At 35.6% G+C, this 72089-nt stretch overlaps 4 protein-coding genes across 5 annotated transcripts in view; all 4 read right to left on the bottom strand.

The window, feature by feature from the left end:
* The window catches only part of LOC134684611 (transmembrane protein 91-like), a 2138-nt gene extending 924 nt beyond the window's left edge, over positions 1-1214 (bottom strand). Inside the window, exons 1-2 of the mRNA XM_063543911.1 lie at positions 1161-1214; positions 150-260 (exon numbers count right to left, since the gene is read on the bottom strand). Coding sequence (XP_063399981.1) covers positions 150-260; positions 1161-1214 — 165 coding nt within the window. The remainder of the gene's footprint in view (positions 1-149; positions 261-1160) is intronic.
* A 30238-nt stretch (positions 1215-31452) lies between these two features.
* On the bottom strand, positions 31453-45873 carry LOC134683876 (uncharacterized). 2 transcript variants are annotated; one of them, XM_063543180.1, is made up of 4 exons: positions 45734-45873; positions 32659-32907; positions 32116-32296; positions 31453-31663 (listed from the first exon to the last, which is right to left on the bottom strand). In XM_063543180.1, the coding sequence occupies exons 2-4, from the start codon at positions 32898-32900 to the stop codon at positions 31649-31651; spliced, it is 438 nt and encodes a 145-aa protein (XP_063399250.1). In that variant the 5' UTR covers positions 32901-32907; positions 45734-45873; the 3' UTR covers positions 31453-31648. The 2 variants fall into 2 exon arrangements, with proteins under 2 accessions (XP_063399250.1, XP_063399251.1); XM_063543181.1 differs by lacking the exon at positions 45734-45873 and having other exon boundaries at positions 32659-33003.
* Positions 45874-48165: 2292 nt separating this feature from the next.
* On the bottom strand, positions 48166-49714 carry LOC134684610 (uncharacterized). Its single transcript, XM_063543910.1, has 2 exons — positions 49608-49714; positions 48166-48575 (listed from the first exon to the last, which is right to left on the bottom strand). The coding sequence occupies exons 1-2, from the start codon at positions 49609-49611 to the stop codon at positions 48166-48168; spliced, it is 414 nt and encodes a 137-aa protein (XP_063399980.1). The 5' UTR covers positions 49612-49714.
* A 1548-nt stretch (positions 49715-51262) lies between these two features.
* On the bottom strand, positions 51263-66801 carry LOC134684609 (uncharacterized). Its single transcript, XM_063543909.1, has 4 exons — positions 66704-66801; positions 65193-65572; positions 62417-62533; positions 51263-51289 (listed from the first exon to the last, which is right to left on the bottom strand). Exons 1-4 carry the CDS (start codon positions 66705-66707, stop codon positions 51263-51265), a joined length of 528 nt encoding a protein of 175 aa, XP_063399979.1. The 5' UTR covers positions 66708-66801.
* Between the last annotated feature and the right edge of the window lie 5288 nt (positions 66802-72089).

Genomic DNA, 72089 nt, shown 5'->3' with positions numbered 1-72089 from the left:
CCATTAAGTTTTCTCAAAACATTCTAACATAATATTAACTTCTTTTGACATAGATTATAGACATTTTACGGTCATTGTTTTGTACAATACTATAGTATATAAACCGTGTTTTTTTTATTAAAACTTTGTTCTGATAACAAAACACTTACAATGTTTGCGTAACGTATAGCAATCAATCCTAACGGCCAGAAACAACAAAGGCATGCCATAAGTGCATAACCCATATAGTCAATTGGTTCTGATTCATGTCCTTTGTCAATCTGAAAAAAAGTAAATATTGATTTTAAATGATTTTTCTCCGTTGGGATTCAGACCTTAACGTAATGGTGAGCTGTTGCGACATAGAGTTCCAACATTTTGAACGACAAAATTTCTTTTATGTAACGTTTTCATTTTCCGACACCCAGCACTCGAAACAAGAAATGTGTTTATTAATTTGATAGATGATTTTTGTGTTTTTTGTATATGTTCATTAGTCTTGAGATTGTAACACACTGATGACTATTTTAACAATATTTTGTCTTTGTTTTACCTATTAGGTCTGTTTTGTTCACGCATCGATGTAAATATGATAACGGAGTTTGATGCGACTGTCATATACGTTAGAGGTTTAAAACCAGGTTCAATCCACCATTTTCTATATTTGAACTAAGAATGTACCAAGTCAGGAAAATGGCAGTTGTTTTCCATGCATTTGATGTATTTTTCCTTTGAGTTTACCTTTTATTATGGACTTTCCGTTTTGAATTTTCCTCAGAGTTCAGTTTTTTCTGATTTTACTTTTTTCGTATATTTCGAATAACAAAAATAAACCCAATTTTATGTTTAAGCAAACATATACCTAAAGCGTACATGCTTATGCCAAAACATGGAGAAATGAACATATTTGACCAATATATTATGCATTTGCGACTTCGGTTTAAATTTTATCAATGGATAATTTGAAATCTCATTAGTTTCAGATACTTATGATCCAATTATCAACTTTGTCATATATTTCATCTTGATATGACTATCTCATTATATTGCGTGCAGCCGAAAGAGGAGACATATTACAGCGGCTAATCCCTACTTCTCATTACAAGATAAGTGACTCCCCTCCGCGAGATTATAACAGATTACTGACACATACTAATTGAGATGTTTGGATTTATTTTAACACCACTGCTGCACTGTTTATTTGTTCTGTTGTTTGTCAGATTGTTTTTGTTCATTCTTAGCCATGGTGGGGTGACTGTTATCAGTATATTTTCGACTTACGAGTTTGAATCTCACTTTCGTATATATTACCTGTTGTTTTAAATTTTTTTGTAGTTAAAAAAATAAGCAAACGGATTTGTAAAAATAAGGAAATGTGATATGGTCATATTAGCTGTCTTTTGAAAGAAATGATGTAGAAGCAAGCAATTTATAATAACCTCCCTTCCAGTTTGAGTTTGTGTTCTATAATGCTGACTCTCGGGTGAAATATAGCGGTCAGTATGTTGCACTTCGTCTGCATTCACTAGAATCTGTCTGTCGCTGTATATCTGAGCTATAAAATAACAAAACAATTCATACTGTCGTAATTAAACAGGCAGATAGATATTTCATTTTCACTGGAAGAAAAGAATGTAATAAAATGAATCAAACACTAAATATGCGTGTAATTTTGCAAAATGTATGGTCTATTATTCAATTACACAACTTCAGTACATGAACTCTTAAAAGCAATCGAACAACGCTTGTATTGCTGTTCTTCATCTGAAAAGCACACATTTATGTAATATTCCGGTTATCTAATTATTACATATCGCGGTTCTCCTGTTTAAGTACTTTGAAACGTCATACCTTGTGGGTGGCATCGTGATTACAATAGCGTATATGAACTATAAAATAAAGACACAGTCGAATTCGTTAACCACATGTCAATTATGTAATTTTACAAATTGGCTGAAATTACTTTAGTCTTAGATTTTTTTAAATGTTGTTAGTGGCTTGTCCCAGGTTAGGAAGAGGGTTGGGATCCCGCTAATATGTTTAACCTTGCCACATTATTGATGTATGTGCCTATCCCAAGACAGGAGCCTGTAATTCAGTGGTTGTCGATTGTTTATGTGTTACATATTTGTTTATCGTTAATATTTTTACATAAATAAGGCCGTTAGTTTTCTCGTTTGAATTGTTTCACATTGTCTTATCGAGGCCTTTTATAGCTGACTATGTGGTATGGGCTTTGTTCATTGTTGAAGGCCATACGGTGACCTATAGTTGTTAATGTTTTGTCATTTTGGTCTTTTGTGGATAGTTGTCTCATTGGCAATCATACCACATCTTCTTTTTATATTGAACTAGCTGTCAGATAACTGCGAGTACTCTCAGATCTGTTCATTGTGTCTTTTCGTGTCGGGATGTATAAGTACCCGCCACGGCCACTTGTATGTTTGTCCATCTGATGAGTTAAGCCTTTTTCAACTGATTTTTATAGTTCGTTCTTATGTTGTACTGTTATACTAGTGTCCCAGGTTGGGGGAGGGATAGGATCCGGCTAACATGTTTAACCTCGCCACATTATTTATTTTTGAATGTGCCTGTCACAAGTCAGGAGCCTCTAATTCAGTGGTTGTCGTTTGCTTATGTGTTACATATTTGTTTTTTTGGTTTTTGTTTAATATGAATAAGGCCGTTAGTTTTCTCGTTTGAATTGTTTTACATTGTCTTATCGGGGCCTTTTATAGCTGACTATGCGGTATGGGCGTTGCTCATTGATGAAGGCCGTACGGTGATCTATATTTGTTAATGTCTGTGTCATTTAGGTCTATTGTTGACAGTTGTCTCATTGGCAATCAAACCACATCTTTTTTTATGTATATTTACAAGTTTTATCTTAAAACTCAGACAACAGCTAAATATGTTTGTTATCAGAAATAAACTTTATTAACATGGACAGTTCTAATAAGACACCGTTGAAAAATGCAACACAAATTTATTTTAAAGCAAAGCTAATCAGTTAGAACTATTGAAGAACTATGTGTTCCTGTTCTTTTATGGTCACCAATCCACCTTCCCGTTACGTGAAAGAAAATTGCATAATGTAGACAGATTTCACAAATGACTTTAATGAAAATTACATTCCGTGTGTTAAGAATACACACAAATCGCCACGAAAACGATCGCGATTCATGTATATAATAGTAGATTTTTAAGAATTGGTCGACGGTTGTAAGATTGTCGGGTCTGCCTTTTCCTTTAAGAGCTTTAAATAAACTTTCGTCTAATGTAAACTTTTCTGTGTTTCAAAAATAAATAAATTGCCAGAGCGATAATTGACTTGACGACCATCCCGGTAAATTAAAAAAATATATTTGTTGATGAGGCATCAGTAAAAAGTTCCATATCATAACTTGAGTAAAATTGTCTACTGTAAAACATGTTCACACCATTCCAGCTGCTCAGAAAAAGTAACCAAAATTCTAGGTCAATACGGCATTCCTTATCTAATTTAACATAATGATGCAAATCATTGACAGTAGTGGACAGCCCTATGAGGTATGAAACAAAGGATCTACCAGGTAAAATGACACGTGAAGCAAAGTTTAAGTGACCCAAAAGCTGCAACAATTCCCTTTTTGTAAGTGCCCAAGCAGCTCAGATGTAATGTGGTCCTAAATCAAGCAGTAAATGAACTTTGGAACAGTGCTATTGCTAATACTACAAGAACTGTGTATGATACTGGGTTCAGAAAATTTGAGACTTTTATGTTATTGAATGGTTTTCAATTTTCTAATTTACCTCCTATTTCTGAGGATATTTTAATTTATTTCATAGCCCACTGCTTTTAAATTCTGAGTTTACAATACTCTACCATTAAACTATATTTATGTGGAATTAGGTATAAATAAGTACAGGGTAATCAAAATGATCCCTTACAATCTGCTCATAATACACCTTTAATCAGACTTGATTATGTTTTAAATTCTGTAAAAAGACTGCAAAAACCAAAAAATCACATAAGATTACCAATAACTTTCGACATTTTGGAAAAAATTGTAAATTGTTTGAGAAAAGGTTTTTGTTCCAAGTTTACTGATTTAATGTTAAGAACTGCATGCATTGTCGCATTTTATGGATTTTTTAGATGTGGCGAATTTACAGTGTCAAAGGCCTCACAGTTTGATCCACATATTAATTTATGTATTGAAGATGTTGTATTTCACTCAGACTTAGTAGTTTTGAAATTTAAACAATCAAAAACAGATCCTTTTAGAAAAGGCATAAATATACAGCTACATAAATTAGGTCAGCTTATCTGCCCTTACACAATTTTGCTAGAATATATACAAATAAGGAAAGAATTTTCTCCTACTAATCAAACTGATCCACTTTTCATAACCATTGATAAGAAACCTATGGAGAGACAATATTTCATCACTTGTATTAAAAAAGTACTGGATATATGTGGTTTCAACTCAAGTCATTATAATGGTCATAGTTTTAGAATTGGGGCAGCTACAAGTGTTGGTAAGGCAAAAATAGAAGATCACTTGATAAAAACATTAGGGCGCTGGACTTCAGATAGTTACATCAAATACATTAGGGTAACGCCAGCATCTATTAAAACAACTCAAAGTAGGTTAGGTAGAATTTAAGGGCATGCTCATTTTCAAATATTCCATACGCATGTTTTTTACAGAGATTCTGGATGATATTGTTTTTGTTTGACAATTGATTTTGATATTGTGTATTATTATGCGATATTATTTTTTTATTTTTTTTTATTTCATGGCTTTATTGAAGGTACCCCCTCCCTAACCTCACAAATCCTTGGGGACACTCAGCTGTTTCCATCTGTGTTATGGCCATTTATGAAATTTTATCACTGGTTGTTTCAAAAATTTCACTCATCCCCCAAGAATTTCTGGGGATAAACTGTCAAATTTCATACAAATTCATTCCAACACCAATTCAACATCAACACTACTAGGCTTCCTCATAGCCTCCTTATAGGCTTCCTCATTGTCTCATTATAGGCTTCCTCATAGCCTCATAGGCATGATAGCCTCTAGGAATGATAGCCTCATAGGCTTCCTGATAGCCTCATGCATTTATTTTGAACCATCGTTCCAATTGGGTTGGTGTGATGTCTAGCCAGGGGTCTATACTTTACTACTTTTCAGTATGCACATAGCTAGGCTCTTGGTTTAGGCATGGAGCAAAAAATTAATTTTTTTAGCTGAGTAGTTTCCCCAAGGGCCAAATTATAATTGTGATGTATATATATAAAATAAAAGTTGTAATTAAATTATGATTTATGTTTAATTCACCAATGGCATTGCTACACAGTATTTCCCAGGAGTTTATTTACAAGATAGGTGATAGCAGGAAAAATTAGGTTGATAATAATGTGAGCACTAAATCCTTAATTTTACATATCATGAGTTCAACAGTGTGTTCTGAAAGAAATCAGGGGTAATTAAATTATTTAAATTACTATGAAATTAATATGAACTCATTATGTGTGACTTTGAGGATTTTGTTCACTGACACATTTATTAGCAAAATTAAAATATAGGGCCGAAAGTTAGATCAGGATGGTTTAATTGTCAGGTCAAAGAATTTGCAAGAAGATATGAGGTTGGATGTTTGCTCAGGTGTTAACACACATTTCCCTATTACATAACAGATTACCACAGAAAAGATACAGTATAAACAAAAGAAAATTAAAATAAGATTAGAACAGCATCACATCAAACAGAAATAAATTTACCCTAAAAATATTTACAAAGAATCAGAACACAATGCAAACATGGAACAAATGACAATTAAACATATTCAGGATCATTTCTGAGAATTTAGTATAAATTATTGATATACATGTAGAAGCGAATGTCACTAGTAATCTGGTAAACTATAGGTTTTTTAAAAGTCATATGAATCGAGTGACCGGTGAAAATTAACATTATTCCAATTCGTGTACCAATGCATACAAACATCATAAACTTCGTCTTCTGTGCACGATTTTATCATTTTTTCCCATAAATTTTGTATAATCGTCAATTGTTTTTTCAATCGGTCAGTGTTGTTGTGAGAATATGGGAGGTAATTAAAGTTCTTGTGTTGAAACCGAAGTGTAACGATTGTCATCTGCTTGTGAACAATCAACAAAAAGCAAAAAGCATGGATTTTGAGCATGTGTTTAACATGTACACTTAGATAATTAAAGTTTATTTTAAGGACATCCATGCGTATTGCGATCACCGAATTTTTACGAGATGGGTCACACTGAGGTCACTTTGCATACGTAAAATATGTTAGGAAATGCTTCCTGGAAGGTAACAAATTGACATAAAGTAATCTTCTTCTAAATATGAATAAATTAAAGAATTTTTTTCAGAAAAAACTATATGAACATAAGTTTGAAAATAACAACTATCCATTGAGTTATAAAAAAAAACATATGCATTGTTTGTTTTAATTTGAGGTTTCTTATGATTTAACACCTTTCATTTCTTGTTCGATATTTGCATTTAATACCCCAAATGAAACATATTTGTGCTATAAGTATTCTGAAATTAACGTGAAAATTGTTTTTTTTTCTCAATATTTTGCACTGCTGACACACATATAAAAGCTAGTCTTTTATTATTTGTACATCATTAATCATCATTTCTTCCGTAATATTGCTTTGCTCTATCCCTATTAATTGAGAAAATATCATCGTTTTACATCGATATTTACGGAAAACCAGCGACTTACTATCTGATGTTTGCGATTGACAACGTATGTGCATTCAGCGTAAAAATAAAAGTATCCAAACTATCTTTATTACGATTTTATTCAAATAGTCCTCAAAGGTATCAGGCTTTTAATTTGATACACCAGACGCGCGTTTTGTCTACACAAGACTCATCAGTGATTGCTTAAATTAAAATAGTTGGAAAGTCAATACAAGTACAACGTTTTAGAGCATTGGGAACCTAAAATTCCAACAAAATGGGCTAAATACGTATAAGGCAATCTACTAGTATGTCTAGGATAAGAAAATCCTTAGTGAAACGGATTAAACAAGATTGGTTATTTTGAAAATATTTGGTAATATAAATTGGGATAATTGGCTATTATACCGTATGAATATAAAATGTTTCTTCTTTTTTATTATTTTGCTCCAGTCGAAATTTTACCAGTTTCTCTATTTCGCATCAACTTTGTAGTATGAAGAAAATGGAAGCTGGTCATGTGTAATAAGTCACTTACAAATTATTTCACTGCGAATAATTAAATATTAGAAAAATATTTACCCATTATTTCAACATGTGTACGTCAAGCTAGTTAACAAGTAGAGGAAGTGGACAGAAAAATCCTCACTTGTGATGAAATATATTTATTAGCCTAATTTCATTTGAAAGAAAATATCTCTGTTGTTCACCCACCTGAGACGAATTGTGAAATTTCCTTAGTATACAGACAGGATCTTTTGTGCATGATATGTTTTCAATAGGCTTTTAAACTAACCTATCCATCTAGTAACTAATGCTTTCCCGTGACTTAGGTGTTTTAACGTCATTGATTGATAGTATCTAATAAAACAGGGATATGATACCTCGTACACTTGCATTTCATTTAGAATATTAAAGTTTTAACGATCACATTACGGCAAATAGCAAAGTCCAAATATCATGTTATACACCAGTAGTTTTAGATGTTTTTTGACACGTTAAATAATCATGTTTTGTGCATTATGATCAAATTTAGCAAACCGTGTTCTGAAACAACAATCTTTTTTTATGATGATAATCCCTTATTAGTTGTTGTTAATTTTCATGGTAAAATAATTCTTATCCAAATTGATCAAATAGTTAATTCAATTTTTTATTTCACCTGGTCAAAAGAGCCAGTGTAAGCTCTTGCCATTACTTGTCGTGCATCATATATCGTCGTCCGTCGTCGTCGTTATCCGTCGTCTATAAAAAAAATTACAAGGATTACATGTTCAAAACTACACTTTTTATAGTATTTTTTTGCATCTTTAAGAATATTTAATAAAACTACCTATTATAAACATTTTTCCAACAACTATTTTCCACTTAAATTATCTTACAATAAATCTTGTTTAAATAACGATAGAGCATTGTTGAATGCTCTTTGAAAAAGAAGACATCGGTCTGTTGACACATTTTAACCTTTTCACAGAATAATTGAATTGCAAAACGTATTTTAAATAACAAATTCATCACAACACCTACCTGAAAAACTGTAAATATATAAATTAACAAATGTAAACCCAAGGATAATATCACTACAAATGTAATTGCTCTTTTTGTTCACTTATCTTTCACGTTTTCTTCAACTTTGTACTTTATCTAGCCTTTTGAACTTTGTAGGATTCGAGCGTCACTGCTGAGTCTTTTGAAGACGAAACGCGCGTCTGGCGTGTATACAAAAATTAATCCTGATATCTATGATGAGTTGATCCACGTCCTCTTTTCATTATATATTACTGTTTTTTTACAAGTTTCATGGTCTGGTAAACCTCGGCATCTAACTCGAAAGTTGGTAAACTATTAACCACTGTAAGAAATATTATTTGTCGATAATAGGTTAAAGATGTGTCATAAATACAAAAATATACTCTTGACAGTTTTCATGGTAAGCAACGCATATGTTTCTTTATGCATTGACTGATTTTTTCCTAGTTAACTGTGAGGTTGCGTGACAATAAAAAAAAAGGTCAAATAAAAAAAAGATATGTTGCAGTGAATTTAGATCAATGATGAGCTGAAAGAAATTCGATTGAAAATATGTCAATTACAGTACTAGACATCGGGTAGACACAACCATTGATATCTGAAATTCACAAACACATAAACAATGTCTGCGTCCTGTAATGCAATTTTAAAACAGGAAAAGGAAAGTTTTGAGTTGTTTATTAATATAATTCAGTTACTGGGAATCATTAAAATGATTTAGACTGCTTATTCTGAAATAAAATATACTTAAATACTAGTTAACCTACCCATTGTTTCACAATTAACTTAAGTATATCCTATTGAATTAATTCTATGATATTCAAGTGAGAAAACAAAAATTACTTCTTTATTTTCATTATAAATTACCTTGACTTTTCCACACTTTGATCGTGTCAGCTTCAACAATTCGTGAACGGATATTTTCACTCGACCTACTTTGCAGAACGTGCGTTGCGAATCTATTGTAAGTAAGGTATCGCCCAAAATATGTTTATTTTAGTAACTTTTAATAAATACTGAATCCAGAGTGAGTTTTGAACATCAGTTTGTAGTATAAAGAAATAAGGAGATTAGGTATGATTGCCAATAAGACAATTACCACATTGTACCAATTAGAGTTCAAATGAAGTGAATGTAAGTAAAAATAGGAAACTGTACGACCTTCAATAATGAGAAAAACCAATCACGTATAGTTGGCATTTACTTACAACGACCATAAAACAAGACTCTATACCTCTAGCCAATGCAGAAAAGTAAACACATACCAATACGCACATTTTAATTCAGTTCAAGAGAAGCCCGAGTCCGATATCAGAAGATGTAACAAAAGAAAATAAACAAATAGAAAATAATCCATAAAAAACAACAAACTACTAGCACTTAACTGACATGCCAGCTCTAGACCTCAATTGAACTGATTATGTCTTCATCATATGAATATCAGGCTCAATCCCTCCCGTTAGAGGTTAAGTATCAGTAAATCATAAAATATATGAGAAAAACATGATCTTGTCATGCCAACAACTGTTATTAAATAAATGTGTTTAGTTCCGGTGCAAAAACCATACAAGTAAATCACTATTAAGATCAAAATATGCAATCTTTAATGACCTGAAAACAGTATCGTAGCTATATCCCTTCTTAATAAGTCTGTCTATAGGTTTTGTAAGCTTTTGAGGTGAATACTGACATTTTTGTGCTTTGTAAAGAATATTACCATAAAAGATTGGACGTGAAATACCTGAACATATAAGATGTCTGCATGTTGAGATATATTTACGAATTATTTCCTTATACCGATGATAAAATAAAAAGTAAAGGTTTTGACTAGTTTGTGATATCGAAAACCCTGGTGTAATAATTTTTCAGTAATACATAAATTTCTCTCGCTAAAACATAATACGTTGTTACATACACGAGCAAAGCGTACAAGTTGAGATATATAAACACCATAAGATGATGACAAGGGAACTTCACCATCTACAAATGGATAATTAACGATAGGAATTGAAAAATCATCTATTTTATCATAAATGTGTGCATTACGCTTCCCGTTAATGATATATATATATCAAGATCGAGGACAGGGCAGTGGTCATTGTTAGTATTAGCTTTATTTAAAGTAAGTTCAACAGGATAAATTTCTTTAGTATACATACGGAAGTCGTCATTATTGAGAGCCAAGATATTATCCAAATATCTAAAAGTATTGTAAAATTATTGTATCATAAAATTGAGAATGGAAATGGGGAATGTGTCAAAGAGACAACAACCCGACCGTAGAAAAAAACAACAGCAGAAGGTCATCAACAGGTCTTCAATTTAGCGAGAAATTCCCGCACCCGGAGGCGGCCTCCAGCTGGCCCCATAACAAATATATACTAGTTTAGTGATAATGAACGCCATACTAATTTCCAAATTGTACACAAGAAACTAAAATTAAAATGATACAAGACTAAGAAAGGCCAGAGGCTCCTGACTTTGGACAGGCGCAAAAATGCGGCGGGGTTAAACATGTTTGTGAGATCTCAACCCCCCCTATACATCTAGCCAATGTGAAAAGGTAAACGCATAACAATACGCATATTAAAATTCAGTTCAAGAAAAGTCCCAGTCTGATGACAGAAGAAGTAACCAAAGAAATAAACAAAATAACAATAATACATTAATAACAACAGACTACTAGCAGTTAACTGACATGCCAACTCCAGACTTCAATTAAACTGACTAAAAGATTATGATTTCATTATATTAGCATCAGGCACAATCCTTCCCGTTTGGGGTTTAGTAGCATAACATCATAAAATATAAGAGAATAGCATAACAACAACTGGTTTTTTTAAAAATGTGTTTAGTTCCGACGCAAAGACCCTATAAGTAAATCAATATTAACGCCAAAATATGCAATCTTTAATGACCTGACAACAGTAACGTAACTATATTCCTTCTTAATAAGTCTATTCAAAGGTTTTGTTAGTTTCTGAGGTAAATGCTGACACCTTTGTGCTTTGTAAAGAATATTTCCATAAAAAAATTGGATGTGAAATACCTGAACGTATAAGAAGTCTGCATTTTGAACTAAATTTACGAATGATGTCCTTATACCGATGATAAAATTTAGTAACTGTTTTGACTTGTGTGTGATATCGAAAACCCTGGTGTAATAATTTTTCAGTAATAAACAAATTTCTCTCGTTAAAATCTAAAACATTTTTACATACACGAGCGAATCGTACAAGTTGAGATATATAAACACCGTAAGATGGTGACAAGGGAACGTCACCATCTAAAAATGGATAATTAACGATAGGAAATGAAAAATCATCTCTTTTATCATAAATATTAGTATTCAGCCTACCGTAAGTGATATAGATATTAAGATCGAGGAAAGGGCAGTGGTCATTGTTAGTATTAGCTTTATTTAAAGTAAGTTCAACAGGATAAATTTCTTTGATATACATACGGAAGTCGTCATTATTGAGAGCCAAAATATCATCCAAATATCTAAAAGTATCATTAAATTTGTTTATCAGATGTTGTTTCGATGGGTCTTTGCTTATTCTTCTCGTAAATTGTAACTCATAGCAATACAAAAACAGGTCTGCAATAAGTGGTGCACAGTTAGTCCCCATTGGAATTCCGATAACCTGATTATATACGGAATCCCCAAAACGAACAAAAATGTTATCTAGTAAAAATTCAAGGGAACATATAGTATCAAAGCATGTCCAATTGACATAGTTTTTTTGTTTATTGCTACATAAAAAATGACCCAAAAGAGTTTGAACATATATATTTACATTCTGACTTTTTAAATGCCCATTTCATTAGGTGTGTGATTTTTTTCTAAATGAAAATGTGAGGCAATGTGGTATACAGGGTAGAAAAATCAAAACTTAGAACAGATTCAAAATCACCAATATAAGCATGCAATTTATCAAGTACTTCCAGCGAGTTCTTGACACTCCAAAAGTAATTAATTCGACTGTTTTCGAAGGCCTATTTGAACAATTTATTATCAGGTTTTTAATTGTCCCAAGTGTGCTGGTAAGAAGAATAGACAATTTAGTAGTGGAACAATGGCTTGAGGACGAAATAAATCTATATGTGTAAGGTGTTTTGTGAAGCTTCGGAAGCCAATACATAGTTGGGACTTTCATTGCATTTGTCTCTGCTTGTAAAGCGGTAGCTAAAAGTTTATGTTTGTTACAGATGTCGTTTTCTGAAAATGGACTCAGTTGGAATGTAGGTGAATTGGTGATTTCTTTTCAGAATTAATGTAAAATTTACGTCAAACAATAATAATAATAATAATATTATTAGCAGCTTTATCGGCCGGGACAAAACACATTCCTTGTCTAGTTCTTTTAGTTTTTGTTTGATACGAGAAATAAGTTTATTGTGGTTATTGTTAATAGTAAAATGTTGAATACGTATATCAACTATCTTCATTACTGAATTAAAAAAAGTCCAAAGATATTTTGTCAGCTTTTTCCCGTTTTATCAACTTCCTATAGTAAGTATGGAGTGAGTCGTGGATGATATTACGACACTCATTCCAAATGATAATTGACAGGGGACGATATGTAGGTCCTTTACTGAGGAATGATTTAAACTCTCGGTCTTAAACGATGTTAAGATCTCCTGTTATAACATGGGAAATGAGTTCATAGATATATTGTGAATTACTACAATATGTTGTTTTGATGGGTTTTTGTTAATTTTATTCATAAATGATTGCTCATAACAAGACAAAACAGGTCCGCAATAAGTAGTGCACAGTTAGTCCCTATTAGAATTCCATTAACAAAAATGTTATCAAGTCAAAATTCAAGCGCATATATGGTATCAAAACATGTCCAATTAACATATTTCTTTTGTTTATTGCTCCGAAAAAATTTACCTAAAGGAGTTTAACTATATGCTCTCGCTTTCTGACTTTTAAAATACCCAGTTAATTAGGGATGTGATCTTTTTCTTAATAAGAATATAAGGCAACGTGGTATATATTGTAGAAAAATCAAAACTTTGAACAGATTCAAAATCACATATATCTGCATGCAATTTATCAAGTACATCAACGATTTTGTGACACTCCAAAAGTAATTTATTCCACTATTTTCATGTCAAAGGCCTTTTTGAACAATTTATTATCAGGTTAGTGTACTAAGTGTACTTGTAAGTATAATAGACAATTAAGTAGTGGAACAATGGCTTGAAGATGAAATAGATCTATATTTGTAAGGTTTTTTAAAAGTTATTATCATAACTAACTACAAATTTAAACAGTGTATATATGAAAAAGTTAGAAAATAAAATAAAAATGAACTCCAAGGCAAATTGAAAACGCCTAATTATCTTTATACAATGACAAAATCAAAAGCTTTTAACACATCTGACATGTACAATATCTGTCATATTCGTGATTTGGTACAGTAATCATATTTATCGCTATTATCTGTATTTTTCCTTTGATGTTTTTTGTGATAATTTTCATATCACTTGTGTTGAGTGCGAATGAAAATTATCGCTAGTTTTTAAGGACCTTAGCAACAGCGTATTAATCTAATTCATGCGCTAGAGTGTCGGCCAATCAGAAAAAGTTCGCCGGAACTATAAACAATTGTTATCGAATGACTACGCTGAAATGTCAACAGTCAAAGATGATTTCTCGTTTTAATATTTTACCGTGAATTTCGCCGTTAAATAATTTATTGGAAGTTAATAAAGTAATCAAATCATGTTTATAACAAATAAAAAATGTTTTTTTTTACACAAGTCTACTTCAAATCATCGTAGGTCTGTCTGCATGTACATTTCTTCGTACATGTATATTTCTTCGTCTGCTTTAACAATACATCCCAAAAGCTCAGCCATGGACACATCGGAATTGTGGGATTCAGATTTCGATCTAGAGACAGCCTTAAAAAACATAGAAAACTTTGAATACCAGGAAAATTTAAGTACACAACCATTTGGAACATTTGCACTTGACGTTCCCAATATCAATCATTGGACATTTAAGACAAATCAAACTACTGACACTGAAAAACAAGAAGATACAACACAAAATATCAATCACACATCAAATTTACCACCTAACATAGACTTTCTGGAAGACAGCAATGATTTTCATGATATAATTCTAGAGACAATATCTGAAACAAATACTGGTACTGATATAAATGTAGCTACATGTACTTCAAATGTCAAAAACACAGCGACATGTATTGCTCCTCCAAGTTGCTCAAAGTCTGATAAATTCAACAAGAGATTTGAACAGATTAATGAAAATGAAAGAGAGCAATTTATGCTTGACAGAGAGAATGACAATACTAAAAGAAAAATGAAAAGTTGTGTAAAGATTTTAACTGATTACATTTTAAGTATCAGAAATGTTGAGGAGGAGATCTTTAATATTGATCCCAAACAATTAGACGAGTATCTTCAAGAATTTTATGTTGGTCTCAGAAAAGAAAATGCCAAAGAAGGCGAATCAAATGAGTATCAACCAAGCACACTTGATGGGTACATGTCCATGATTTGCCGATATCTGAAGCAAAATGGATATAAATATGACATTAAAATCGCTGACGAGTTTAAGAAATCCCGAGACTGCCTCAAAGCAAAAAAACAACAACTGAAAGAGATGTGAATGGGCAACAGACCATATGTTTCGGATGCAGTGGAATTATCTGATGAGGAGACCATGATAGAGGCAGGGTCATTAGGCATGGACAACCCTGAAGGTCTGGTGACTCTTTTATGGTACTTAAATACACGAAATTTTGGACTACGAGGATGCCATGAGCATAGGCAGTTGAAGTGGGGGGATGTTAAATTGGTTACTACCCCAGAAAAACACCTCATTTATAATGAGAGACTCACAAAAACAATGGATGGAACCAACTGCAAAAATACCAGGGCATATGCTCCAAAAGCCTGGATAAACCATGACAATCCTGAAAAATGTCATGTATCTGCATACGAGAAGGTATGAAATTGTAAATATTAAGTACGAATAAAAAAAACAAGAGTATACAAACATTGTACACATACATATGCATGATGAGTTGAACAATAACATCCTATCCAACAACTATCAGGTGTTAAGATAGAAAATAGCTCAACACACTGGCAGTTCCTAGTAAGGACATTTAATCTGTACGTATGCAATGTTGTATGAAATTTATACAATTGTGTACTTGTGCATCTTGTAAAAGGTTTCGAAAATAAATATATATCAGATTGAATTGATCAGATAAAAAAAATGTTGTAAAAAGGGTACATGTTACTATAACAATAAGAAAATGAGTGCCATATGATAGTTCACAGACTAGCACTGACATTTTCCATGTCCGGTAAACCATGAATTTGAGGTTAAACACTACAATTACATTGTGTACATACAATGAAGAAATATCAATCCAAAATGAACATATTTTGCTTCATTATACTCATATTAAATAATACTGTTACCATGTCAAAAGCTTTATCAACCTGGTATTAAATAGACCATTTGTATTACATAATCACGTTACTAAGTTCGGTGTGAACCATTTAATTGAGGCCAAAACCATAACTTACATGTCCCATACAATTTAGAAAAATACATTATATTCATTTGCCTAATAAGGAAGTCCGCTATAATTTTTAAAATTTATGTCAGATACAATATATACCGTATTTAAAGTCATTGTCATTATTTGATAGTTTTTGAAAGGAAAAGGTGCCAATGTATAATTAATCTTGAGATTTATCCCCCCAACCAATAAAAAAAAATTACCAATGGTTTACATCTCAAAAACAACCAAACGGACCCTTAATTTGCATTCCCGTATTCGAATATTATTTATTTATACCAGTCTTTTAAAAAACCTTTTAATTTTATAAAAAAAAAAAGAATAGCGAACATCCTGAAACGAAAAAGTTTGTCTAAATTCTTAAGCAATGTATATCTTTTGTAATATGTCACTGATATTTTTGCAGTATAAAAATCACAGACCACAAGAAATGCAGAAGGACACCAGTCCATTTTATCTTGGAATAAACCATTCTAAAAAAAGGCAAAGTCATCACTTGGTACAAAAACATGCCTATGGGTGAAGGAAAGCTTCGCACACTGATGAAAACTGCAACAACAAAAGCCAACATAACAGACAAAAAACTCACAAATCATTCTGGTCGTAGGACAGCTGTAACACGTCTTATAGAAGAGGGCCTTCCATTAACTGTTGTTCAACAAGATACCGGCCATAAAAACATTCAATCCCTCATATCATATCAGAAAAACAGTCTAAAGAAACAAAAAGAAATAGCACATGTGTTAGATGGTGGTTCCTCAGAGTCAGTATCAAACAGTAAAGGTCAACCAGAACAAAGATCTGAAAGTCCAGGTGTACCAACTACATCAAATCAAATCAACAAAGCAGACACTTCTCAACTTAAAAATTCAGCAATGCTCTTTCCACAGTGAACTATAATAAATGGAGGAAATTTCAATTTCAATTTTGGAATTTCAACTACATCAAGTACTTGCCAAGATGACAATGCTGGCCCAAAACCTAAGCGTAGACGTGTTCAGGTTATTGAATCAGACAGTGAATGATCTACTGATATATATTGTAACGATTTCGCCCCTTAAACCGAGTGGTAAGTTTAGATAAATAAGGAGGCTCGATCGAACATAATGTGCATGGATCCTTTGAGTTGGTATAAGGTTGAAATAATAACTAAGTCAGGTATAAAGTTCATATGTATTTTATATAACATCTATGTTATCAAATATTTACAATTGATCATAAAAGCATACAGTCATATTTATAAACAATTTGCCGTAATCGTCTATTCAGGTTTCTCTCTCTCTGCTAAAGTGAAAGTATATTTCCAGAAGTGGAACGACAGCTGACGGGACTTTCCCGTAGGTCGAGGTCGTCTTCTTCTTCAAAACAAACAATTGCCATGTGTAAGAAGGTTGAGTTTTCTTAAAACCATTAACAACTTCACACTAAATTATAAGGACATCAAGACAGCTAAACTCCGACTGCTCTTGCAGGCGGTGTGAATAATTTTGAGACTAATACTAAAGTTCGTTTCGTCAACCTTCTATTTATAATTTTATCGACCAATCAAAACGTTTGTTATGTTCAAAGTCAATCTTGTGTATTAGGCCGCCAATACACAAATAAATATGGCTTATCTTGTAAATAAACTATGGCACTGCTGGTATTTAGACGATTACGGCTAAAACACAAGTTATTACATTAAGAAAATAAATAAGCTAATAAGGTAAACACATAACCACATCATTTATCATAAAAATACATGCCAACCAACCGTGAATATCCTGTACGAGGTGACATTCCATCGTAAAAATAGCGTTGCGAAAACGTAAACAAAAACAACTGACTCATAAAATTACTACTGTAAACTATGGAAAACACGAGTTCCATTAATTCAATTATACGATCACTAAATCGTAACAATATCTATACATTTGTTTCATATATGAAATAATCATCATTCATATGTTAAATGTTTCCTAAATCAGTAAATGGACTATTTTGTTTCAATTCAATTATTGTTATAGTTAATTAAACAGTTTACATATATGACAATGTGTGATATAAGTTATTGGAATAGGCCTTGATCAAGGACATTTTCTCATCTTCTTCCATACATGTATAGTAGAATAACAAATAATCGTACTGACAACAGGGCAATTTTTGTCACATTTATCTGTAATAAATGTGTGGGATATTAACTTATTGCATGACCATGCTGTCTCGTACACAATCAATTTCATTTTACAGATAAAAAGGGTTGACACTTAATGAAAATGCACTTACATTATATATTCAATCGTTCACTTCATTTTGATACACAGAAACACCATATTACAGCTTGTAAACAGTGAAAATGGTCTTCGCCATTTTGAACATGCCGGATGGTCAAATCAGACACTTTTTTTTCAAATTAATGAACTACCTGAGCGACTACATATTTATATCAACTAAGCCTGCGCCAAAAAAAATAGTACCACAAAAGAAAATGCATTATCATGGTATAAGATATTTTTTTATTGAAATTTGAATTAAATGATATTCAAAAATACAAATAACAGCGATAAATAGATTATTTATGTTTTTTTAAAATCGATGCATTTTCTCAGTCTCATCTCATCTCAGGGCTCCGCCCTTCGATGAGATGAGAATGAGAAAATGCATCTCGTTTAAAAAAACCATAAATAATCTATAATGACAACAATGTAAAAGAAAAGCAAATAGAAATATAAGATAAATATACAGCAGTCAATGTCGTCTGATAAACTAAATAAAGACAACAGTAGTATACCGGTTTTCAAAGTTCATAAATCGACTGAGAGAAAACAAATCCGGGTTACAAACTAAAATTATGAGAAACACAACAAATACAGTGTATAAGAGGGGGGAAAAACTATTAAAAAAAGGAACACTGAACTGCAACAAATACAAACACCAAAATACATAGAAACATATGAAAATGTTATAATAAAATCACAACACTATGTGACAGAAATACAGCATAAAACATACACACGAACTTTAATCGAAGAGAAAAGCACAAACAAATAATATAATATTCGACACAACATGCAAACTGCGGAACAACAACGAATCTATTCCCTCACCGACAAACACCACATTATATATACAAACAGTGACGCGTCTATGTACTTTTCACGCAATCTCGAACTTTATACAGTTATTTCCATAACACTCATCTAAAGAATTGGCATAACAATGATGTCATCGAAAGGCAATTGTATAATTATCGAAACCATTACAGAAACATTGAAAATGAAAACAGATTGTTGGATGTCCGCGATACCAAGACATGACGAATATTTTTTTCACACTCGGGAATATGACAATGATCGTATTGAAAAGCAATTTTATAACTATTTCGACAATAAACGATATTATCGCTATTTTGTGCATTTTTCGTTTCATCTTTTTTTTGGGATAATTTTCATATCATGCTACTCGCTTGAGATGGAATAATTATCACTAGAAACTAAGGAGGTCTCGTTGCGTTGCTAGCGAAATTGACATGAACATGATGAAATTGACAACGTCGTCATAGGTAAAATAGCGATAAATAGATTATCATTGGTCATCTCAACTCGATTGCTTTTCTCTCACTTTCGCTGTACCAGCTCAAGCGAGAAAATCAATCTCGTTGAGATGATCAACGATAATCTATAAAGACATAACACATTATTTCACCGAAACCATTGATAGAGGGTTGCTGCTCACAAGTAAGCTATTAAACCAAGAGTTCCAAATGGTGCAGTTGAAATCATCCCTTCGTAAATTTTACGGATGCCATCACGAGTTGGTTGACCATTATGGAATGACCGTTTCACAAATGATATCGGATATGATACAATCCACTTCCCTTTCATGAATGTGACCTATCGAGTTAGACTTTTTACCGGATTTGTTATCCCTTAAGTAACGCTACGGGTGTCACATGTGGAGTAGGATTTCCTAACCCTTCTGTAACACCTGAGATCACCCCTAGTTTGTGGTGGGGTTCGTGATGCTTATTCTTTAGTTTTCTATGTTGTATCATGTGTCTGTCTGTTTGTCTATTCGTTTTTAGCCATGGCGTTTTCAGTTTATTTTCGATTTCTGAGTTTGACTGTCCCTCTGGTATTTTTCGTCCCTCTTTCATAGAAACATTAAATTAAACACACGAATGTTAGATGAACAAAATACCGATACACGTCGTAAAGAAACGCAAATTCACACTCAATATAACAGTCATATTCGGCAAAAAAGTCACGTTCTGCACTTAGCAGACCAACGACAAAGATATTAAACGACATAGATATCAAACCAAATTACTGAAACCAAAAAATAATTTTTGTATATGTATTTTTATTATTTAACTTTATGAAAGATCAACATTAAAGTATTTTAAGAGATGAAGTTCAAAATCAAATTTGATTATGGACTTTTCGTTTTGAATTTTCCTCGGATCTCAGGATTTATGTGATTTTCCTTTTTTCAAGAACAACACGAATCCTATTAATGCCAAATTCAACACATTTCATATGTGCCAATTTGTATGTTTTACAAGGACAATCTATCTACGTTATTTTCACAAGAGGACAATACGCATTCTAGCAAAAAGTAAAATCACAAAAATACTGAACTTCGAGAAAAAATTCAAAAAAGAAAGTCCTTAATATAATGGCAAAGTCAAAAGCTCAAACACATCAAACAAATGAATAACAACTGTTGTATTCCTGACTTGGTACAATCATTTTCTAATGTAGAAAATGGTGGATTAATCCTGGTTTCAAAGCACAGGAGTACGGACTTAAATAAAAAAATGGCTTTCTTTGTATTGGGTAGACGATACACGTACAAACTTTAAATCGCAATGGAAATGCCCCATCAGATTTTTTTTCAAATTTGGTTTGCATTCTACATGTTCGACCTCAAACATTTATTATTTTTTCAACTTGATATTCCTAAGGTAAACATATTTTGTTTTCGAAGACCCTTGTACTGCCGACACACAATATAAAGCTATATTTTTTTAATATCATTAATCATTTATCTCTCAGGTATTATTACGAATGTAAGTTTATTAGATATAATAGTTTTTTTTTCTTTTAACCAATTGAAAAAACAATTATAAGGAAAATTTCATCGTCTTATATCATCATTGGTTAATACAGTAATTTGAAACAAGCTAAATCATAACTAGTTTATATCTGAAACCGATAGTGTGCCATAGTTCCCAATATCTTTCTTTTCATGTGCTATTTGGAATTTCCAATTACTTATTTTTTGCCAAAAAACCATGTCATGTACATACATGATTGTTGTATTTCACACGGTAACATATAAGTTATGATGCTTGTTGAATTATTCTAATAATTAATAATTAAACTTTTATAAGCGGAAGGATATAATATTATTTACATGCAGGATGTAATAACTTAAAACAATTGATTTTGTGTCTGGCCTCAAGGTTTAAACGTTGTCCGGTTATTCCAATATATATTATTGTATCGACATCTATAAGAGAGTTTATTTAAAACCACTGGGTCGATGCCACTGCTGGTGGTGTTTTTATTCCTCGAGGATATCGCCAGCCCAGTAGTCAGCATTTCCGTGTTGACATACATTATCATAATTAAAAATTAACTTTTATATTAGCAAAACTTTGCATGATCAAATTGAGAATGGAAATAGGGAATATGTCAAAGAGACAACAACCCGATCATATAACAGATAACATCTGAAAGTCACCAACGGGTCGTCAATGCAGCGAAAAATTCCCGCACCCGGTGGCGTCTTTTAGCTGACACCTCAATAAATTTAAATACCAGTTCAGTGATAATTAACGCCATTCTAAACTCCAAATTATACACAAGAAACTGAAGTTAAAAATAATACAATACTAACAAAGGTCAGAAGCTCCTGACTTGGTACAGGAGCAAAAATGCGACGTGGTTAAAAATGTTTATGCGATTTCAACCCGCCCCCTATACCTCTAGCCAATGTAAAAAATATAAACGCATAACAAAACGCACATTTAGATTCAGTTCAAGAGAAGTCCGAATCTGATGTCAAAAGATATTTGAAATACTATGGCTTTTCTACCTCAGGAATAGAATACTTCATCTGTATTTGTAAAATTTTAAAGCTTTTTTAGTCCTCAATGCCTTTCAACTTCATACTTTATTTGGACTTTTTATCTCTTTTCGATTCGAGCGTCACTGTTGAGTCTTTGGTAGAAGAAACTAGCGTTTAGCACAAATACCAAATTTCAATCCTGGTATCTATGATAAGTTTATTTTCAACAATCGGTACCACTGCTGGTGGAGTTTATATTCCATGAGGGTATCACCAGCATTTCTATATTGATAGGAAATATCATTGATGTGGGCATTATTAAAAATTAACGGTCATAAATTCAATTTTTTTTAAAATAAAATAGCGTTTCTCTTCAGGAATAGAGAATAGCTGTATTTGGCAAACTTTAAGGAATGTTAATTCCTCATAGTCTAGTCAATCTAGCATAAATTTTACCCTAACATTAAAGTAATTGCAACAGAAGATGTCTTAGATCATTTGTAGCATTATACACCAAATATACACAGAAAAAAGTCCCATAAAATCTTACTATAGGAAAACTAAAAGGGAGATAACTCTGCAACGCAGGCAGAAGTATCAATTCAAACTGATATAAAATTATAACTTTACCGCTTTTATTCACCAGAATGTATTGGTTCTTGATATTTTAGCCGTCACCTTTCGAGTATAACAAACAAAAAGGTGTTTTCATATCTTTTATTAAGCACCAATCTAGATTTGTGTAATCCATAAGTTGACCATTTATTGAATTTTGCAACCTGTCAAGTTAAAGAATCTTCAATTTAATAAAAAAATTTGAGAATATTTTTCTTTTTGTGGTTCAAAAAATGCACAAAAAAATTGTAACCATAATTCATGAGCAGAAGATTATATTATATATCAAACATAAACTTATAACCCTATCAAACAATCATACTTACATAATTTATTAGGAAAATCAACCAAAAACTGACAAAAAAAGACTAATTTTTGTGGAGTTATCTCCCCTTTCAAGGAAATTGAAATGCTGATTTTGAGTTTTGCTTAAGTTGTAAACGTAACGCGCTTCAGGTGCAAATACAAAACCTACCCTCAATGTCAATTTCTAGATGAAAGTCAAGATATAAGTCAGACTAAACTGTATCTGGTATATCCTTTATCTATAGTTCGATGGATAGATGCGTAGTCACCAAATTTTGAACTATTTAGTGAGAGAACATCATCAATATAACGGAAAGTAAAGTTAAAGGATATAGTTTCTTGTTATTCAGCCTCATGATAATAAAGGAACAAGTTGGCAAGAAGATTGAATGTTAGCGAGTTTAAGCGTGTGTACGGCTTCTAATAATTCGAAAAACGCATACCGTATAGTCGGATGTGCATTAATTTCCAAACAAAATAAAAACAAGATCTAAGTTTGATTTGTAGTTCAGGTCAAAATTTGCACCAATCCTTCAAACCTTATATCAACACGTCTCTGGATACTTTTTTTTTTTTTTTTTTTTTTTAAATATTTCGCAGCTATATCTCTCACTTTCTTTAGCAAAGCTGTGTTATGTCTTTTATAGAAGACTCATATCTAAAATTTGATCTGCCGGTACCATTTTCTTTTACATTAAACCTTGATATAGTGTGTTGCACATTGTATGAACAAGCTGTTCTCCCCTTATTCAATTGTATGCATAAGGTTGTTGCGGCAGACGATCCACGGCATTAGAATCTTCAAAAGAACGAAATCGATATAACTTAATGTAAGGGTTTGTATTTGTATATCTGCGATTCAAATTTCTTGAAAATCAAATGCAGAATACAAATATGAAGTTTTATCTTACTGGTTATTGCAATATTACAAAGTTAGCATGTAAATAATCGTCTGTAACAACAATGCAGGTTAATGTCTTTAATATAACAGTACCAATGTTATAGAAATACTTATAAGAAAAAGTACTGAAACAAATATCAATAGTGATCATGACAAACGATTGTTTTCACGTAAAAGATTTTTTTTAAGTTGATATGCACATGCTTTATTGAAACCAATTAATGTCACTGCTGCAAATAAAATTGTACAAAGAAAAATGCACCTGCAATAAGTATTCCTGTAATGACTTCAACATGATTTTTCTTTCTAGCTTCTTCGAAATGTCTCTATGCCCTAGCATCATTTGCCTGCAAAAGAAAATGTACCATGATAAAATAAGAGGAAATTCTCAAGAGGGAATTGTAAAAAAAAAAAAGATATAAGAGGGTAGCATAAAGAATATTTTTTCTAAATAACAACGATTGTTTCGGTAAAAATCACTGCTTTTTATAAGCTTTCAGTAAAGATGAAAAAGGATCCTATAATTTTGAAATACAAAAAAAAACAATTGTTAACGCACGTTTGGTTTTGCTGAATGAAGTTAGAATGCAATGTACAAGAATCCTAATATTTAGTAAAATGTATAAACATTTAGTCAATTCGATTAGGAGTGGTTTAAGAAAATATGTTTGATTGAATTATTCACACTAATCTGATGTACAGTAGATGTCGTTTGTCGATGTGGTTCATAATTGTTTCTAGTGTTTTATATCAATAATAATGTTGGTTTCTACGTTTGAATGGTTGTGCACTAGTATTTTTGGGCCACTTTATAGCTTGCTGTTCGGCCACGGGCGTCAAAGTCATTCAATCGCGTATTGGAATCAACTATTTTTTGGATTCTTGTTAATTCTGTTTGTGACATTTGGACTGGTTTAGGTCACTATCTGTTTCTGGAATTTATTCTTGCATACTTTTGGTTTTTTTGGCCCTGTGTGCTGGCGTTGCTTGTGTGGGTTTTGGAATTGTTTGTGTGCACGTTGGGCGACGGATTTGTGTGACGTATAAAAAAATTCTAACGGCAGACACTCAAATCAATCAATGTGTTCGTGAATGGTGGAAGTTGATGTGTTCTGTTTGATTGTTCCTTTTAAAATTGTTGTGCGGTGATGGCTGGTGTGCCCGTGTTTTTGACTGGTCATTAAAGTGAGAGGGTTAGCGCTATAGAACCAGGTTTAATCCACCATTTTCTGCATTTGAAAATGCCTGTACCAAGTCAGGAATATGACAGTTCTTGTCCATTCGTTTTTGATGCGTTTCAGTTGTTATTTGATATTGCCATGTGATTATGGTCTTTCCGAATTGATTTTCCTCTAAGTTCAGTATTTTTGTGATTTTACTTTTTTCGTTGCTGAAAATGAAAAAGACAAACAGTGAATAATAGTACACAAAACACAATATAGAAAACTTAAGACTGAGCAGGACGAACCCCACACAAATATAGGGATAATTTAAGAACCGAACCATACAAATTTTTTTTCCCTACATAAGTTCAATCTTATCTTTCTGACATTCTTTTAGTTAACGTTCACATAATGGTTGTATATGATTCTAATACATTTATCATCAAATATTCATGCTATTTAACCCATGTAAGACGGCTTCGGTGGTCGAATGGTCCAAGTAGTCGAACTATTGTACCACTAGCCATGTAACACTGTGGATGGGATTTCAAATTCCGCATGCACATGTTTTAGGTGTACAAAATGTACTCGACTTTAATCTTAATTATACAGTATTTTCCTTTTACCTTAAGCTGGGGTCACACATTCACGATTCTTACTACCGTCCTTGACAGGACCATTCCCGATTAAAAAAAAATAAAAGTCTGATCAAGATCCTGTGAATCGTGGATGGAAATTCAAACTTAAATTAAAATTTGCAAAAAAAATAATTTGATCACGACAACAATCAGATAGTGTTCAGGAGGCGTCGATATTCAACCGTTTCTAAGCGAATTAGTCCCGATAATCCCGTTCTGAATCAGCATCTAATCCGATTTGTATTTTTCGCCAGGTAAAATTCGACCGAGTCTGTCACGGCTGGGTCCCGACTCTGCCGAATGTAATCTGACAAAGATCAGACAGTGACCAGACAGTGAACCGACGCTGACGGAAGTTATCCGTTCGAAAACTGTCGGCATATTCGGGATGATCAGGTACTGTCGGAACGTAATCCTATCATGATCCGCTATATCGCATTGCAAACGGTTTTGTCTGGTCTCAGTCGTATTGTATTCTGTAATTGTCGGGAGTCGGACGTGGGTATCATTGACGAATTTCGTCTTAATAACGGGACTGTTTCGGAACGGTTTCGGCAAAAAACGGTTCGCAATAGACAAGATCTGGATGCAATCTGGACTCAATCGGCAGAAAAACAGCTATGAAAAATTACTCCAGATCATTCCCGTTCAACAGGACACCGTCCAGAATACACAATACATTGTTCGGAATTCGATCCGATACAGCAGAATCTGTCACGACATAGCCACGATAGTAATCCGACTAGACAAAATCGGCTGAGTTGCCCCGAATGTTACGGGACGCACCTAACTGTCGGGGTGCTTTGCCGAACTATTCGGAACCTTCCCGACCCGTAGGAATCTGTTACGAACTAAAACGACTGCGTTCAGACAATGATAGAACATTCCAGATAATTGAGGATACTAATCCGACTTTTTCACTTTTCGTGTCGTAATGTGGTCTGATCTCAAACGGGAGCAATAATCGGCAATGTGTGAACCCCGCATTACAGTTGATGTTTTGCTCTCGGTTTTAGTTTGAAACCCTGATTTGTTTTGTCTCAATCGATTTATGTCTTTCGAACATCAGTATACTACTGTTGCCTTTATTATTCACACCATAGAGCAGTTTTTGTCTCCTGGGTTTATCCATCATTAAAAACTGACTTTAAGATCGAAATGAACAGTATAATGAGTGATGTTTTCAATATCAACGTCGACCGCTTTAGGTGAATAGTATTAATAAATGAAAATAACCACTTTTTAATGTATGCGTCGTAATGTTCTCACAATTGTGTACTATGAATAACATTGTAACTATCGTATACTCTGCACATATGTAACTTTATAGAGATAATATCTCTAAAAGAAGTACAAAAGATACCAGAGGGATAGTCAAACTCATAAATCGAAAAATAAACTGACAATGCCATGGCTATAAATGAAAAGGCAAACAGACAAACAATAGTACACATGACACAACATAGAAAACTAAAGAATAAGCAACACGAACCCCACCAAAAACTAGGAGTGATATCATGTGCTCCGTAAAATGTTATCAGGGGACATAACTTTGTTCCTAAATGAACGGGTCTCGGTGGCTAAGTGGTCTCAGTGGTTCAACTACTGTAATCAATAGTCAATCAACACTGAGTCGGTGAGTTCGAACCCCGAACGTGTGGGTTCACTCGACTCCAATCTTAATTGACTAGGATTGTCAGTTTTCCTACCGATGGTCAGTATTTTTCTAGAGGCATTCTGGCATTATCCACAAAAAAAATGGCCGCCACGAAATAGCACAAAAATAGCGCTGAATTGTATTCGTAACAATCAATCTATAAATGTATTAATCGTGATCGCTGATAACACTAAACACAAAGGATAAAATACTTAATACAATATAAACTGCTACATTTGTTTAATTTTGAAGTTCTGCATGTGTGTAATCAATAACAGCATAAAGAGATATTTGCATCAAAAAAGGACCACCCAGATGGGGTTTTGAAGGAGATTCAAAATATCTTTTTGATTTTTTTATGGGAAGGAAAACCAGATAAAGTTAAAAGAGCAGTGGTTATGTCCTAACACTGTGATGCGGTCTTAAGATCCCTAATATTTATTTTTTTTGTTATAGCGTAAAAATTTCTCGGCTGTATAATTTACTAGACCCCCAAAATTACTCTCCTTGGAAAGTTTTGCTGCTTAGTTATATACAAAAACTGGGGGGGGGGGGGACACAATTTTACATTTAAGTAAGGAAGGATTGCTTTATTCAGCCAAAAAAGTCAATCACTTTTTGTATGATATCCTGGTTAATTTTTCAAAATTGAAAAATAAGTTAAAAGTTGAAATCAATACCGATATTCTGGCCCAGTACATATGGCTAAATCCAAATATCCAAATGGATGGCGAGATGATTTTGAAGGGTAAATATATTGAAAATTGCATATTTTTTTCAATGATCTGGTGTCAGATATTGATACATTATTCTCATATGAAAAATTTAATAAAAAAGTATAATATCATTTCTATCTTAGGTGGAAAAGTAGGATAGAAAGTAGTTCTAAACTTGATAATATTGAAAATAAATTAGTAGATAAAGTTAAATAGAACCAGTCTTGTAAATGTTTCTATAATTTATTTCTGCACGATAATAAAGTATTTATTTATCTCTTTTTTCCAGTAACAAATGGGAAATAGACCTAAATTTGCAGATTGAAGATTGGAATGCTATTTATTCCATGCCCTTCATTATAACCAAAAATGAGTTTTACAAAATTTTCAATTTAAGATTGTTCATAGGATTTTACCATGTAATTTCTTTTTATATAATTGTAAATCAAAAGAAACTGAATAGGAGCCTGTAATTCGTCGTTTGTTAATGTGTTACATTACATGTATATGTTTTTCGTTCTTTTTTTTTTACATAAATTAGGTCGTTAGTTTTCTCGTTTGAATTGTTTTACATTGTCTTATCGGGGCCTTTTATAGCTGACTATGCGGTATGGGCTTTGCTCATTGTTGAAGGCCGTAGGGTGACCTATAGTTGTTTATGTTTGTGTCATTTTGCTCTTTTGTAAATAGTTGTCTCATTGGCTATCATACCACATCTTCTTTTATATATATTCATTCTGATCAGAAGTGCCAATTGTTAGAAGCAGCATTTAATTAACAAAATCAGTAATATTTATATCTTATTCTACCATTATGATTTAATCGATCTTACAAGTATTAATCAACTGTTTTATACTTTGTGTCTCTAATACTTCACATGTTTCATCTTAAAAAATAAAAGAATTACAAAAAATAAATCCACCTAACAGCTAGATATAATACTAGACAGATGATAGGAATAATTGCACATATTGCAAAAGCAATTGCTAATCTTATCCAAGTGTAAGCCATCTTGTTATATCTTCTTACTGCATCATAATCATACCGTTTTCTTGCTTCGTTTGCCTGCAAAAGAAATCATGCGAGTTTTTCAATAAAAAATGTTTGGCAACGAATTAAATGAAGGGCATGTCAAGATCAATTTAAATGCCTTAAATCTTCACTGTCACACAGATCGTGCGAAGTCTGTATAAAAAGTCAAAGTCATGAAAAAACTCCAACGACTATCAAAAAGATCGTGCGAGAGTGGTATACCTAGTCAAGGTAATTTGAATTTTCCAATCATCATCAGAAAGATAAACTTTAAAATAAGAGCTTTTTGTATTCAGCACAAAACATTCGTAGGGCCTCGGTAAACCTCGCCGTTCTGCAGTTTCTAAGATTCATACAAAATCATTACTATTTTTCTTGCAGTTTCAGAACGTGTATACGTATTTTGGTTATTAGAGAGGTTGAGATTGGAAACTTGTACTTGTACGGGTACTTGTAGCCACACGTACACGTACACGAAGAAACGTCTATATATTTTGGTTGAGATTTCGCTGTCGCACGTGTACTGGTACGTGTACCTAGACGTACACGGAAGAAATATCTAGTGCTTGCTTGAGATTTTTTTTACGTGTATGGGTACTTGTATGACTGAATTGCGGTTTGGAAAACAACAATTTCATTGGCTGGCTTATTCCTCACTTTCTTCTAGCTCAATATTTCTTCTGCCGAGATTCTCTTGTTGTCTGCTATTGAAGATAAGGACGAGTTGGTCCTTATTTCAACTGAAATGAACCAGTCTCACGGTTAATTTAGAGGTTCTCACTAATGAACAATGCAGATTTATGTTTCGATTTGAGAACAGGACATTGATAGACTGCGTGTTGCTTTGGTAATCCCACAAAAAATTGTATGTAACAATGGAACAGTTGCAAGTGGCAAAGAAGGGCTTTGTATAGTTTTGAGAAGACTTTCATATCCTAATAGACTTGAAGATATCTCTCCAATTTTTCAAAGGCCGTTGTATGAATTATCTTACATTCTGTCCAAGACGCTAGACATAATTTATGACAATACCAGTCAAAAACTTACTTCCCTAGATCAAGAGTGGCTGTCTGAAGAGTACCTTCGTACATTTACAGAGGTCATTCATGAGAGAGGATCACCTCTTCTTAACTGTTGGGGATTTATTGATGGCACAGTTGTGCCAATATGTAGACCAACCAGGCATCAACGAATTGTGTATAGCGGTCATAAGCGTGTGCATGGATTGAAGTTCCAGTCAGTTGTTGCACCAAATGGACTAGTGGCAAATTTATTTGGGCCAATAGAAGGCAGGAGACATGACTCGGCTATGCTGCGGGAGAGTGGTCTCATGTATCAGCTGGAAGGCACAATGAACAGGGTAGATGGAACGCCATATTCCCTTTATGGTGACCCAGCGTATCCTCTCAGGCCCCATTTGATTGCTCAATACAGAGGAGCAGCACTTACTGCAGAAGAACAAGAATTTAATAAACTCATGTCAGCAGTCCGTGTTTCTGTTGAATGGACATTTGGCAAAGTCCTTTCCTTATTTGCATTTCTTGATTTCAAGAAAAACCTCAAGTTGTACTTGCAGCCAGTTGGCAAATATTACGTTGTAGCAACTATATTCACCAACTGTCATACTTGTTTATATTGCAGCGAGACAGGAACATTCTTTGGATTAAATCCACCAACCTTAGAAGAGTACCTCCAATAGGCATAAATGTATATGGACATTTGCGTTTTTTCATTGATCAGTAGAATGGATTCCATTATTTTAATAAATAGTTTTTGTAAAAGATCTCTCCTTGATTTTTTTGTTATCTTAATATAATTTTAGAATGAGAGTTCTTATTATTTTGATAGTTAGCTGGTCCCATCACTCTCGACAGTTTCTGAATTTATAGAATTATTTTTTCCGAAAAAAATAGAAAAAGTTAAATAAATTACACCCCTTCCACTTCCCCCCCCCCCCCCCCCCCCCCGAATTAGATGGAGGGATAAATGCTCACAAGCAAATTAAACCCTTTATGTGCCTATCCCAAGATGTGCCCTTGTAATTCATTGGTTGTCATATGTTGCTGCCTGCCTTACATGCTTGTATTTGTTTTTTCTGTTGCAGTTTTTATAAATCAGGCTGTTAGTTTTCTCTTTTGATTTTTTTCACATTTTGTCATGGCTGGGCCTTTGATATATGGTATGTTTTTTTTATTTTTGAAGGCAGTATATTTTCATATAGTTGTTTACATTTTCGTTCTCTGGTGGATAATTTTCTCATTGGCAATCCTGCAACATATTACTTTAATAAAAACATTTTAAGCAACAGCGGCCATCTTGGTTTTTAAAATTAATCATACCAGACGTAAAGTGATGAATGTCTGTAGTTTAAATATGGACAATTAAATTAGACTAAATAACGTAACAATATAGTATTTATTCCTTCAAATATAACATTTTCAACGATTTCCAATTCTTATCATCACATAAACTACTAAATTAAAAGTAAAATTAAAATGCAGTTGCTTTTGATTTATTTAAGATTTTTTTACAGTTTTGATAAGTTCCATTAATAAAAGCTGTTGTTGTTTGTCATTTTCTATCTTCTGCTTCCTCTCTTCCCTTTCCATCTCAAACCTTTCCCTCTCCAGCTTCAATTCCTCTTTCCGTATGTTCACTTCTGCCATTTTGATGTCTTTTTCAACATCACATTTTTCTTTAAGGTACGACATAATAGATTCATTACCCTTTATTTTGGTGATCTTACTGGGTGTTACTGTTACACCTTCACTGTCTACAAGAAGAAATTAATGTAACAATTTTACTTTCAAACATAATATTGTCAAAGCATATGCCGTTACTTTCGATCTACAAATACATAACCGGTTAGTATATCTTGGTGGTTTTTTTTTAATCAAAACAAGGTTTATATATTGTAGCCAGATATTCTCCTTCTTATATTCTGTTTCCTAGGCCTAAATTTGGTAGAAATCCACTTTCTTGCAAGTCTTATACGTTATGTGTTTTTCTATTGTTGAAGGTCATATAGTTATCTATAATTGCTAACACCAACTTCATTTTTACTTTGGTGGATAGTCTCATTGGTAATCAAACCACATCATCTTATTTTTATATCTTCATTTTTATCATTTCAGGCTGCTATATATACCTACTAAAAATTCAGGAGTTTCTTTTTATTTTACATGTTTTATTCTAAATACATTACAGAAAATGAATACAGCCTACCATTTGAGATCTTAACTGGGGTAAGGGTTTCCATGCCCTTTTTCTGATCAGTTTTGCAGAGTGTTCATCCTTGTCCTTCTGTTGAGCTTTTTCCTTCTGTTCTTTGTCTTCTTCTTCAGCTAATGACTGAATTTCTTGAAGAAGTTGTTGTTTTTCTGTGTATTCTTCTTCTGTTCCAGATCTACAATGTATTGGGAATCTACATGAATAACTATTTAACTACTTATTTAAAACTGCAATTAAACCAAGGAAAGAATTTAGAAAATGGTTATTCAAGAAAAAAATGCAGGGTAGGCATGGTAGGAGAGAAGCATGGGAAGGTCTTTCTTAAGACTTCGACCATACATAAAATTAGAAGATATTGGCCTTCTCTTGACTGGTATTTTTTGCAAAAACACCTCCAGAACATGATATATCTTTTCAAAATGCCGATTAGTCTTGTACAAACATGTTCACTCTGTCTGATTCAATCTGAATTTCAACCTTTTTTTTTGGTGTTAAACATGTTAAAATGTATAAACAAAGTAAAATAATGTTATTTACTTTTTTAGTGCTTCATAGTTTTCTTTCTGAAACTGCTGCAACAGTAACTGTGTCCTTTCTCTCACTCTCCTGGATGTTACATTAAATACTATATCAACATTTTCCTTCACGTTTTGGGCAACAACTTCCCATTTTGTTTTGTCCTTGTATGGGTTTTCAGCCAACACCTCCTTTAGAAGGTTTAAATCATCCTTTGCTGAGAATCTCACCTGTGTTTTCCGAAAAAGTTTGGGTAATGCCATGCCTTTGCTACAATAAAAACATGTATGCAAAATCAATAATGTTAAGATTCGATTTAAAAAAAAAAGTAAAGAGTTCAAAACTTGAATTTTTGCTACATTTTGATATTACAGTTAAAACTTAGCACATATTTAACAATCATAAAGACAAAATCCTCTGTTTTGTGTAATATTTCATTTTCTTATGCTGAAAGGGCCCTATAGGTCATGAAATATTAAATAACAATAGAAAATGGAAAATAATGAAGGAAAAGGCCTTAAGAGAAAAGTGATAAACAGTACATAAAGGTGTGGATGTAATGGCACAATGTCAATGGTAAACAATTAATCAAATGAAGATGGTAAACAATTTGTTCGTCAATTTGCATGTACAAGAGCCCTGCACCACATTACTTGTTTGAAAAGGTCACTTCCATATATAAAAGCAACCAGTGTTTTAAAGTTTGATAGAGGATAAACTTATTAAAGATGATTGATTGTTTGTTACTTAACGTCCAGTGGCAAATATTTCATGCATGTTCGGGACGAGAACAAATAAACAACAAATACAATAGGTAGGTCCTGTATTAAGTTTAATAGAGGCCGTTCGGGGAAGTTTAGTTTGCCACTGTAAAATGAGTGGAAATTGGATAGGGACAGACATTTTGCCTTGCAACAGGCCGCCTACGGAACACTCCAAGTGTTGTTGTACAAACTCTTTCGAGCATAGTGCGTGGCACTCTCTATACACGAGGCATCGGATTTAAAGTTAATTGGTTAGCAGGGGCGGATCCAGCCATTTCTAAATAGGGGGGTCCGAACCCAGGATAAAGGGGGTTCCAACCACATCTCCCAATTTAAATGCATGATCGTAAAAAAAAGGGGGGTTCAAACCCCCGAAAAAAAACCTCCCTCGATCCGCCACTGGTTAGACGATTTTTTAATTTTTGTGGTTGTACGTCGTCGGCCACCTGTTTACTATTGTAGTATTCGTTGGTATTAAGCCAGACCCTGCCGGAAGTGCACGATCCCATGATGCCTCTCTCTCTCTCTTTCCGGAAACATAATCAAAAAGACTAACAGAAAATCCAAAGAGACAATCTGCCTTGCAGAGACACAGACAGACACAATCAAGCTTCTTGGGTAAGTTTCATATTTACTCGGGATCACAACATTGGCGCTGCGAGCACTTATTTGCGTGGTGCATTGCAAGTAATTGCTTATATTGTGATTTGAGGCGACGTTCGCTTCAACAGTGTTTCCCGCGGAAAAGGATTCGGGGGAAACCTTTACCGATCGTTTTTTCTTGTGTAATACTCTGGTAGAGAATATTACATAACATTACAGGGGTTTTGCAGCGCGGTAGAACCCCTGTTTATTGTGTGGCATTGAGTATTCGTTGTTTTTTCGTATTTTCAAGACGACTTGGATCACGTGACCTGGGAGGAACGGGGAACCAGTCGTGTTGTTAATTGTTCTGTTTACCTCTGATAACTGCAGACCAGAAGGACGGGTTACCAGTAGTGTTATTGTTCTGTTCTGTTTGCTTCCGCTAATAACCGCAGACCAGAAGGACGGGTTACCCTATAAAGCGGAAGTTTTGTTATTCAATAAAATAAAATAAAATAAAAACATCTGTATTATTAAAAGAGTTGGTTGTTGTTGTTTATTGATAAATAAATAAACTTGGTACAAAAACAGTGTTGATTGTTTACAGTTACAATGTCCATCATAAACATAAACACTTGTAGCTTTCAAGAGTTACTTCAGCTCCCAGGTATAGGAATAAAAACTGGGGAGCAAATTATGGACATAAGGGAGGGTAAGGGTTTTGTGACTGAGTCAGATCTAGCCACCATATCCCATCTTCGAGTGACAATGGCCCTCCTGTCTAGGCTAGATTTCAATCAAAATGGGGGTGGCCAAAATAATGGACCACCACCTGAAGCCCAAGGCAGGCACAATGAAATGTTAAGCAGGGTTAACACATTAATAGGTGGGGGACACGTTGCCTCACAAGGCACCCCAGCACGGGTACATGCCCAATCAGAATTTAAGCAAGAGGCATGGCATCAGGGGCAAAGTCCTGGACCCTGGAATGGTCCTAGTCAGATGGACTCTGCCTTTCTTGAGTGTAGCCCATATTCCGGGGATGCTGGAGCTAGACCTAAGACCCCAGGAAATTGGGATGGGGGATACAGGGAACAAATTACAAAAAATGAGTGGAGTCAACCCATGATGGGTGACCCAAACCAAAGTAACCCCCAACATCAAGGGAGTAGTATCAATGCCAAACAGCACTGGCCAGGGGAAGCCAGTGCATGGGACAAAACCGTTCCAACTAAAAGGGGTGCACCTTCATACCCCATGGGTCACACAAGCAACTATGCAGGTCAAGGGTCAGCACCCTGTACCCAACCAGCTCACACTGGTGGGGGACAGTATGAAACACCCCGCAGTAGGTATGGCAAGTGGCAAAACAATAGGGGCGATGACTCCAGGCAAGGACCTGCCCCGACGTATGAAGAAAGACCAAACAACAGGGGTGAGGACCCAAGGCGGACCCCTGCCCGTGCCTATGGGGATAGACAATCCCAAACTCAGTACAACCAAGGGTATACACCGGTGCCCCCACAAGGGGTCACCACTGGGGGGAGCTACGAGCGACATGCTTACCCAATGCCACACAATGAGGATAGGCCCAGGGAAAACATAAGGGGACCTGACAGCAGAGGTGGGGCACGAGCAACTTCAGGTGCAGTCTCTAAAGTTAGCAATGCCCCAAAAAATATCAAGTATGACGGGAAGGGCAACTGGCAGGCCTTTTTCACAAAATTTGCTAGATACGCAGAGGTTTGTGAATGGGGTCCCCAGGAATGTAAAGACCAACTTTGCTGGTGCCTTGAGGGGAAGGCCAGCGAATATTATGCCCTCATAACGGAAAGGGACAGGGAGGTAAGTTATAGGGAGCTTGTGGAAAAGCTTCACAAGCGCTTTGGTTTCAAGGCACTCCCCGAGACCGCCCGGGTTCAGTTTAACAATGCTCGGCAAGCCCCTGAGGAGTCTCTGGAGGACTGGGCTGACCGGGTGTTGTCCTTAGCCACTAGAGCCTTTAGAACCCTCCCTGATGACTATATGTATGAGCAGGCCGTGATGCGGCTGTGTCAGGGTATTGAAAATAAAGAGTTGGGGGTGCAAGTTTCTAATCTTCAGCCCCAAAGCATAGAGGAGGCCGTAGATAAAATACGGCTATTCCAGCACAATACCCAGGCAATATATGGGAGGTCAACCAGGCGTGAGGTTAGGCAGGTAATGGGTGGCCGGTATGACGACCACCAAGAGGTGTTCCAAGAGTACCAGGTACCGCAGGTAAGAGCCACTATGGCCCCAGAGAGGGCCCCAGTGAGTACTTGGAAAAGTGAATTGGAAAAGACCAATACAAAATTTGATAATAAGTTAGGTCAAGTGCACGAGAAATTGGATGACATGATGGTCCAATTTAGGAAACTCCTCACTCGCACTCCGGCAAGAAGCCCCTCACCGGGCGGACGGCCAGCTGCCGGAGGATGTTTCCACTGTGGGGAGAGAGGACATTTCAAACGGGACTGCCCAAAATTTAGGGGAAGGTCACCATCAAGAAGCCCATCCCCATATCGAGGGTCTGGGCGGGAAAGTGTATGCTATAACTGCTATAAACCTGGGCATATGCGAAATGAGTGCCCAGATCTGCGGTCAAAAGAGAAAACGGTAACTTTTGCTGACCAATCTCGTATGGCACCAAGTTCGTTAAACTCCAACGGGGCAGCTCCACAGGTCAGAGCAAGCCCCCAAAAATAGAGTTTGGCCTGTCAACAGATGTGCAGTTTAGGGACCAAAATGTAGGGGAAGTAACCTTGGAATATCAGGGTCCAAAATCAGTTTGTCAGGGGAATGAGGTAATGCCCATACAAATACAAGAGGCAGAGGGGTTGTTATCAGTAGAGTCTGAAGGGGAGGGCACCCAGGACATAGAGTCTGTAAATAACCCAGCCCCTGAGTGCCCATTAGAGGATAAGGAGAATGCTTCCTCCGATTCAGAGGAGGAAGTAATCCAAGACCATGGAGTTGACCGTCACTTGTCAAAAACACTGATATATGTGTTGCGGCATGGTGCCAGTAAATGGGGAGTCAAGGTTCTCCCTTGGGGATTCGTGTATGTTGATGAACTCCTGTCGAGGCACCCAGGATTGTCAGGGTACACTCTCAAGGAGCTCACCCGTCTGGTTGAGGTAGACGTGGACAAACGTTTCACTTTAGATAGGGACCAAGATCATGGTTGGTGGAAAATAAAGGCAAACCAGGGGCATTCCATTGAAGTGGGATCTTTTGGTATGCCCTCAGTAGAGGAAAATACTGTTGCCCATGCCTACCACTACACAACCATGCTTGCCTGGGGGGATATAGAAGAGGAAGGGTTGAGACGGATGAATAGGCAGCACATTCATCTATTGAGTGAGGTACCCCCTACCTTCAAACCTCATTGGGAAGTACAGATAAAGATAGATGTACCAAGGGCTCAGGCCGAGGGTTACGAGTTCTATTGGGCACCCAGTAGGGCTATATTATGCTCGGGTAACCAGGCAGGAGTCTTGCCCGTCAAGTTCTTTAGGGAGGTTGTTCATCTAGACTCTGGAGAACAAATCAAATTTGGACCCCTTATTGTTCAGTCAGTGCTTACCCAAGATCAGGGGGACCCTGGGGGTGAGGAGAGGGGAGAAATACCAGGGAGCTTATGGTTTGAACGCGAAGATACAAGCCTGGCAGCAGTAGCTATGGCCAGTTATGGAGAACCCCAGGGTAGCTGGGACTCCACTGAAGACCATAGCCCTCCCAGGGCGGTAAGAACCATTGATACTGACCTGGAAAATAATGAGGAAGCCCATAACAGTGGGGCCTCCTCTTCAGAGGGGGAAGCAGACACCACATTGGTTGATGAGGAAAATGATTGTGAAATTGTCACTGTCTGTCAGCTCCGTTCCGGGACAGTATTTAGGGTACCCATTAAAGTTCAGGGGCAGAGTTTGTTTGCTGTGGTGGACACTGCAGCAGAAGTGACCCTAATATCAGAGGAGGTATACAGGTCCCTAAAGTCTATGCCCCCCATCCTCAGGGAAGTCATCATGAATACAGCAGGAAAGGGGATGCAAATGAATGGGTATGTTGTCGGGCCCGTGAATTTGGAACTGGGTTCCAAACTCATACAAACAAATCTGTATGTGGCCCCTATAGAGGATGACATGCTGTTGGGTTTCGACTTATTAAGAGCACATTGCATCGACTTGCAAATGTCAGATGGACAGCTGCGGGTAGGAGACGAGGTCATACCCATGACTATGGGTAAGGTCGGGCAGGCACCAAGGGTAGCTAACGTGACAATCCGTGATAAAGTTACGGTGCCGCCCAATTCAGTGATGAAGCTCAGCTGCCAGGTTAACTGTGAAATGCCCAGTTATATTGTCGAGGCAGGCAGCCCCTCTGGTCTTTTGGTTCCCCGCACTTTACATGAGGCGGGGAGCCAACCAGTAGTATGTCTGATAAATACTTCAGATAAGCATGTACATGTGCGTCAGGGGGAATTAATTGCCCAGGCGGTAGAAGTTGAGAAAATAGAAGTCCCGGCAAAGGTACGTGTAGTAGGTACAGGGGGGGGTACTGGCCCAACAGAATCTGACCAGGGAGTCCCCGAGCACCTCAGAGATCTCTTTGATCGCTCCAAGACACTACTGGGAAGCCAAGAGCAAGAAGCCCTGGCATCTCTGTTAAGGGAGTATGGGGATGTCTTTGCAGCAAGTGAGTTTGATTTGGGGAATTTTTCGGCCATTGAACACCAAATTGACACTGCAGGACACCCCCCAATAAAGCAACGAATGAGAAGAACCCCTATTGGGTTTGCTCAAGAGGAGGAGACCCACTTAAAGAAAATGTTGGAGGCAGGGGTCATTCAGCCTTCAGTTTCTGAATGGTGCTCTGCCCCGGTACTGGTAAGAAAGAGGGACGGGGGGGTCAGGTGGTGCATTGATTATAGAGCTTTAAATTCTACCTGTGTAAAAGACGTATTTCCTCTAGCTTTAGTAGAAGAGTGCCTGGATACCCTTGCAGGGAATCGGTGGTACTCTAAGCTGGACGCTAACTCAGCGTATTGGCAAGTGAAAATCAAGGAGGAGGATAGGTCAAAAACCGCATTTATTTCAAAATACGGCCTTTTTGAGTTTGCCAGGATGGCATTCGGGCTCTGTAATGCCCCAGCTACTTATGCCAGGGTCATAAGCTTGGTTCTAAGGGGGCTAACCTGGGATATAGTGTTGGCCTTTCTGGACGACATTTTGGTTCTGGGAAAGGATATAGCTTCTCATTTGGCCAACCTGAGGGCGGTCTTACAGCGCTTTAGGGAATACGGCCTCAAGCTTAAGCCAAAGAAATGTGAACTGTTTCAAGAACAGGTAGAATTCCTTGGCAGACTAGTAAGCAGGCAGGGTATGAATATTGGCCCAGGCTATATAGAGGATGTGAAGAAATGGCCAGCCCCTCACAATACTAAAACGGTAGAGCGTTTTCTGGGGTTCGCCAATTATCACCGGGCTTTCATTGAGGGGTATTCTAAAATCGCAGTTCCCCTTCAAGATGTTACAGGCAAAAGGTCGTTCACATGGGGGGAAAAACAGCAGGAGGCATTTGATAAACTGCGGGAGGCTCTCACCTCTGCACCCCTACTGACCCTGCCCAATACCTCTGATCCATTTATCCTAGATACAGATGCCTCAGACTATGCAATCGGGGCAGTCTTGTCCCAAGTACAAAATGGGGAGGAAAGGGTAGTTTGCTATGCCAGTTGTACTTTAACTCCAGAGCAACGGCGGTATTGCACCACCCGGAAGGAGCTCCTGGCCGTAGTACGCTTCACCAGACAGTTCCGGCACTACTTGCTGGGAAGGAACTTTGTAGTCCGCACAGACCACAGTAGCCTCACCTGGCTGCTTCGCTTTAAGCAGCCCCAAGGGCAGCTGGCCAAGTGGCTCGAGGAGTTGAGCCAATATCACATGGAGGTGCGACATAGGGCGGGCTCCAAACACATAAACGCGGATGCCCTGTCCAGAATGCCTGTTGACTCTCCATGTCAGGACTTTAAAACCGAGGTCAACTTGGCAACCCTGCCCTGTGGGGGTTGTCCATACTGTGCAAGGGCTCAAGCACAGTGGTCTAAATTTATGACTGATGTGGATGACGTGGTCCCATTGACATCCAAAGGAACAGGTGTGGGGAAACGGTCTGTAAACGAAATACTGGTCACTGGCCAAAATTCTGATGAGGTTGGGTTTTTAGATGAAATACCGGTTGCTGATCCAAAACCAGCCGATGAGGGTATTTGCATATCACGAGTGACAGTGGCCACGGTGGGTAGAGATGTGGTGATAGTCCCAGATGACCCAGAATGTTCCATCCGGGTTGTTCAAGATGGGCTTGGGGTGGTTTTAGGGAAATATTCTGTTGAACAAATTTGTGACGCACAGAGCAAAGACCCGGAATTTAAGTGGCTCACTGAGTGGCTTGACGATAACAGTTGTCAACCTGCTCAGGGGGACCTGTTTCGAAGTAGCCAACCGGCAAAATTTTACTGGACAATCAAGGAGAGGTTCAGTAGGGATGAACGGGGAATGATAATGTATCATGCAAAAGACGGAGAGGGAAATAGGTTGCTGGTGCCCCGAGAATGGAGGAGGGACATTATGGAATTATGCCATGACATCCCCTCAGCTGGGCACCAGGGCATGACTAGAACCCAAGAAAGAGTAAAACAGTTTTACTATTGGCATGGGCTTAAAAGGGACTTGGAGGGCTATGTGGCAAGTTGTACGGCATGTAACCAGAGCAAGAAACCGAATAAGACTGCAAGGTGTCCAATGACAATGTTTCACGCTGGGGCTCCTATGGAGAGAGTGCACCTCGATTTTGTAGGGCCCCTACCAAAGTCAGACAGAGCAAATGAACACCTGCTCATGATTGTAGATCAATTCAGCAAGTGGGTGGAGTGTATCCCCCTCCCCTCTCAGACGGCTGAAGTCACGGCAAGGGCGGCTGTTAACGATTTTTTCTGTAGGTTTGGGTATCCATATGAAATATTTACAGACCAAGGCCGTAATTTCGAGAGTTTACTCTTCCAATCAGTTTGTGAACTGCTCCACATCCACAAGGCTCGGACCACCCCATATCGCCCTTCTGCTAATGGCCAGGTAGAGAGATTTAATCGAACCCTCCTGGCCTCCATCAGGTGTTTTGTGGGTACCAATCAGAAGACTTGGGACGTACACATTCCCCAATTAGCGGGGGCAATTAGGGCATCAGTGAATCGATCCACCGGGTTTACCCCCAATCGCCTCATGTTGGGCAGAGAGGTAAACCTCCCTGCTGAGTTAATGTTCAGGCCACCAAAAACGGGGCAACCTCCAGACCTGGCCGGGTATGTGGGTGACTTAGAAGAGGCCCTAAGGTCTGCCCATGAAATTGCGAGGGCAAACCTCAAGACCTCCCAGCTTAGAGCTAAGCAAGCATACGATCTTAGGGTAGTTGCTCGTCAGTACAAGGTAGGGGATGTTGTCTATAAGCTGGACACAGCTTCACTGCCAGGGAAGTGCAAAAAGCTAAACCCTATGTGGAGGGGGCCAGGGGTCATCCTAGCAAGAATCTCGCCTTACCTGTATAAGGTAAAAATGAAGAAAGCCCTCACCACGGTGAACCATGACCGTTTGAAGCTGTGTAGGGATAGGGAGCTACCGGTATGGGTCAATCGGGCAATAGAAGAGCTCCAAAATGGGGGTGTGGCCCAAGCAATGCAACCTAACAACCCAGTAACCCCTTCACAAGGTAATGTTCAAGATCCTGTCAGGGTGGACCAGGTGCCCCCCACCCTACAATCAACTGAGGGTAGAAAAACAAATGCCTCAGGAAGTACTTGGGCACTGTACTGCACTTGCCAAGGACCTTATACGGGAGAGTTTATGATCTCCTGTGACAGGTGCAGTGAGTGGTACCATGGCAGGTGCGTGGGAATCTCTCCACAGGAGGCGGAGGAATGGGAGAACCAAGACTACATATGCTCTGGTTGTAAGATAAAACCAGATCCACCGCACGTTAGTCTGAACCCTACTGGACTGCGCAGGTCAGCCCGTAGGAAGGGTTCAGAATAGGGTGCTGTTATGATGCTGTTGTTGTACATAAGGAGTCTTTAAGTCATTGTAAATAGTTTCAGATATTGTACATATGGAGGCAACTATTTAACTACATTGGTATCTAGTTAGATAGCTGCTATATTGAACGACGATGCCAGATGTAATTAAGTTGGGCCTTCAAGATGTTGTATTTTTTGTATTTGCAGGCCAGACAGATGTCCAGTGATGAGGGGAGTTCGGGAGGCAGCCCAAAAAGAAGTTGGGCTGCCGAGGAAAAGCTTATAGAGGAGAAAGAGCAGAGAGAGGTAAGCCCCAGGGGACGACACCACGATAGGGTCCCCTCAGTTGAAAGGGTTGTCCCAAGCCAGGGAGATGCAAAGGGTCAGGAGGGGGAGTTCGAAGCTAAGGTCCCAGGAAAAGACATCTCTGGGGACCACAGGGACTCCTCCCCAAAGGCTAGGGATACGGGTTCTGGGCTAGTTAGGGGCACCAGGGATGGGAGCCATGATTCCAGGGCCCGGTCAGGTAGCAGGGAGGACAGAGTTAGGGACCCCAGTGGAGGAAGGAGCCGCTGTTCCGTTTCCAGGAGCACTCCAGGGGCCGCTGTCCCGATGGCTAGGGACACCCCTGTGGGCATTCCAACCGACCGGGATGCTCACAGCGCGCCTCCACTGGGTAGGGGTTTTCAGGGGCGAAAGGAGACCACCCAAGAAAGGAAGAGAAGAAGGAGTCGGCAGAAAGAGCGCCAAGCTGAAGAGACAGCCAGGCTGCAGAGGGCACTAAGGGAGGCCCAACAGATGCGGACACCAAACTCGTTCCAGGGAGGAGGAAGAAGGGACACAGGGGTGTCGTGGCAAAGGACACCCCAACATAACTACACGCCCACTGGGACAGGGGTGTCAGGACAGAGGACACCCCAGAAGTATAACACACCGAGAGAGACTGGGGTGTCGGGTTATATGACACCCCAGGGAGGCTGTCAGACGAGGAGGACTGGGATGTCGAGTCAAGGGACACCCCAACGGGACTGCCAGCCGCGGGAGACTGGGGTGTTGGGCCAAGGGACACCCCAAGGAGACCAACAAGCCAGGGGGGCTGGGGTGTCAAGTCAAAGGGCACCCCAACCAGACTACAAGCCGAAGGAGACTGGGGTGTCAAGTCTGAGGACACCCCAACCTGACTACAAGCTGAGGGAGACTGGGGTGTCAGGCCAGAGGACACCCCAAGGACCTGCACTGCCAAAGTTGATGGACATCCCCACCCTACAGCAGTGCCCCATCCAGGGTTGCCCCATAAGGGCATTGGATATTCAGCCACATGTGATGCTGGAACATGTGGCTGAAGTATTCGGAGAACAACGAGACCAACCAAGGGCTTCCCTCGCTCCAATCAGGGTAGCAGCACTACAGGCACAGGCCTGGATGCTAGTGGGTGGGGACCTAGAGGATTTGGTCACCCATGTGAATAGGCTGGAGATAACACGGCCCCACATCATTGGGCAGGCAGTCCAGGGGCAGATGGAGGAGGTATGCCGGGAAGGGGGACGACCAGTTCCCCCATACTTCTCAACAGCACCGGTCAACTCTCCTGGAGCCCTCATTGACTGGAGGGTCCAGGCAGCCATAATGGGGGAGTTGGGAGACAGGGCGGATGCGTTTAGGGGAATGTTTAGGCTGCAAGGTCCCCGGGCAGCCATAGGGTCCTCAGCAGGCCAGATAGGACAGGCAGAGGGGGGAATAGATCCGTTGAGGTCCCCCTCCGACTCCCCTCCAGGAAAAAAACTATTTGTGGACAGTGCAATCAGGAGTCCAACACCTCCGGCATTTGACTCCCACTTCCATTTAGACCGGGGGTGGAGGCAATGGAGGATGAACGGGAGGATGGACCGGCAACGGTTCATCGAGATGCGCCTTCCCACCCCCCCCCCCCCCAAGAAACCCAGTGGACCTAGTAGGAGGGGTTATGGTGTATTGTGACCCAGGGACATGGCCATCTGCATTGGCATTGCAGGAACCCCCTGGAGGATCACCCTGGGTCACAGCAATAGGAGTCCACCCCAAAAAGGCCCAGCAGCTGGACGATAGTTCGTTCGACAAGATGGAACGGCTGCTGGGGTTGCCTGGGGTAAGGGCCATTGGAGAAGTTGGGTTGGACCAGAGCCAGCGGGACCCACCTCTTCAAAGGCAGGTTAGCACCCTAAGGTGGGTCCTAAATTTGTGCAAGGGAAGGCCAGAGGTTCCCCTCATTCTCCATATTAGAGGGGCTCCCGAGGATCGCCATAGTGCGGAGGCGCACCTGAAAGCCCTCACCATAGTCCGGGAGAGGGTGGACCCTCAGCAGAGGATCCATCTCCATTGCTTTGATGGGGGCAGGCAGGAAGCGAGGCGTTGGAGGGATGCCTTCCCCAATGTCTATTTTGGGTATACGGGGGAGGTATTCCGGTTTGACCAGGAACAAGGGCAAGTGGTGTCGTCCCTCCCCCTAGACAGGATACTACTGGAGAGTGATGCCCCCTATTTCAGGCCATCATGGGTGCCCAATCACAGCTATGGGCATCCCCAGTATATTGCCGAGGTGGCAATGGGACTTTTGGCCTTTAGGTCGGGGGACACCCTTTGGGCATTGCTGGAGGCCACCACCAGTAATGCACGAGTTCTGTATAGGGTGTAGGTAGTGGGAGCAGTTTCGTGTAAATAGGTGTAGATATCTGTAAACTTGTCCAGAGAGGACAGTTATTTTTGGTGTAAATATCTGTAAACTTGTCCAGAGAGGACAGTTCATTTTAAGTTCGTTTTGTTAAGTTTATTATACTAGCCCCACCTACATTTGTAATCAAGGGGGCATCACCAAGGATATGAGGGGACTGGGATCGTTGCTGAAAGGGGTAAGGGACTGGCTGTACGTTCCAACAGGGTTAATTTAATTTAGCAATCTCGAAAAGAAAACGAATAATTAGTACCCTTGTCTAATCTGGGCCCCTCTCATCTGAGGGGGCCCACCTGGAAAATTCACTATTATTTTTTTGGACAATTTGGCAATAAATAAAAAAAAAAAAAGAGAAAATTCTATACTTACAACAAACATATAAAACTGGGGGAGTGTAGTATTCGTTGGTATTAAGCCAGACCCTGCCGGAAGTGCACGATCCCATGCCTCTCTCTCTCTCTTTCCGGAAACATAATCAAAAAGACTAACAGAAAATCCAAAGAGACAATCTGCCTTGCAGAGACACAGACAGACACAATCAAGCTTCTTGGGTAAGTTTCATATTTACTCGGGATCACAACACTATTATCACCGACACTTACGGCACTTTTCGCATGTAATAGTTTGAAGTGCGCCAAAATTTAAATCAATAACTTGTTTAAAAAGACGTTTTTAAAAGCCAAGTGTCAATTAAATTGGTGTGAAAATAAATCTGAATCATATTTATGTCACAAAGTCAAAAACCAATGGCGCCAATTTTGCAAAAATGCAAATGACGCCGCCCGATTCATTTTCCCCAAAACAGACGTGATTCATGCAGTCTATTATGCTGAATTAATAATATTTTGAAGAAATGTGATACAACACATGCTTAAAATTTTAAGATTGATAATTTAGTTCCTATACAAAGTCAAAAGGCATCGTTAAACCCACACGGGTAACACTTACTTGTAGCAGCTTCTGCACACGTTTTGATCAACTTGTAACGTTGGCGAAAATCACGTGACACTCCAATTCTAGTGACGTAATACGAAAAAATACAAGTTTCACGTACCGGTACCGGTACAAGTTTCCGATCTCAACCTCTCTATTATCTATAAAACTGTAACAGAACAAGTTCAATCTGCAAATAGAAATAACTATTCATGTCTACCAAAAATCCGACTTCACATAGGAGTTTAATAAGGATGTTTAGCTTTTTTATACAATGTCAAAGGAGTGATAGATAGTAAAACAAGGGTGCTCTAGGAAAGACTTTGTTTACATTTATTTCTTTGTTTAACCAAACTATTCTTTCTGTTTCAGCTTTATTCTAATCATTGAAGGTTTTAGCTTATATTCTATTTTAATTAAATATTAAGTTGACCTATTTCTACGTTGAAAGCTAGAACGCATCCCTACTATTTCCCTCATTTCCTCAATGCAATTCAATCCAAATTACAGGTCAGATTTGTTATTTTGATAAAACAAAATGAGGAATAATGAAAAAAAGTATACATTTTTACCATAATAGTAAAAAACAGATTTACAGTTCACAAAGAGTCATTGCTGTATTGATACTTTCTTTTTATATTTTAATCGAAATAGATAATCTTGTCTGCAATTTTCAATTTCAATTTCAATTATAATTTGTAATTGATGGATAGAACGCAATCTAAGAGAGCATTGAAAATAACTAATTTAAACAACATGTAGCCATCTTTTTTGATAATTTTTATACAATTCATTTTATTCAATGAACATAAGTTATAGAACAAGCTTATTGTTGAACACCATAATCGGGGAAAACACAATTTTATAATCAATTCAAATAATCATACAACAATGTTTTTTCATCTTTGATTGGTCTACAAATTTTGTTCTTGTCTTTTAATTCTGAATAATACGTTGAACATTTACTTCAATTGCCATACAGATGGCAACCAAACCAAACGGGAGGCAACAGCAGACACTTGCACAAATAGCAAAACAAAGACAATCGGCGCTGTCTCGGGGATCAAAAGATCTCCTCTGTCCCTAAAAATTAAAAAGTGAACAAATTGAAACTGATGGAATTGCATTAACTCCAAATTTAAAGGATCGAGACTTGATTTATAAACATGGTCACCGTATAGTAATAATTTTTCTGTAATAAAAAGTTCCAAACTCGCGAAATTATTTCCCTGCTGATTTGAGACACAGGCATATTGTATAGAACAAATGATTCGTGGTGTTGACTGCGATCTGAGCACACGTCTGTTTATGAACTCCATAAAGTATGAACATGAACGGACGTAGCGTATTAATGCAATCGTAATGCAATGAGGTAGAGGGTAGGATTCTGCTGAAAAATGAAAAGTTGACGGTTGTTAATTGTTAATTAAATATTATAGTTTAATGAACTGTATAAGAGAATGTTCTGAGTCAACATATAAAGCCGACCAGCGATACTAAGTGATTTATCGACAGTCTGTTTAGATAGCAATCCACCAAACTCAATACATACGCTGTTAATCAAAATCAAAACATCTAACAGTTTCGTCATTATGAAAAAATCGCTTTTAGTTGAAAAACCTCTACCTATTAAGATTTATCATAGATTGTGTACAATAGTGAGCAATAAGACGGGTGCCACATGTTGACTTTGACACACAATGACCTTTCCAGAGCATCGGCGATCATCCAAACATTTGGTAGATGTTCGTATTGTCAATGTGGTATGATTGCAAATGAGACAATTATCTATAAGTTAAGTGCATATTACATGATACACGTGAATTTTGATTGTATGATTTGTATTATCGCCTCCTTCTATGGGGACTTCTGTAAAAACAACAAGTAACGCGCAATGTTGATTGTGTCGTTTTCAACCCGTGAAAGGAAATTACAACAGCTAATGATACGGATAATAAGTACATCTAACAAAAAAATATTCATAGATATAATGAAAATAATTTTTAGGGAAAGTTTTCATACGATCATCATTTGCGACTTTTTTTTATTTATTTCAAATCTAATTTAATTGATTAATTAAATCATTGATGCTGATCATGACATAGCAAATTCATAGATTATTAACTACATAGTACTACTCGGCACAAATTACAATTCTCATGATGTATTGTTTGAAAATACTTCAGGGTAACACCACAAATTAAATTAGTAAATGCGTTACTTTATACTCATCTATGTCTATTTTACATAAAAAGGGGACTGGCGATTCCTGAATTATTTCTCCTATTCCCTCCTCCATTCCCCTTACACCCAGCGGAAATTCTTTCAACATTGTCAAGCATATCCTTGTTCTATCAACCCAACTTCAACCTTTCCCGTCCGTTGACTCGCCTTCTTCTTACTCCTGAGTCCCGTCCCTTAGTGTTAATGTCCAATAAAAAAAACTATCAGCCACTTCGTAGGTACAAGTAACTTACTTTTGTGGGAGAAATAGTTATAGTTTGATTCTCAGGTAAATATGGATCGATAGAAGTTGATGACTTAGGTTGATCTACATTTACTGAAACGCTATCGTATATTGGTGCATTATCTGTTACAACACATATATGTTCAACTGACGTAAGTGGCGGTGGTGGATCCCCTTTATGTATCATCGAAGGAACTTCCTTATAGGCAGGTGAAGATTCAGTATCGATAAAATGTTGATTTTCCGGTAAAGTATGTGGCGGTTGTTTATTGTCATCTTCTTTGTGATAAGTTGATAATTTACCAGCTCCATCTGACTGGACTTTAGTTGATGGATATGGCTGGGGCCTATGTTCACTCAGTGGAATTTGACTGTAGTTTGGAGGCTGAGCTGTAAAAATTAAGATTAAAATACAATAATTTAGAATTTTGATTTCGTGATTTCTTTGATAGAAGGTTTCCTCCTCACAAGGCAGCTATTAAACAATGAGTTCCAGATGGTGAAGTTCAAATAATCCCTTCGTAAATATTACGGACGCCATCACGAGTTGGTTGACCGTTATAAAATTACCGGTTCACAGATGATATCAGATATGTTCCTCGAGTCGTAACTACAACCCTTCCCTTTTAATGTATGTGACCTACCCAATTCATCCCCCTGTTTTGTTGGGGTTCGTGTTGCTAAGTCTTTGTTTAGTTTTCTATGTTGTGTCTTGTGTACTATAGTTTGTCTTTTTCATTTTTAGCCATGTCATTGTCTGATTTTTTTTCGATCTATGCGTTTGACTGTGCCTGTGGTATCTTTCACCCCTCTCTAAAAATCAGTGGTGACCAAATCAGAATATGTCAAACGACAACCGCTAAATTTGTTTAACATACGGTTCACTGCATTTATTAACAGCTTTTAATATGTACAAAAATGTCTATATGATAGAATGATTACCAAGAAGTGCCTTCTAACAGTCCTTTACTTTCAACACTTTTTACGATCAACAGGTTTTTGCGTGCACAATAGAAATCGCGAATGCTTTTGATGTTGATCTTTAAATACCTCCATATATAAGATGTTTTTTTATATATCAGGCAAGAAACTAAATTGTGGATTTTTCTCAAACGGGTTATTTAGACAAAATATTACGGCAGTATTTATAGATATAATGATGAAAGAATCAGAAGGACTATATTTTGTCTTAAAATATGTGTTGGCAAACAGTATCAGATGACACTAATAATAGAACAGTGATAATAATTAATGATAAAATAAAATATGTTTGTAGTGGTCTTGCTTAATAATCGGCCTATTTGGCATCAGTTTTGATACTAGATTTATAATAAGAAGACAGGGAGTTGCTGATGTAGAATATAAAAAAAATCATACTTACTATAAATATCACTACTGATAAATAAAAAGAAATATATTTACCCATCTTACTAATACGTGAACGTCTAACCAGTCAGTAAGTTGAGGAAGTGGACCAAATATCCCTTTCTTGTGGTAAAAAGTAAAATAAGAAAATACCGAACTCCGAGGAAACTTTATAACGAAAAGTCCGTTATCAATTGGCAATGAAAGACATATTTACATAATTTCATTCGATTAGAATTATCTATTTTATACACCCTCGAGCTCCTAAGGCCAAAAATAAAATGTTGTGTGTTTCCCCAATCCCAACCTACCCTACAAAATCAGTGCTACTCATAAAATTTTATTGTCAAAACTAAGTAGAAAATTATTTTATTCATTTCTGATTTTCAGGCTTGCTGCATCGTCCAATATGATTCCAGCTTTTTGGAAAAAATAACATTATTTCCCTACCTACCTAACCACACCTTGCTTGGCAGATTCGGGATTGGGCAAACAAACAATATATTAATTTAGGCCTGACCCAAATGTGTGATATTTCCATTTCATACAAACAAGTTTTTATGTAAATGGTTTTTGATTTCAATAGGCTTTCATAATAACCTATCCTTCTAAATCATAATGCTTTCTCTGTAACTTCCGTGTTTTAACATCAGTGATTATTTATGATTAATAAAACTGAGATGTGTTACCTTGTGCACTTCTATAATATTTTAAATATCAAAATTCAATCATCACCATTCGGCAAAAAAAAAAGATTGTCACGAAATTCAACAGAGAAAATATATATATATTTTCTTTTACTTCTAATCAAATTTAGCATACTATATTTTCACAAAATTATCTTTTTTATGATGACTCCTTTCGAGTTGTTGTTAGTTCGTTATGTTAAAATGTTGGTTTTGTTATTAAATACATATGTAGATCCAAAGGCTAATTTGTCTTTTTTTGGTTCATCTGGTCCAAAGAACCATGTGTTAGATTTTGTAATCATTTGTCGTCCATCGTGTATCGTCATCCATCGTCGTCGATGTCCTTGACATGTAACCTTTTACAAACATCATATCATATAAATTTAAACTACTCGGCTACATATACAACCGTCATCAATGGAGCTTGAATAATTTAAACGATTACTAGTATTTTGCTTTTCGAAATGCTTAAAAAAAGAAAGGGTACATCGAAATATTTGAAATTGAGCATGGAATCGGGATTGAGCAAAGAAACAACAAACCGACCAAGGAGCAGAAAATAGCCCAAGGTGTAAATACCGAGCCATGCAAAAAATTCGAACTTAACAGTACAGGTTCAAATTGCAAAGTTTATAATGCCCGAGATATTTGAAATTTAAGATTCGTCACAATTTCTAAATATACAAATGGAAAATAAAAGAGAGATATATTATAAAAAAAATTGAAATATTTGAAATCGAGAATCGAAATCGGGAGCAAAAACAACACCTCGCTCAAGAACAGAAAACAGCCCAAGGTCACACATGTGTCTTCAAACACAGCAAGAAAGTTGTTTGACAAATGTATATCAATAAAGGTAGACTACTTGTCTATGCTCATGTAAGAGTTATCGTCCATCGAACGACGAGTTTAATCTTTCAGTTTCTCTTTTTGCCATCTTGTATTATAATTCAGCGCCATCTACAACCTAATTTTCACGAAAATGGAGGGATCATAGCAGTTACAATGTTATTTAAGGCAATGTCATAGAATACCAAACAGGAAACACACCTGAAAACAAACAACACACAACAACAATACTGAAGACGAATAACGATTAATTCGACTATACTGACAAATAAGACAAATGTGAAATGTACCGAAAATTTAGAATTCAAAAACTAAACGATAAAATCAAACCAACCACACGTATAAGAAAGTTACAAACAATGCCAAAAAGATGGAATGAATAGAAATGTCAAAAATAAGGGTAAAACAGTACAGAGATATGCTATAAAAAAAAGAAGGACAAATTGAAATATTTGAAATTTAGAATCGATATCGGGAATGTGCAAGGAACCAACAACTCGCCCAAGAATAGAAAACAGCTCAAGGTCACATATGGGTCTGCAAACAGGCCAAACACATCGAGAAAGATGGTTGATTAATGTCTATCATCAAAATCTAGTTACTTTTATAAGAGTTATCGCCATGTTAGAATCATATTTTTGGTTAATGATGGATGGAAGAGGTATTTAGAAAACTTATACCATAACAAAATCTTAGCAAGAAATAAGGGATATTCATATACGTTCATCAATCCGTCGATCTGTCCTTTTTTCGTTCTTGTGACTGAAACAAATCTTTCATGGATCAAAACTTAAATATTTCTTCCTTGATTCAAATGACACATATTCAGATAGAAGCGTACACAAATGGAATAATTATATTGATTTTTGGGGTTAGTGAGTAAAGATCAAGGCCAATTTTACTAATGCAGAACCACTTTTTCCCCGGGTTTTAATTTAAAAAAATGATGAAGAGAAATCATCAGACAGTGTTAAAAATTATCTCAAGACAATACCAATTTTTAAATTACGATGATAACATTTTATGTAACTTTTATTCCTCCGGACAGGACATTCGGACTTTGTTTGGATTTGTATTCGGTTTTGAGTGTTGTATTTAAATGACTTTTCATTGTCTTTTCGTTGGTATATTTTTTTTTCTTCCTCAGCATATTAAAAAACGGCAATAAAAAAGGTTTTAGAATAAGCAACCATTTAAAATTCTCGTCCGATTAACAGTTTTCGTCTACGCTTGTGAAAGAATTCCAAAACCTGTGTGTGAAATATATACTAAACAATTAATCGATATCTTGGCCCCATGCCAATGATCGGCTACCTCAATGACGTAAAAATGTTAATAAAGACAGTCGGCTTCTATTACTGCTTCTTCGAGAACTTGTTGCAATGTCAAGTGAACACTCCAAATTTGATTGTTTCAGAGAGAATCTGGCACGTGCGTATCATGCTGTAGCTTACACAAGTCATGAAAATTCAGCTGAAGACATACAAGTGTTTGATTTTATTTTTTTTATCTATTTGATATCGCATTAGAATATCCATTTTGATTTACTATTTATTTTTCTTTCAAAATGAATTAACGAAAATCAACAAATACATAAATGGCATTATTTTGTATTAAAATATACACGTATATGACACCTGCTATTGTTACGGTATCTAGCTTATGCTGCAGACAGTTTTCCGTTAGGACTCATTTCTAGATTTCATTAAATAATTGTCGCCCTTTGATGATATTTAATCAACTTTATTTAACAACTTTCAATCAACAGTCGAAATGTGTTAATGATTATGCACAATAAAAATATTTTTCATACAATTTGTTTGTGATTATAACACTATAGATTTGCATATTGATTAATAGAGTAATTGTTGTTGATTAACTTTTTCTTTTGTTTCTCAGACTTTGACCATTTCATGGTGGTTAGATTGTATTGGTTTTGTTTACGTACCTTGAGAGAGCCACCAACTTTTGCCTATAAAACTTGCAATCCTAGACAACTTAGATTATAGTCGAACAAATAAAAAAGAGGTGGGTTTGATATCAGCGCCTAAGTGATGACATGCTAGTAAGACCACTAAACCGACAAGATTCTCCCTACATTCAGGCTTATCGATTCTATCATGAAACATTCTCCATTATATTTCTAATTAAGGCACATAATGCGGGGGTCTAACTAAGTGTATCTAAACCTCACGAATTGCCTATCTAGACTGTGAATTTTTTTATAAAGCACAGAAATGTCAGTATTCACCTCAGACGATTACAAAACCTTTAAATAGACCTACTAAGAAGGGATAGTTACTACGATACTGTTGTCAGATCAAACTCTCTTTCATCTTGTAACAGTATTAAAACATTTGACTTTTCCACTCTATTCACAAGTATTCCGCATTCCAAACTAAAAGACAAATTGAAAGAGTTGGTATTACTTTGCTTCATAAAAAAGAATGGCCAACGTAGTTACAAGTATCTTGTCCTAGAGAGGGATAAATCCTACTTTGTAAAGAATCACTCTGATTCAAACAAAAAATTCTCTGAAACTGATATTATCAAGATGCTTGATTTCTTGATTGACAACATATTTGTTACGTTCGGAGGACGTGTTTTTCAACAGACTATCGGCATTCCAATGGGAACAAACTGTGTCCCTTTACTTACCGACTTGTTTCTTTATTATTATGAGGCTGACTTCATGCAGGAACTTCTTAGGAAGAAAGTTAAAAAGTTAGCAATATCCTTTAACTCTCCTTTCCGCTATATAGATGATGTTCTTTCACTAAACAATTCAAAATTTGATGACTTTGTGGAACGCATCTTTCCCATCGAACTAGAGATAAATGATACTACAGATACAGTTAAGTCGGCTTCATATCTTGACTTACATCTAGAAATTGACAATGAGGGTCGGTTGAAAACAAAACTTTACGACAAAAGAGATGATTTCAGCTTTCCAATTGTGAACTTTCCATTTCTAAGTAGCAACATTCCAGCAGCACCTGCCTACGGGGTATATATATCCCAATTGATACGATATTCCCGTGCTTGCGTTTCCTATCATGATTTTCTTGATAGAGGGTTGCTGCTTACAGGGAAGCTATTAAACAAAGAGTTCCAAATGGTGAAGTTGAAATCATCCCTTTGTAAATTTTACGGACGCCATCACGAGTTGGTTGACCGTTATGTAATAACCGTTTCACATTGATATCGGATATGTTCCTTACGTCGTAACTACAATCCCCTTCCCTTTCATGAATGTGACCTACCGAATTAGACTATTTACCGGATTTGTCACATAAGCAACACTCCAGGTGCCACATGTGGAACAGGATCTGCTTACCCTTCCGGACCACCTGAGATCACCCCTAGTTATTGGAGGGGTTCGTGTTGTTTATTTTTTAGTTTTCTATGTTGGTTCATGTGTACTATTGTTTTTCTGTTTGTCTTTTTCATTTTAAGCCTTGGCGTTGTCAGTTTGTTTTGGATTAATGAGTTTGACTATCCCTTTTTGTATCTTTTGTCCCTTTTTCATTAAAGATTGCATATTTTGGCGTTAATATTGATTCACTTATAGGGTTTTGCATCGCACCTAAACACATGTATTTAAAAACCGGTTGTTGGCATGACACGGGTCATGTTCTTCTCATAGATGTTATGATGGTATGATACTAAACCCCTAACAGGATGATTGTGCTTAATATTCATATGATTAAGACATAATCTTTCAATCAGTTAAATTGAAGTCTGGAGCTGGCATGTCATTTAACTGCTAGTAGTCTTTTGTTATTTATGTATTATAGTCAATTTGTTTATATTCTTTGGTACCATCTTCTGACATCAGACTCGGACTTCTCTTGAACTGAATTTTAATGTCCGTATTTTTATGCGTTTACTTTTTTACATTGGCTAGAGGTATAGGGGAAGATTGAGATCTCATGAACATATTTAACCCCGCCGCGTTTTGTATTTTGTGCATTTTGACTACGAAATAACGCTCGAATCAAAAAGATATAAAATGCTTTGAGGACAAAAAGTTCCTTACAGTTTGACAAATACAACTACATTAATTAATCTATTCCCGAGGTAGAAACGCCTTAGTTTTTCAAAAAATCTAAAGTTTTGTCAACAGTTAATTTATGATTACACAGTAAACAAATAGAGATTATGAACATTTCTTCCTCAAATGTTCATTCTTTGAATTATTTCGGGAAAAAGTAAAATAAATTCGTCAGAAATATAATATTTTAAGACATGTTATTAATCTGAAAAGTTTAGCTTTGGGGATGTAAAATACATGATAAAGAATACTAGTAATATGAACTCAATTTACTTTTAACTAATATCAGTTACACCATATATAAAGTAAACTATATATCTGACAAAAAAAAACATACAATCACTCAAAATATTCAGACAAGAGATCAGAAATTTTATTGAAATAAGAAACTTTTTAGTATATAAAATTTGCAGACTATTAAAGCAATTTAATGAAATGATGTCTCACTTGAAATAGGACATTATGAATGATGACTCCGAAAAAAAACATTGCACAGGTAAGACTAAAAATGTACCTGTTTATGTATATACATGTAAATTATAGTGTTTATCAATTGTTTTTTATACAACAGTCAACATTAAATTCATATTTGTTGTGTTATCATGGTTATTATGTGTACTGTATTATTCATCTATTGTTGTTATTATCCACTAAAACACAATTGCTAGTTTAATATTATTCAAGATATAAGAATCTAGTATGACAAAAACACACTCAGAAAATGAAAATTACCTTCAAGTGAATGATCTGATAAAATAGCATCTGATTTTACTGTAGATATATTTTGTAAAACACATTTGAATTTCAAACGAATATTCAAAACAGAAAAAAATAACGGCCTTTCAAAACATATTTTCAGGAAAATTTCCTTGAATAATGCATTAATGTTTATTCCATATTTACACTACATGTGTTATCTAGCTTCTTTGTAAACAAAGAAACTAGTATAAAAAAAATAACAGTACAAGAACAGAAAACTATTTTTATGTGAATGGAAATTGGAAATATCCATAAGAGACATTAATACTACCAAAGAGGGGTAAACGATACCAGAGGGACATTCGAAGTCATAGATAAAAAATAAATTGACAACGACATAATTGAGACAACTCAGACCCACCAATAGGTCTTCAACATAGTGAGAAATAAACCAAATGTGTATAAGTTCAGAAAAAAAATCCAATACTAAACTCTGAAACATATAAACAAAGTTTAAAGAAAAATTACAAAACATACAGAGGTCAAACGCTCCTAACCTAGGATAGGTACAGACATGCGACGGAGTTAAATAAGTTATTGATATATTTTGATTTCATGTTTTTTTCGATGCGCCCTTTTATCAATGATAAACATATTTTAATAGAGATTGCATTATGCTTTAGGCGAAAAAAATAATGATATTTTACTAGATTCCGTAAAACGGGACGTAAAAGATTCCAGAGGGAAATGCAATCTCATAAGTCGAAAATAAACTGATCGTGTCTATGCACGTTGCAGTGTCGTTTGTTTTCGTTACACTTCAGAGTTTTGTTATTTCGTTCTTTCCCTCTGTTTTAGCTTCTAACCCAGATTTATTTTCTTTAATCCATTGATGACTGCTTAACAGCAGTATACTTATGTTGCCTGTACTATTCAGGTTATTTACCAATGTAAGCGGGCTTTGGTGGTAAAAAGGTCCATGTAGTCAAATTATTGTACCGATAGTAGTTTACCGCATGTGGTAGATGTACTCTACCTCAATCTTCATTTAGTAGGATTTCCAGTTTTCTTACATCAGATCGGTGACTGTCTCCTGGCAATCAATAAAATTGACCGTCAACAAATAGTACGATCATGTTGAAAGTGGCATTAAACACCTATCCATTAATCCATGAAACCATGTCGTCTGAATGCGAGTATATACGTTCAAACTCTTTTATGTCATTTTTTAGTAACAACAAAAAAAAATGTCGAATGGAATTTCTTTCATACGATATCTTCAAAAAACACTTTTCAAGAATAAAAATTGTGTTATTAGGGCTATATATCAATAAAATTATGCTTAACATCCCTTTCAAGTGTCTAAAAGAATGAATCCAGATTATTTTTCACTTTTCTCTTATAGACCATGCTACTAAAAATCTTGTTGGTTTCGCAGAATGTTGAAGTTACCTGTAATAACATGATCAGGAAAATAAAATAAAATTTCAAAATGAACAGTATAATGATTGCTGTTTTACATATCAACGTCGACCATAACCTGTGAAGAGTGTTACCAAAGAAAAGAAAACAATTTATACAATGTATGCGTCCGAATGTGTTACTTCGTCATGTTTATTAGAAACTCCCTCATTGATGAATGATTAGCAAAACAATTGAAGAGCTATATGACAAAAAAATCTCAAATTAAGAATCAATCACCTAAGGTCAAAATTCCTTGAGAGAGTTGAAACCGATTTTTTTTTAAACTTCGTAAACAGACACATTTAGAAAGTTGCTTTTATAAAACGTGTCAGTACTGTAGTATTGAATAATGGGGTGAAATGAAATATCATTTTTGGTTGACTGTAGGTGTGAGCTTGTTCGGGCTTTTGAGAATTGTAACAACGTAACTGAGTAAGACCAGATGCTGCGCAGGACGCAACTTTATAAAACCGCAGAGGTTGGACCCTGAACGCTTGGGGCAAGTATGGACACAACGTACAAGCTGGATTGTGATTAATAGTTGACACAGCATAGGTTTCTGACACAGAATGAATGTGGTCTAATGAACCTTAACATATTTTTGTTTGGCTTTTGGGCAATTCACTTTGCTGTGGATTATTAATCCTCTCCAAAACAACTGTTTGAGGAAATTTTCTTTTAATTTCTGAAATCTAAAAAATTGAACCTCCACCCCCTCCCCCCCCCCCCCATTTTTTTCATCTCCCCCTTCCCCTTATTCCAGAAATGATTTCAATTCAAATTTCTAATGGAGTTTGCAACAATAACTACTCATTTAAATACATCATAAAATATTAAAATATAAAATGCCATGGTTAAAATTAATCTAATTAATAGTAACTTCTAAAAAGATAATTTGGAATGTGTCCAAAGGGATACAGATGATGCCCCAACTAGCATATAACGTTGAAAGGGGACATAACTCTAGAGCTGTAAAAGTGAAGCTGCCAAAAATTGGACTTGAACTGAGTTTAGAGGTACTAAGAATTATATAAGCATTTCATTAAATTTGATTGTGTCAAACATTATGTTAAGAGCACAGAAACGTAAACAAATCTTCAATTTTTCCACTTGTTCAGAGGCATAACCCTAGAATGGTAATCAAAGTGCTTGTAATCACTGAATGGCAAATTGTTTTAATTTATCAGTTGGTAGTAAAAGAGAATATTGCGTTGTATATTGTATAAAGCATTGATTTAAGTTGATTCAACTACTATTCTGGACACAGAAATATTACTCCAATTTTTAAAGAATAATAATAATGGCTAAAAATAAACGAAAAAGCTTCATCAGCAACGTTTTATATTGGCAAATTTCCAATGAAGTTTATTAAACTAAAGTTATTGGCAAATTTCCAATGTACATTATTTAAAAGCAGTTTAGGTGAGATAAACAAAAAAGCTTCATCAGCAACATTTTATTTTGGCAAATTTCCAATGAAGTTCATTAACCTAAAGTTATTGGTAAATTTCAAATGGAATTTATTAATAATAAAGTTTTTGGTAAATTTCCAATATACATAATTTAAAAGCATTTTAGATGATATTTTCAAATGAGTTTCAATTACCAACCTTACACTGCTTTTAAATTATGTTTTGTACTTAAGTAATTGTCCATTAACTTGGAAACCCTTTCCCCCCTTGTTGCACCTTATTCCTTAACGGTTTGAGCTATAACTCCCAAAGACAATTCTTACCATCCCTTTGTGGTATTCCAATATCCAAAATACATGGTTAGATTCAGCATATCAAAGAACCCCAATAATTCAATTTTTAATGAAATCAAACAAATTTCAATTTTGGACCCTTAAGACCTCACTGTGGACCAATTTGATAACTGGGTCCATGTATCATAAATCGAAATACATAGTTAGATTCAGCATATTAAAGAACCCCATATATTCAATTTAACAAAGTTTTAATTTTGGACCCTAATTTGGCCAACTTGAAAACTGGGCCCATAATCAAAAATGTAAGTACATGTTGAGATTCAGCATATCAAAGAACCCAAGAATTCATTTTTGTTAAAGTAATACTAAGTTTAATTTTGGACCCTTTGGACCTTATTTATGTAGACCAATTTGAAAACGGGACCAAAAACTAAGAATATAAATACACGGTTAGATTCGGAACCCTCATAGTTCAATGTTTAATGAAATCAAACAAAGTTTAATTTTAGACCGTTTTGGATCCTAATTCCTAACCTGTTGGAACCAAAAATCCGAAAATCAATCCCAACCATCCTTTTGTGGTCATAAACATTGTGTTACTATTTCATAGATACAAATGTATCTATTTACTTAAACTAAAGGTACCAGTATTGTATTACAACTCCAGTTTCCGGTGCATGTCAAAACATGGAGGGAAACAAAATAGTGCATTTTTTTCTGAATTTTTTCTGAACTCAATTTTTTTCTGTTTGATTATAGGTTAATGATTAACTGAAACATATATATGGACTTTAAAAAAAACCTGCATCTATTGGGGATATCAATCCAGGAAAGTAGAAGGATATCATGTTTACTGGAAGTGGTGCGGCTTAGTAAAAATAGCAAGCAGAAAGTAGAAAAAAAAGGTTTTGACTTTAGGATTGCGTAACTTTTTATTTTTCGTGGCAAGACCCCCTTTTTTCGATTAAATCACAATTTCACGTTAGTACATACATGATATGAACATGAAACTTTTTTTCTATGTAGCATTTTTTATTTATTTATTTTCAAATAAGCTGTTTTGCATGTTAGCCTATGGAGCAGTCAATTACAAGACTGCAACCTTAAGTTATAGTGCGAAAACCAAATGTCTTCGGGCGACGGCGACGACGAAGACGACGACGCAAACGTCATGCCAATATACGACTACAATTTTGGCAGTTTTGTGTCCCAAAAGAATCACAAGAAGCATTTCAAGAGTATTCAAATTGTTTTTCAATCTTTTTTTTCTAGACGAAATGAAAAAACATAGCAAAAATGGCATTCAGTGGTTGTCTTTCGTTTATGTTTTACATATAATTTTTTTCGTTATTTTTTTGTACATAAATTAAGGCGTTAGTTTTTTCGTGTAAATTGTTTTACATTGTCATTTCGGGCCTTTTATAGCTGACTATGCTGTACGAGTTTTGCTAATTGTTAAAAGCCGTACTGTGAACTATAGTTGTTAATTTTTTGTGTCATTTTGTTCTTTTGTGTAGAGTTGTCTCATTGGCAATCATATTAATCTTTTTCCAAATAGACCTAGTTAATACTGCAGAGAGCTCATGTCTCGATTTTAATTAAATCATTTTTGTTCCTTTTGGATGATTTCCAACTTGCAATCAATGTGCTCACGATTATATATTTTGTATAATGTATTGCAACTAGTGTATAGTCTGCACATTTACTAGTATATGACACTAATAACTGATATACTTTTTGGTATAGATAACGGTATGTTTTAGATATATATTGAATGTAATATAAGTATAAGTACAAATTTATCAAAAGTCATTATTGGTTCTATAAATGTATTTATTGTTATTGCTGATAACACTATTCACGAGGGAAAGTAATTAATAAAATCAAAACTATTGCATTTGTTAAATTGTACAGTTCCGTGAAACCAATAACAGTAGAAAGAGATATTTGCGTTATAAAAGCTACATGTACCTGAAACTTCTTAAAAATATTAGAAAGATAGAAATAGTTCCAATAACAAGTGCTGATTTTATCCAAATATATGCCATTCTATTATATCTTCGTACTGCATCATAATCACAGCGTCTTCTCGCTTCGTTTGCCTACAAAAGATATATTATTTATGCAACAGTGTTTTAGGAACAAATGACAAGCATGACAAGATCTATTTTTTTTCAAATGTCTTTTTAAAAACTTTTCTGTCAGAAAAATATGATATTTTTTATTTGGTACAAAATAGTCGAAAGGGCTCGTTAAAAATCGCCCTAATTAGGTCCTTAGCCTGATACAAACACATTTAGATTTTTCTGACAGTGACATATGCATAATATTTACATATTTTGGCTAATATCTTTAAAACTGTAACAGAGCAACTTAAATCGGACAATATTATATGCTTCTCATTTCTACAAAAAATACGACTTTATAAAAGGTGGTATATCCATTTGATAAAAAGGATGCTTTAGCTCTTTTATCATGTTTATACAATATCAAAGGAGATATAGATAATGCAAAGAGTATGATCCAGCATAAAATTTATTTCCTTTTTTTCAAACTAAATCCAAAATTGTCTTGCTTTCTTTTTTATAGCTTTTTTCAACGAATTTAGGGTTTTGGATTATATTTCAATTTGATTTAAATATGATGTTGACCGGATCTTGAGTTTTAAGTAGGAACGGAGACACTACTATTTCCCTCATTTCTTAAATACAATTCTCTCCAAATTGAGGGTCAGATTTGTTATTCTTAATATAAGACTGCAAAATGTCGTTAACGTTCTCATAATAGTAACCCCTTTATTGGTTCTTAATGAATTCCTGGAGGTTTATTGCCGGCAATTAAAAAACACATTACTGTTTTGAGTATTAGTAGGATCATTTCCTTAATTAAGTTCCTGGTAAAAAATCGAAAACACAACTTAATTCATATTTTGACTGGTTTAATAGTTAGAAAGATAATCTTTAAATAAGTTAAAAGATGAAATTCACTTTGATAAAAAAAAAATGACAATAATAAAATAAAATACATATATAGTTTTACCACAATAGTAAAAAAAATGCTTACAGTTCACAAATAGTCATTGTTGTATTGATTCATTCTTTTGTTGTTTGTCTTGAATATTTATTTATTTCAATCGAAATAGATAATCGTGTCCGCACTGTACAGTTTGTTATTTATCGATAGAATGTAATCGGGAGTGAATTGAAAATTAAAAACTGATTTAAACAACTTGACGCCATCTTTTTTGATAGTTCTCTTACATTTAATTGCTGAACGCCACATGCGGAAAAAAAACAAAAGATTATCAATATTTTAAACAACCCTAAATAATTTGTTTTTTACATTTTTGTTCATTCTTGTTTTTGAATTCGAAATAATAATACGTCAAATATTCAATACTTACTTCAATTGCCATACAGATGGCACCCAACCCAAATAGGAGGTTACAGCAGACACATGCACAAATAGCAAAACAAAGATAATCGGCTTTGTCTTGTGGATCCAAAGATCTCCTCTGTCCCTAAAAAAATATAAGATGTAAAAGGGGGACGAAAGATACCTAAAGGACAGTCAAACTCATAAATCGAAAACAAACTGACAACGGAATGGCTAAAAATGAAGAAGACAAACAGACAAACAATATTACACATGACGCAACATAGAAAACTAAAGACTAAAAAACACGAACCCCACCAAAAACTAGGGGTGATCTCAGGTGCTCTGGAAGGGTAAGCAGATCCTGCTTCACATGTTGCACCCGTCGTGTTGCTAATGTGATAACAAATCCGGTAAATAGTCTAATTCTGTAGGTCACATTCATAAAAGGGAGAGGGATTGTAGTTACGACGTAAGGAATATATCCGATATCATTTCTGAAACGGTTATTCCATAACGGTCAACCAACTCTTAGTTAAATAGCTTCCTTGTGAGCAGCAAACCTCTATTGGCAAGGAAATCATAATAGGAAATGCAGCACGGGAATATCGTTTCAATTGTGAGATATATACCCCGTATGCAGGTGCTGCTGGAATGTTGCTTCTTAGAAATGGAAAGTTCACATTTGGAAAGCTGAAATCATCACTTTTGTCGTAAAGTTTTGCTTTCAACCGACCCTCATTGTCAATTTCTAGATGAAAGTCAAGATATGAAGCCGACTTAACTGTATCTGTAGTATCCTTTATCTGTAGTTCGATGGGATAGATGCCCACAAAGTCACCAAATTTTGAATTATTTAGTGAAAAAACATCATCTATATAGCGGAAAGTAGAGTTAAAAGATATTGCTAACTTCTTATATCTCTTCCTAAGAAGTTCCTGCATGAATTCAGTCTCGAATTAATAAAGAAACAAGTCGGCAAGAAGAGGGGCACAATCTGTTCTCATTGGAATGCCGACAGTCCGTTGAAAAACACGTCCTCCAAACGTAACAAATATGTTGTCAATCAAGAAATCAAGCATCTTGATAATACCAGTTTCAGACGATTTATTGTTTGAATCAGAGTGATCCTTTACAAAGTAGGATTTATCCCTCCCTAAGACAAGATACTTGGTTCTACGTTGGCCATTCTTTTTTATAAAGCAAAGAAATACCAACTCATTCAATTTGTCTATTTGTTTTGAATGTGGAATACTTGTGTGAGGAGAAGAAAAGTCAAATGTTTTATACTGTTACAAGATGAAAGAGAGTTAGATTGTATGCACTCTAAATGATCTTTGGAATTTTTAAGTATCCACATCTAATTCACGCCACAAAGATACAAGATACAGATCAAAGAAAACAAATTGAAACTTGCATTAACTCCAAATTTAAAGGATCGAGACCTGATTTTTTTAACATGGTCACCGTATACTAATATGCAGGTATCACTAGCTATGCGAATATACAATCAGTCAGAATATCACAATCAGGAAAACGACACAATCGGAAAATGAACTTATCAAATAATTATTCTGTTATAAAAAGTTCCAAACGCGCAAAACTATTTCTTTGATGATTTGAGACACAGACATATTGTATAGGACGACAAATGATTCGTGGTGATGACTGAGATCTGAGCACACATCTGTTTATGAATTCCATAAAGTATGAACATGAACGGACGTAGCGAATTAATGCAATGGTAATGCAATGGGTAGATGGTAGGATACTGCTAAATTATGAAAAGTTGACGATTGTAAATTGTAAATTAAATATTATAGTTTAATGAACTGTACTGTATAAGAGAATGTTCTGAGTTTACAAATAAAGTATACCAGCGATACTAAGTGATTTATCGACAGTCTGAGTCTGTTTAGATAGCAATCCACCAAACTCAACACATACGCTGTTAATCAAAATCAAAACATCTAGCAGTTTGATCATTATGAAAAAATCACTTTTAGTTGAAAAACCTCTACCTATAAAGATTAATCACAGATTGTGTACAATAGTCAGAAATATGACGGGTTCCACATGTTGAATATGACACACAATGACCTTTCAAGAGCATCGGCGATCATCCAAACATTTTGTAGTTGTTCGTATTGTCAATGTGGTATGATTCCAAATGAGACAATTATCTATAAGTTAAATGCGTATTACATGAAACACGTGCATTTTGATTGTATGATTTGTATTATCGCCTCCTCCTATGGAAACTTCTGTAAAAACAACAAGTAACGCGCAATGTTGATTGTATCTGTTTTCAACCCGAGAAAGAAAATAACAATACCTAATGATACGGATAATAAGTACCTCTATTTTAGGCTCTAACAAAAAAATATTCATAGATATAATAAAAATATTTTTTTGGGAAAGTTGTCATACGATCATCAATTGGAACCTTTTTTTATTTATTTCAACAAATTACAATTCTCATGATATATTGTTTGAAAACACTTCAGGGTAACACAACAAATTAAATTAGTGAATTCGTTACTTTATACTCATCTATGTCTATTTTACATAAATGGGAGACTGGAGATTCCTGAATTATTTCCCCTATTCCCTCCTCCATCCCCCTTACTTCCAGCGGAAATTATTTCAAAATTTTCTAGCATATCCTTAATCTATCACCCCAACTTCAACTTTTCTCGTCCGCTGACTCGCCTCTTTCTAACTCCTGTGTCCCGTCCCCTTATATTCATGTACCAATAAAAAAAAATACCCTATCAACTACTTCGTAGGTACAAGTAACTTACTTTTGAGGTAGAAATAGTAACAGTTTGATTATCAGGTAAGCATGGATCGATAGAAATTGATGACATAGGTTGATCTACATTTACTGGAACGCTATCGTATGTTGGTGCATTGTCTGTTACAACACATATATGTTCAACTGACGTAAATGGCGGTAGTGAATCCCCTTTATGTATCATCGCAGGAACTTCCTTATAGGCAGGTAAAGATTCAGTATCGGTAAACTGTTGATTTTCCGGTAAAGTATGTGGCGGTTGTTTATTGTCATCTTCTTCGTGATAAGTTGATAATTTTCCAGCTCCATCTGGCTGGACTTTAGTTGATGGATATGGCTGGGGCCTATGTTCATTCTGTGGAATTTGACTGTAGTTTGGAGGCTGAGCTGTAAAAGTTAAGATTATAATACACTCATTTAGAAGGTTTTAAAGGGTTCAAGAAGATTTTGATTTCATGATTTCCTTGATAGAAAGATTCCTCACAAGGAAGCTATTACACAATGAGTTCCAAATGGTGAAGTTCAGATCATCCCTCCGTAAATATTACAGACGCCATCACGAGTTGGTTGACCGTTATGATATAACCTGTTCACAGATGATATCAGATATGTTCCTCGAGTCGTAACTACAACCCTTCCCTTTTAATGGATGTGACCTACCCAATTAGATTAATTACCAGTTGATAACATGAGCAACATGACCGGTGCCATATGTCGAGCAGAATCTCCTCATCCTTCCGTAGCACCTGAAATCATCCCCCCGTTTTGGCGGGGTTCTTGTTGCTAAGTCTTTTTAAGTTTTCTATGTTGTGTCTTGTGTACTATAGTCTTTTTCATTTTTAGCCATGTCTTTTTCTGATTATTTTCGATCTATGAGTGTGACTGTCCCTGTGGTATCTTTCACCCCTCTCTAATAATCAGTGGTGACTAAAGGAAAATATGGCAAACGACAACCGCTAAATTGGTTCAACATACGGTTCACTGCAGTAATTTACAGCTTTTAATATGTACAAAAATGTCTATATGATAGAATGATTACCAAAAAGTGCCTTCTAACAGTCTTTTATTTTCAACACTTTTTACGATCAACAGGTGTTTCCATGCACAATAGGAATCGCTAACGATTTCGACGTTGATCTCTAAATACCTCCATATTTAAGATGTTTGTTTATATGTCAAGCAATACACTTAATTGTGGATTTTTCTCAAACGGGTTATTTAGACAAAATATTACGGCAGCATAAATAGATAAAATGATGAAAGAATCAGTAGGACTATATTTTGTCTTAAAATATGTGTTGGCAAACAGTATCAGATGACACTTATAATAGAACAAATATAATAATTAATGATAAAATAAAATATATTTGTAGTTGTCTTGCTTAATAATCGTCTTTTTTGGTATCAGTTTTGATACTAGATTTGTAATAAGAAGACAGGGAGTTGCTGATGAAGAATATACAAATATCATACTTTCTATAAATATCACTACTGATAAATAAAAAGAAATATATTTACCCATCTAACTGATACGTGTTCGTCAACCAGTTAGTAAGTTGAAGAAATGGACCAAATTACCCTTTCTTGTGGTAAAAAGTAAAATAACAAAATACCGAACTCCGAGGAAACTTTATAACGAAAAGACATAATTTCATTCGATTAGAATTATCTATTGTATACACCCTCGACGTCCTGACCCAAATGTGTGCAATTTCCATTTCATACAAACAAGTTTTTATGTAAATGGTTTTTGATTTCAATAGGCTTTCATAATAACCTATCCTTCTAAATCATAATGCTTTCTCTGTAACTTCCGTGTTTTAACATCAGTGATTGTTTATGATTAATAAAACTGAGATGTGTTACCTTGTGCACTTCTATAATATTTTAAATATCAAAATTCAATCATCACCATTCGGCAAAAAAAAAAGATTGTCACGAAATTCAACAAATTCAATACTTCTAATCAAATTTAGCATACTATATTTTCAAAAAATTATCTTTTTTATGATGACTCCTTTCGAGTTGTTGTTAGTTCGTTATGTTAAAATGTTGGTTTTGTTATTAAATACATATGTAGATCCAAAGGCTAATTTGTCTTTTTTTGGTTCATATGGTCCAAAGAACCATGTGTTAGATTTTGTAATCATTTGTCGTCCATCTTGTATCGTCGTCCTTCGTCGTTGATGTCCTTGATATGTAACCTTTTACAAACATCATATCATATAAACTTAAACTACTCGGCTACATATACAACCGTCATCAATGGAGCTCAAATAATTTGAACGATTACTAGTAGTTTGCTTTCAGAAATGCTAAAAAAAAAAGGGTACATCGAAATATTTGAAATTGAGCATGGAATCGGGATTGAGCAAAGAAACAACAACCCGACCCAGGAGCAGAAAATAGCCCAAGGTGTAAATACCGAGCCATGCAAAAAATTCGAACTTAACAGTACAGGTTCAAATTGCAAAGTTTATAATGCCCGAGATATTTGAAATTTAAGTTTCGTCACAATTTCTAAATATACAAATGGAAAATAAAAGAGAGATGTGTTATAAAAACTAGAGGCTCTAAAGAGCCTGTGTCGCTCACCTTGGTATATGTGAATTAAACAAAGGAAGCAGACAGTTCATGACAAAATTGTGTTTAGGTGATTGTGATGTGTTTGTACATCTTACTTTACTGAACATTCTTGCTGCTTACAATTATCTCTATCTATAATGAACTTGTCCGTGTAGTTTCAGTGGAAAATATTAGTAGAAATTTACAAATTTTATGAAAATTGTTAAAAATTGATTATAAAGGACAATAACTTCTTAAGGGTTCAATTGACCATTTTGGTCATTTTGACTTATTTTTGAGTCTTAAATTGCTGTACATTATTGCTGTTTACAGTTTATCTCTATCTAAAATAATATTCAAGATAATAACCCAAAACAGCAAATTTCCTTAAAATTACCAATTTAGGGGCAGCAATCTAACAACGAGTTGTCCAATTCATCTACAAATTTCAGGGCAGATATATCTTGACCAGATAAACAATTTTACTACTTGTCAGATTTGCTCTGAATGCTTTGGTTTTTGAGTTATAAGCCAAAAACAGCATTTTACCCCTATGTTCTATTTTTAGCCGTAGCGGCCATCTTGGTTGGTTTGCCCGGTCACAAAACATAATTTATAAACTAGATAGCCTAATAATGATTCTAGCTATGTTTGGTAAAATTTGGCCCAGTAGTTTCAGAGGAAAAGATTTTTGTAAAAGTTAACTAAGATTTACGAAAAATGGTTAAAAATTGATTATAAAGGGCAATAACTCAAAAAGGGGTCAACTGACCATTTTAGTCCTGTTGATTTATTTGTAAATCTTACTTTGCTGAACATTTTTGCTGTTTACAGTTTATCTCTATCCATAATAATATTCAAGATATTATCCAAAAACAGCAAAATTTCCTTAAAATTACCAATTCAGGGGCAGCAACCCAACAACGGGTTGTCCCATTCATCTTAACATAACAGAGCAGATAGATCTTGACCAGATAAACAATTTTACCCACTGTCAGATTTGCTCTAAATGCTTTGGTTTTTGAGTTATAAGCCAAAAGCTGCATTTTACCACTATGTTCTATTTTTAGCCATGGCGGCCATGTTTTTTGATGAAATGGAAATTAAAACACAAACTTTATTCTAGATACTCTAGGAATCAATCAGATGAAGTTTGGTTTGAATTAGTTCAGTAGTTTCAGAGGAGAATATTTTTGTAAAAGTTAACGACGACGGACGCAGGACGACGACGACGGACGACGGACGACGGACGACGGACGACGGACGACGGACGACGGACGACGGACGACGGACGACGGACGCCGGACGCAAAGTGATGGGAAAAGCTCACTTGGCCCTTCGAGCTCGGTGAGCTAAAAATGGCAAATTGAAATATTTGAAATCGAGATTCGAAATCGGGAGCAAAAACCACACCTCGCTCAAGAACAGAAAACACCCCAAGGTCACACATGTGTCTCCAAACACAGCAAGAAAAATATTTGACAAATGTATATCAATAAAGGTAGACTACTTGTATATGCTCATGTAAGAGTTATCGTCTATCGAACGACGAGTTTAATCTTTCAGTTTCTCTTTTTGCCATCTAGTATTATAATTCAGCGCCATCTACAACCTAAGTTTCACGAAAATGGAGGGATCATAGCAGTAAAAATGTTATATAAGGCAATGTCATAGAAGACCAAACAGGAAACACACCTGAAATAAAACAACATACAACAACAATACTGAAGACGAATCACGATTAATTCGACTATACTGACAAATAGGACAAATGTGAAATGTACCGACAATTTAGAATTCAAACATTAAACGATAAAATCAAACCAACCACACGTATAAGAAAGTAACAAACAATGCCAAAAAGGCGGAATGAATAGAATTGTCAAAATTTGAGGTATAACAGTACAGAGATATGCTTTAAAAAAGGGATAAATTGAAATACTTGAAATTGAAAACCGATATCGGGAATACAACAACTTGCCCAAGAATAGAAAACAGCTCAAGTTCACATATGGGTCTGCAAACACATCGAGAAAGATGGTTGACTAATGTATATCAACAAAATCAGATTTTTTTTATAAGAGTTATCGTCTTAAACGACGAGTTTAATCTTTCAGTTTTCCTGTTTGCCTGTTTGCCATTATTTCATTTGTCCAATGCATTTTTTTCTTCTGTTTGTTTTTGTGAATCCATTAGTAAATGATTACTATTTCAAAGCATGGTTGGTAAATCATTGATTAGTCCAAAACCCTTTTTGTCACGGGTTTAGATTTTAGAAATGATGAAGAGAAATCATGAAACATTATCTCAAGATAATACCAATTTTTGAATTACGATGATAACATTTTACGTAACTTTCATTCCTCCGGACATCCCGACTTTGTTTGGATTTATCTTCGGTTTAAATGTTGTATTTTAATGACTTTTCATTGTCTGTTTGTTGGTATATTTTTTTTTACTTCCTCAGCATACTCGAAAACAGCCATAAACAAGATTTGAGCATAAGCAACCATTTAAAGTAAAAAAATGTATTTTAGTTCTTTGATGCGTCTTTTTATATAGAAAAGAAAAGAATATGAAGTAAATGTATATATAGGACAAAATTGCACACAATATATAGAAAACTTTAAAAAATGTATCAATGATTTTATGACCCTTTTTCCAGTGTACTTATTTTATTTATGATATATGTGTCATTTATATGAATGCATGCTCGCGTGTACTTATATACATTTTCATGAAAATATACTTCACGCGAATTCGAAAAAGTAAATGTACATAAGGTAAATTGTATTTTTAGCAGTATAATACAGTGTTAAATCCTATCGAGAAAGACTCTCGTTCAACGACTCAATAGTAATCGCCAAATGATTGTACTTTTCGAAGCTTCTCTAACTGTATAGTAATTCTTTTGAAACTGAACAAATCCTGAAATTGCTCTGATTACTGTTCATTGCTATCTATCAAATTTATACCACCGAATTGATTACGTAAGTCACAAATTTGAACCCTTTTTGATATATTGACTCCATAAGAATCCTCAAACGACATGCCGTTTTTTTTATTTCCAACAATACATTGCACTTGATCTATTTGGCGAACCTACAAACTGGGTTGATTGGTACTTTTCCTTAAACTAAAAATGAATAAAATATTTGCAGCCGAACGATAAGCAAGCGAACGGGAACATAACTAGGGAAATAAAAAGTAAAATATTATGAATAGCAATATAAATCATCAAATCCAGATAAATTACATACTAAAGAGTATACGTATTCAAAACACTAAAATAGAAAAAACTCTCAGATAAAGATAGTAATGGTTTAGAAGGGCTAGTAACATCAGAAGAAATTACAGAAGCACTGTTTAAAATGAAACTTAATAAAGCACCAGGTTTAGATGGACTTAATGTACAATTCTATAGAAAATGTTGCCCCAAATTCAAAAGTTACTAACCAAAGTAGATAACAAGTCATAAAACAAGAAAAGTTTGACAAATTCGCCAAAAAAAGGACAATTTCACTTATCTTTAAAAAGAATGATCCCAAATCTTTTGATAACTATAGGCCAATAACTTTATTAATTGTAGATGTTAAAATTCTTGCTTATACACTGTATATCAAACCCCTTTCAGATCTGTCGTGGAATTCGACAAGGATGTACGTTGTCCGCTTTGATTTTTGTACTAGCGGTGGAGGTACTAGCATACAGAATTAGATCTGAGAAAACTTTAAGGGTTCTTAATCGAATCAAATGGAAAATATTGTAGTATAAAAATATGTCAATTGGCAGACGACACAACATATTTTTTTTTAAATCAAAAAAAGGAAAAGTCTTTAGTCATGAACTTAATAGAAACATTTGGCCCATTCTCAGGATTAAAATTAAATAGAACTAGAACTGAAGGAATTGGTCTAGGAAGACTTAAACATACAATAGATAAATTTGAAAGAATCAACTGGACGAACAAACCTATATAAAGTCTGTGCATTTATTTTGGCTTTGATAAAGAAAATGTCAAAAATCTTAATTGTCAAAAACAAGATGATAAAATTGAAAAAATTATAAACATGTTGTCAAAAAGAAAGCTAAGCATGCTAGGAAGAATAACGGTAGTGAAGTCTCGAATACTCCCAAAAATAACATATATAGCAAGCAAGCAATATGATATTACAAAAAGATTTTATACAAAACATTAAAACTATGATATATAACTATATGGAATGGGAAAAGGGATATGATTAAAAGAAATACTTTGTCACAAAATTATACTGATGGGGATTAAAAATGACATGTATAGATACTTATATATCACCAATTCAACTCCAATGGACAAAAC

This window comes from Mytilus trossulus, chromosome 9, assembly GCF_036588685.1.
Source record: "Mytilus trossulus isolate FHL-02 chromosome 9, PNRI_Mtr1.1.1.hap1, whole genome shotgun sequence".
In the NCBI taxonomy this organism is placed as follows: domain Eukaryota; kingdom Metazoa; phylum Mollusca; class Bivalvia; order Mytilida; family Mytilidae; genus Mytilus; species Mytilus trossulus.
This window is presented reverse-complemented; position numbering and strand designations above follow the sequence as displayed.

What these genes read in the sequence shown, in the direction of transcription:
- LOC134683876 (XM_063543180.1), bottom strand. Translation starts at nt 32,900, where the DNA reads ATGGCATTACCCAAACTTTTTCGGAAAACACAGGTGAGATTCTCAGCA. An exon ending in AACTATGAAGCACTAAAAAA is followed by an intron (nt 32,297 to 32,658) that starts GTAAATAACATT and finishes AATACATTGTAG; the next exon opens with ATCTGGAACAGAAGAAGAAT.
- LOC134684609 (XM_063543909.1), bottom strand. An exon ending in TTACTATTTCTACCTCAAAA is followed by an intron (nt 62,534 to 65,192) that starts GTAAGTTACTTG and finishes ATATTTTTTTAG; the next exon opens with GGACAGAGGAGATCTTTGGA. An exon ending in CCATCTGTATGGCAATTGAA is followed by an intron (nt 51,290 to 62,416) that starts GTAAGTATTGAA and finishes GTTTGTTTTCAG; the next exon opens with GTGTGTTTCCTGTTTGGTAT.